General features: G+C 43.6%; 3 protein-coding genes across 6 annotated transcripts; 1 reads left to right on the forward strand and 2 right to left on the reverse strand.

Annotated features, from left to right (window-relative positions):
* Positions 1–1,827: 1,827 nt before the first annotated feature.
* Positions 1,828–16,223, reverse strand: LOC142361390 (uncharacterized). Of its 3 annotated transcripts, none has more exons than XM_075420360.1 (12): positions 16,100–16,223; positions 13,957–14,073; positions 12,542–12,646; positions 11,685–11,804; positions 9,056–9,205; positions 8,090–8,224; positions 7,298–7,414; positions 6,044–6,151; positions 5,521–5,634; positions 5,101–5,214; positions 4,149–4,312; positions 1,828–3,219 (listed from the first exon to the last, which is right to left on the reverse strand). In XM_075420360.1, the coding sequence occupies exons 1-10, from the start codon at positions 16,159–16,161 to the stop codon at positions 5,109–5,111; spliced, it is 1,134 nt and encodes a 377-aa protein (XP_075276475.1). In that variant the 5' UTR covers positions 16,162–16,223; the 3' UTR covers positions 1,828–3,219; positions 4,149–4,312; positions 5,101–5,108. The 3 variants fall into 3 exon arrangements, with proteins under 3 accessions (XP_075276475.1, XP_075276474.1, XP_075276473.1); XM_075420359.1 differs by having other exon boundaries at positions 4,149–4,309; positions 8,090–8,227; positions 16,100–16,222; XM_075420358.1 differs by having other exon boundaries at positions 8,090–8,227; positions 16,100–16,222.
* A 928-nt stretch (positions 16,224–17,151) lies between these two features.
* TMEM129 (transmembrane protein 129, E3 ubiquitin ligase) lies at positions 17,152–29,951 on the reverse strand. The gene is made up of 4 exons (XM_075420362.1): positions 29,699–29,951; positions 28,600–29,074; positions 24,722–24,881; positions 17,152–21,468 (listed from the first exon to the last, which is right to left on the reverse strand). The coding sequence occupies exons 1-4, from the start codon at positions 29,901–29,903 to the stop codon at positions 21,220–21,222; spliced, it is 1,089 nt and encodes a 362-aa protein (XP_075276477.1). The 5' UTR covers positions 29,904–29,951; the 3' UTR covers positions 17,152–21,219.
* Positions 29,952–33,541: 3,590 nt separating this feature from the next.
* Positions 33,542–53,224, forward strand: TACC3 (transforming acidic coiled-coil containing protein 3). Of its 2 annotated transcripts, XM_075420363.1 has the most exons (16): positions 33,542–33,604; positions 37,020–37,200; positions 37,341–37,483; positions 39,906–41,000; positions 42,327–42,426; positions 42,876–43,068; positions 44,113–44,165; positions 45,019–45,152; positions 45,243–45,351; positions 46,071–46,223; positions 48,580–48,656; positions 48,747–48,790; positions 49,810–49,970; positions 51,331–51,437; positions 51,647–51,767; positions 53,050–53,224. In XM_075420363.1, the coding sequence occupies exons 2-16, from the start codon at positions 37,021–37,023 to the stop codon at positions 53,116–53,118; spliced, it is 2,739 nt and encodes a 912-aa protein (XP_075276478.1). In that variant the 5' UTR covers positions 33,542–33,604; position 37,020; the 3' UTR covers positions 53,119–53,224. The 2 variants fall into 2 exon arrangements, with proteins under 2 accessions (XP_075276478.1, XP_075276479.1); XM_075420364.1 differs by lacking the exons at positions 33,542–33,604; positions 37,020–37,200; positions 37,341–37,483 and adding an exon at positions 37,938–38,034.
* Positions 53,225–70,277: the final 17,053 nt, after the last annotated feature.

The following is a 70,277-nucleotide window of genomic DNA, read 5'->3' on the forward strand; positions in this document are numbered from 1 at the left end:
AAAAACTGTGTTCACTTTCCATCAACTCATTGGTTTTTCCTCAAAGGCTGTACACAGGTCCTGTACTTTTCTCCTCAGAGGTCTGTTGCAGGATGTCTCCAAAATGCCTGCCTTCGGGCAGTAACGGTCGGGCTGGCTCTGTGCTCAGTGAAACACAAAGATCTGAAAACAGCACAAGGTAAGGGATTTACCTTGGAAGTCCCCTTCCCTTGTCTTACCGTAATTGTACACTCACGCATCTTGTGTGGCATCTGCATAAACATCCATGTTCCCACAGGGAAGTCTGCTATGCTAGCACCTCTCCTTTCCCACACATTGCTATGGAAAACAGAACTGTGTCCCTGAACCAAGGACACGCTTGAAGTACAGCGTAGGTTCAAAACACGTACAAAAAACTCCACTTCCTCCAGCTTTGCTCTGAGATAAGATGACCTGAGCAGCATGTTTACCTGAATGCATCCAAGCAAGCCAGACAGAGCACCACTCCAGCCTGGAAGCCACGCAGTACTTCTAGCATAACCCTACGTACAAGCTGAATTCAGTTTATCCAGCAGTACTATTTGCTGTAACACGGCTTAGGGATTACAGCTGCCTTGCATCTTTCTGTCCTTGTCAGCGAAGAAAATCCTTCAGAAAAGCACTTTCACACCACAGTGGGAATTTTAAGGGGAGAAGGAGATATCCTCATCACTGTGACCTCAAAGGAGCAGATTTAAAAACAAAACAAAGTACACACAACCAATGGCATTTCAGAACTGCCAGTGAAGGACTGTTTCTACGAGCACAGATAACGTTATCACCTGTAAGGAGATTCTCCCAGTGGAAGCATGCCAACAGAAGATACATGTCGCTTCTTGGAAGAAAGTTAAACCTGACTGGTGAAGTTTAGAGTTTATTTAGGCTTAATTACAAACTGAGCACAGATTTATGCAAAGTGGATTTAATTAAAATAGGTAAAATTAATGGAAGACTATCAAATACAAACTGGGGGTGAAGTGCCAGACTTGAGCTTTGCTCACCTCAGTTGTAAGCTCTTATGTCAAATAGCCTTGGATAAATAAAGGAGTGGACGGACTGCATTCCAGTTATAACCGCTCTGTTTAGACTGACAAGGTTACTGTTACTAATTAGAAGACACTACGATGGTTCTACATCCAGCGACAGCATTGCTTGAAATGACTTTACCAGACCTCAGACCTCATCTGCTCAGTTTCATGCCTTTCCTTGTGCTATCACAGCTTGTCCACACGTACAGAACCTGGATTAGGGAATAAATCCACCCAAAATTTAATTGCCACAGGCAGACTGGTTATTCTATTTCTAGTCTAAGTATCTTCAACTGAAAAATACAAGATCTTTTAAGGACTGATGAATTACAAATCCTATGGATTTGTGTCCATAAATCCACTGCAGGCCCCGTTCATCACAGGCAAAAGCTTAAGGACTCTGAGAGCTGAGCTGAAGTATTTCATGACAGCCTATTACTCTCACCTAACAGCTCCATCCTCTCCAAGAGGACACCTTTCTCATGGCAGAATACATACTGGGGCTTCAGCTGCTCCCTTCCACTAGGCTACAGTGCACTAAATACAAATTCATGACAAGATGTCAAGATATAAACTGATGGGCTGGTCACAACCCAAGCTGGAAACTTGCTTCAAGAGTTTGATTTAATCTCTGAAGAGTCCTCCTTCCCCCTTTTAGCAAGGTCTAAAAAAAGCCCCTCCAAAATAAACAGAACACCCAAAAACAAACAAAAAAAGGACTACTGAACCCACATATTCCTTTTATAATGAAACTCAGACAACATAAAAGCAGACTAACAAGGACTTTTGAAGTTTTTAATGCTTCTGCATAAAGACAAAATGCCAAGTGTGTAACACATTCCCCTATTTACAATCACCATAAATCACATGAAAGCGTGCACACTGGAACAAGGTTCTAAATATTACCTCTTTAGAAAGTGCTGTACAGATGTGTTGCTTGTATACACACACTCTGTGCTCTGCGGTCTGTGAGTGAGCCACCCTTGTGCAGGGACAAAACTGAACCCCACGCCTGAGCATGTCTGGAAATGATGTTTTGGAAGGGGCTGGGAGCAGCTTGTTTCTGTGGAAGCAGCTTACTTCCACCTCAGCAGCACAAGGGCTTTTGGCCCTTGGGTACGCTGCCAGCCCCGCAGCAAGGCTGCTGTGTGCCATCCCTAGCACTGCCATGGTTCTGCAGTGGCCTTGAGAAGAACCAAACCAAGCTCCTGCAAAGAGACAATTCCCAGCTCTAACAGACCTTTGTATCCCAGCACATGCTACATACAATGCCACAAGGGCTATAAAAAATTCTTTTAACTGACATACGAAACTGGTCTAAACTCCACTGTAGCCTCAGCCCTCCCTCTGACCTTTTGAGCACAGTGCTAGAAGAGTAAAACAAAGGAAAGCCTATCTCAACACTGTCACAACCCTTAGCCTGCATACCCTGTGCCCAAGAGCAGCTCTAAACCTGCAAACACTGCTGCTCATCTCCAATTCCCGTAGGAACAGCAGGACTGAATTCATCCTCTTATACTCTTAGCAGTAGACTGGGTCCTCAGGTTGGGCTGCAACACTCATAACAGCAAAATCCAGGTATTTAGGCTGTGTTGCTGTTCAAACAGTCACTCATCCTCTCGAAGAGGGGGATCTGATTTTGATAAACCATCTACCTTTCAGTTCTCTTCTCTTACCAGGCTTCAGCAAAGCTAGCTTAACAGACCTTGTCTCAGAGAACGGTAAATAAGCTAAACGGATGACCACCCAATTCAAAAGCAAAGAACAGTTTGTCTTTAACAACTGGAGAAAGGCTGGAATTATCTACATTCTTTTCAAGCAGTTCTTCAGGTTGGATGTACAGTTCTGGTCCAGCAGAAGAAAAGGGGTTTAACTTCTTGGTTTAAGGGGTGGCATTCTTCAGTTTGACTCGATATTGGACCAATTCACCAGCATAACATTAGTGCATTCTAAGCATAGCACGATCTCCAAATGGCAACAGAATCCATCAGCTGAAGTAGCCTTTACAACACGACGCACATGTCATCTGCCAACGCAGGTAAAGCAGAAGCACTGTCATAAAAGCTTTAAGGAACATCCATCATCATCGTAGCACAGGCTTAATGAAATCTAAAGTTTTACACTTGAGGCAGAGCTTGCAGAAAACAATCTATCCTTGAAGATCTGGAGAAACCTAAACAAAAAGGTAGATAACAGCATTCTATAAATATAATGTATCTAGTCATTAACAGCAAAACATTTACTCTTTTAAGCTGTAGCGTTACAGTAGCAGTAAATGGCACAGAGCACTGCATACCGTGAGCTTAAAGCACAGTATAAAAGACAAAGACATATTGTCCATGCTAAAGAAAGTGTTACAAATAGTATGAACACTTTGAGAACCAAGTTACTGGAACAACAGAGTACTACATACTCTATATTCCTAAAGTATTTGTCAAAAAGAAAATGAAGCAGTTGAGCCTATCTTTCCCAATACCTCACATAATTTTTACCTAAATATGATTATTAATTCATTAAATACATTTTTCCCTCAATTCCAATTAACACATTCCTGCCATGTCTTAAGTGTCCTACTGACTAAGGTTTTTTCCTTTAAAAAGCAACCAGATACATTCAAACTTCTGGACATATAAATGCCGTAAGTTTGCCATGTTCCCAAACAGCCACATTTATTTTTCCTGTTTAAGACAGAAATTTTCTTTTAGCAAAAAGGTGGGTGGCATGGAATTCTATCACGTAACCCACTATCTGGTCTTCCAGCAACATTCACCTTCCACAGACGAAGTTCCTGCCATCTGAGAGTTAGGGTTCACTGCACCTAAAACTCACTGTTAAAGGCAATGTCTCTCTAAATATTGATCTTTGCATCCCCGGAAACCAATGTGTTGCGCCACAGAGCAGCTGTTTAGTTCACTTGCTACATTCTACAAGTCAAAGATATTTCTTCCATTAGAATAAGTGATTATAAACACACTGAATATATGGTCTCCTTAATAGAGCCTTATTTACAGCAAAGACAACTGCAAAGCATCAAAGTATCAACTATCCAGCAGATCAGAGAGGCTCTCTTAACTGTGATGTATACAGGCATGCTTCTTTTACCTGCACATTTCACCTTACGTTGATCGCACATATGCTGACTGTAAATCTCTTCCTCTTTCAATGCAGATTTTATGCGACCGCACCAGTTTTCCAAGACTTGATCTGCTGCTATCAGACTACATCCCTATTCTTCAAAGTGTTTTCCGTCACAGTAGGAAGTCCTGCTATATACAAAGAGAGACTAGATACTTTCAAATATTGAATTAGCACTTTTCTAAAGTGAATCCATATTAAGTCTTACTCATGCTCAAAGAATTTAAATTTAAAAAAAATCAATGAAGTCAAAAGAAAAATGCCATTAGCAAATTTTTTTCAAAAGCTCTACCTGCCTTTTCCTCATATTGCTAGAATTCAAAATCTAAGTAGTGTAAAACGGTGTGCCATATTCTTCATGAGTTTTATTATGCAAAATAATCCAAGATCACTGTTAAAAAGATGTTTATATCCTAGTCCATAATGTTTCAGAGCCTGCATTAAATGAGTATCAAAGACAATCCAACTACACAAATGAGTATCTGCTAATAAAAGCTGTTTGGCTCAAGAGTACTACCCATCCCATTAATGCACCACAGCAATCTACAGTTCAAGAGAAAATTTTCATTGAAATCTACTGCTGCAAATGTGAAGTTATGACTTCATCACAAAAATACTGATGCAGAAACGCTGCTACTGAAATAATTAAAAAACCTGGCACTTCTCATTTGGGTGATAAAACACATTTTTTCTGGCTGAACAGGTAAATATCTCAATTTACTAAGTCTGAAGTATTAGATCTTTTAATTAAGGTGCTGCATTAAATACAATAGGATGAGATGAGATAAAATACTAATATAATAAAGGGATAAAAAGAGAAACTGATCTGCTTGGACTGAACAGCTGGATTCTGTAAAATGATAATGCATATGGGCTACTGAAACAGAAGAGGTAAAATAAGTTGTCAGCATGAACTCACCTTGATATTTAAATTTTTTTCCTCATTATTCTGTCTTCGGCCCTGGCACCTGCCCATCCCCTTTCAGAGTATTCTAACTGATGTCCTTCCAATAAACTGCTACAAAGTTTAAGCCTACAAATAAATTAAAAAAAACCACTAAAGATGAAATGGCTTTATTATGGTAACCTTTTTATACTAAATACAGCTACAACCTGCAATTTAGTCTAATATAGACTACAACATGCTAACATAAGAACAGAATTTTACCACACAACGTAACTACTGGCCAACACATCCCTAAGAAGAATAGTAAAAAAAAAGAATAAAATCTATGTTTATAATAAAAACTTGGATTGAAATGCAGCAATAAAGCAACTATGTTTTTAACTTCATACAAAAAAAAAAAAAAGCCCCTGATTGATGAGCTGCATTTCATACCTCTCCAGCCTGCAGTCTGTATCTCTGTAAGTTTTGCTGTCAGGCAGAAAGAAGTTGGGTTTTTTCTGTTTCTGATCATTCCATCCTGAAGAACAGCTGGCTGGAATCAGGTCACTGCATAAAAACAAATAACTATCATTGTTTTCAGCTACAAAACAACTTCATCTCTCAGGAGACAGAGCAAGCTTTCAGCTCCTAGCCTGAGGCTAGTAACAACCATGGGGCCCAACTCTGTAAAATGCCACTGCTTTCCGTAGGAGACAGAGGGTGAAAGGGGTTCATCATCTTCCAGCATTACTTACTGGCAGAAGCCGCAGAAAGCAACAGGTGGAGAGTCAGACTGGAAAAAGCCAAGTAAACTCACAGAACAAAAATAACAACCAAACATACTGGAGGAAACATTAGGAGAAAAAAAAAATTTAGTATTAAACAGGAAAGGATGATAAAGACTAAAAAAGGCAAAGGATACTTCCACAGCACAAGCAATAAACAGAAAGAACAACAAAATCATTAGGGCATTTACCTTGTTATTTCTATCCCGTGTTGTGCTGTCATTACTTCGTCATTTTCACCAAATGTTTCCCACTCTGAGTACTGTGAAAAAGCCTCCCGATGTCCTGGTTCAGTGAGACTAGAAAGAAAATGAAAAGGTCTCAAACCATGGACCTTTGTAACACAGTTTCTCTTAATTCTTCTGAAGATAAGGGGTTTAAGTATTTTAAACTTAGAAAAGTTTTTAAAAAATTTTGTTTAGAAAAGAAAAAAACCCATCTATACAAACATTATTACTAAGGCTAGCATGAAAAAGTCAATTAAATCCCAAAAAACTTGAATAATTGTTCCCATTTTCTTGTGGTTCTAACAAAACTTTGTATAGAGTCAAACCATGCTCTCCTCTACATAACCTATCCTTTCTCATTTATAGGAAGACTTCTAGGGCAGCAGCTAGGAATGTGGACAAACAGAAACATGATTAAGACCAGTCACTAGAGGAGTGATTTAATTCCTGAACAACTTAGAATAAAGAAGGTTTTAGCCTGAACAACGCTACCCTCCTGTTATCCATTTTTGAACATTAACTTCCCTCTGTCCCAGTCCCAGGCTGGGTGACCAATTCCTTGCTGTTCCAACAAGCATCTTCTTCCACACCATCTTTCACAAGGCAGGGAAAAGTTTAATCAAAATACACAAAGCTTCTTTCCCACCCCTTCACAGATACTTGACAAATATTGTGTAATCATTTACAATATTCTCTCTAATACCCGTAGCAAATATAACATGGTAATAATCAAATCGGCAGCAAGTTCCAGTATTCGCTGACAGGCTTATGAGTGCCCACTGGGCTCCGTTCCTTTACCATAACATTCATCAACTTGTACACACTCTGTACGCCAGGAAGCAGAATGCAGTGCACATAAGAGATGTGACAAATAACCATGGCAGGTGCCTAACCATTTCAGAATCGCAACCTCTGAAGCAGAAACCAGGTTCCATGATAAATCAAGAACACCACATTGGTGCTGCCTAAATCTACACACAAAAAATAACCTATATTGTGTCTTCTGACACTGAAATTTCTTTACCTTTGCAACAGACCACTGTAAATATTTGCTATCACACAACCCAATTATTCTGTCATTCTTTTTGTTCCTCATTAAATTGCATGCACATTTAGACAAAATTAAACCTATTAACAAACGGAGGGATAAATACCAGTCACATTCCAAAAGTCAGTTTATAATATCAATGAATCTCCACATTCAGAATCATTTCATACCTTTCTAGTGTGTGGTACATATGCACATAATGGTTTTTGCTGTTTGAAACCAGAGAGGAGTCAGAATTGTTTCTTCTTCTGCGTTTCCATACTGGAGAAGAATCAGGAGACGAGGAACTACAAAAATAAGACACAGATTTTGTACACAACGTTTTTCATCTGTGTTTAAATGCTTATCAGAGTTCTGCAAAATAATGGCACGTGCCACACAGGAAGACTTTTTTTTTAGGTACGATTCTTCAATCACAACAGAGGAGCACAGAGAAAATGGCTCAAATTTTGGTAATCACTCCATTATATTTTGGGCAGTGAACCCAGTCACAATCACAGAAGAAACCTGGAAGAAGCCTGGAAGTGGAACCATTTTCAGCTCCACACGCATGCACCCAGACCAAGACATCTCAGTAAACAGGGAAGTGCACAAGGTGCTTCACTGTTAGTCTCCCTGCTGTTCTGCAGACAGGCGTAATACTGTTAATTAAGGATGCTCACTCTTGCCTCTGCAAAAGGTATCCTACTTTCAACACTTGCCAACAGTGGTTAAAGAAACCTCAGTACTCCACTGTATGAACAGAGAAGCTGAAAAAACACTGCCTTTTTCTGTAATGCTGGCCGTTTTTCAACACTCAATGCTCTGTACCAGTGACCGATTACATTCAACATCAGAAGTGCCGAACTCCAAAGCCGAGCATTAACTACCCTCCCTCATTAAACATTTCCTACAAAAACCTGACAGCATCAGCATGTATTGAAATATTTCAATTAGTAAATCACAGAAGTTCTATCTCATACCTCTCTGGTGTGTTGTCAGTCTGTCTGCATTCATCTTCACATTCATTTCTCTTCTGCTTTTCATCAAATACAAAGGAGCCAGAAACATCCTGATCTTTGCAGAACCATTCCTGGGAACTGCCTGAGGGTTCTGTACTACTACAAACAGGAGGATAAAAAAAAAAAAAAAAAGATTTAAAATACTACCCATCTGGCTTACCGCTCCAAGCAGAAGACAGTTAAGCTGCAGTAATAATTAACAGTTCATCTCATATGACATCCAAATGGTGAAAACAACTGCAACTTCCACCACAGGTCCATTACAACACAGCTAAAACTATTTACACAATGCAGTTACAGAGCAAATAGAATTTCATTCACTCTTTTCCCCCGAATTTACTAGTCCAAATCTTGTGAAGTATTAGGTGGCATCAATTAGTGGAGCTAGCCTCGTTACAGAAATTCAAAGTTCTGAAAAGATAAAAAAAATTTCCATCCTGAACACAGTTGCCACTCTCCTGCAGACAGCACAGAAATCTCTCTCTAATCTTCTTAAGCTTCTCAAATCCTCTAACATATTTTTACTGCAGGAGAACAGTGGTTCTACTGACACCAGGAAAAGGAAAGATGAAAAGGTTATCGAGGTCAACGAACCATCATCATCAAATTTCTGCTTATGCCTATCCCTTTCTAGCAAAATCATTTTACCTTGTGCTGACCAATGAAACCACACAGGGGAAGGGAGTGTACTACTGTAGACAGACCAAATGCCTTCCTTCCCAAAGTGCCTTACTGGAGATGAACTTAGACTAAATGATGGGAATATCCTGAAGACTAACAGAATTCAAAAGAAAAACAAGGCATTCAAGGAGACTCCCATTTCTGAGCCTGGTCTCCTCTCTTGCTCCCAGTTAGGAATGCTCTGAAGGAAATACAGAGTCCTTCTGTGAAGCAAGAGACGTGCTGACTTAATTCACCCATACACACACTGGCTCCAGGTCCCAGGTTTCTTCAGCAGGAGGATCCCAGGCATGCAGTGCTATCTTCCACAACCTGATCTGCTGGTCCCAGGATCTACGGCTGTACTTCTTAAACTTGTTGGGAGTTCTAGGATGAACTCCTGGTATTCGCTGATTCCTGTAAACACACAGTGACATTTGTATTTCAGGGCATTATTTTCATTCTTCAAAAAAAAAAAAAAAAAAAAAAAATCCTCAGTCCATCAGATCACGCAATCATTGGTACCCTAATAAATAAAATGCTCGTATTTTTAAACACTTCACTGAAATGGGTAGATTCTAAAGCATTGTTAAAAGCAGACCACACAAGCAACAACTAACAATAACATGCTGAATCAGACCAGAGGTTCATTCAGCCCAGCACTCTGACAGCTGCCAAAAGCAGATTCCTACTACCCATCGACAAACATGAAACAGAAGCAGCTAAACTCATACCCCTTCAACAGTACCCTAGCCTCCACCTACTTCTCAGTTATTCCTGAGTCAGATGCAGCTTGTATTTAGCATTGTACTGAGTCCAGCTGGGATGGAGTTAACTTCCTTCATAGCAGGCCCTGTAGTGCTGTGTTTTGGATTCATGGCTAAAACTCTGCTGATAACACACTAATTTTCATCTCTTGCTGCACAGTGCTTGCACAGCTTCAAGGCCTTCTCTTATTCCCACTCTGCCTCACCCCCTGCCACAGCCACTAAGTTGAGGGTGAACAAGAATTTGGGAGGGGAAAGCACCGAGACAGCTGACTCCAATTACCCAAAGAGATATTCCACACCATGTAATGTCACGCTCAGCAATAAACACCGGTGCAGAGAAAGAAGACCAGGTGTCTTCCAAAGCAGTCACTGCTCAGAGACTATCAGGGCACCATCCTGCTTGTGGGAGGTAGCGAGTGATTGCATTTCATCACTTGCTTTCTCCCCCCTTTCTTTCCTTCACCTGTTAAACTGCCCTTACCTCAATCCATCAGTTTTCTGTATTCTGCTGCTCTTATTCTTTCCCCATCCCACTGAGGAGAGGGAGGGAGCAAATAGCTGTGTGGATACTTGGCTGCTGGCAGCGGTCAACCCACAAATACTTCTACTGAACTTTCATTCCACCATTGTCCACGCATTATTACAATGGGGATTACTGTAATTCTAAACAGCATTTGTCTTTTGGGAGTACAGAAGAAGTACCCCCACTCTCTGGGTAAAGTGTAAATGGCACGCCCTTCCACTGAATCTACACCAGGCAGACGCTGTAACAACACTGCCTGGGATCACCCCACGGCTGGAAGTGCTATTTCTCAGGTGGTATCCCAAAACCAGATCCTGCCCACCACAGATTACTGGAGAGCTCACTCAAACTGTACCTTCCATACAAAATAATCCTGTTTCTAGTCCTACCACACTGCAGTCAGCTTTATGCCTGGGGGAAAGCATATCACAATAATGTTTTAAATCATACCAAGTACCTCGGTCTCAAGCGGCTCCCCCTACCAGCTTCACAGATCAATATACTTAGCCATAACATTTTCTGCAGGATAAACAAATTCCTGCTAAGGAACACTATTATAAACTACCCCATTAAATTGCCACCTAGAACTCTTCTTCTTTTAAAATTTATCCCACGTTTTTTTCTGAACGTTCTTCTCACCCTTTCCTATTCTCCACTTACGATTTAACTGACCACAGCACAGCTATGCAAGTGCCAGGCATCACTGTAAAACTGACTGCAGTCCTACCACTGATGACAAAGCAACAAGCAAAACTACAATTCACTAAGCAATACAAGACTCTCTGAAGAAAGAAGTGTTACTGCAGATGTGATCATTTACAACAGGTGTTGTTGATTTTTAGTAATCTAGTCTAATCTTTCAAGTTTTGCTCAACAACAAGCTTGCAGTGCCCACTGCACTTGGCTAGCAATTTTCACAACAGACTCTTACAGGCAGAATCCACAGAAAGCTGGCAACTGGAAGTAGCAAGCTTCATTTAGAAAAACACCTCTAAAAAATAGCCCTCAAAGTAAAAAATCAAGAACACAAATGCACATCCACACAATGGTACAGACTAGCTTCTGAATCTTGACAGCTGTGTAGTAAGCAGAGGTGCCTGGCTACGAAATCTTGACGCAAGTGCCATAATTCACAGACTGAAGCCCCAATGGAATGACAGAGAAAGCAAGAAATCCAGGTTTTGATTTGTTAGTCACTGATGAACCACTGAAGCCTGGTTTCCCTTACCAATACTTCAATGCAAGGCTTTATGCAGTCCTCATTCAAAGCTGTCATTTCCTGGTACGAATTAAGTTCACACTGGCCTAGCAACACAGTCACCAGAAGCATCACAAGGAGATGATTAATACAGAATTTATTTAAAGTATATCTGCTACTAGCAGCATCAACATACAAAGGGAACCTTTAGCTTTAAATTTTCCCTATCTAAATTTGCTTGTATGCGTAAAATATCTGGCTTCTCTTTGATAAAAATAAATTGATTTAAGTTTTCTTCACTTATGTTCACATAATTTGAAGAGAACTAAAGCTGTCTGCTGATTTACACTCACGTCAGGAACAAATAAGAGTTTATAGGGAAGTGTACAACACAGTGTAACTTACTTTGGAACTTCTTTAATGTATCTGTCATATGCAAGGGTATTCTTTCCAAAATTGATTTGTTTTTGTCTTCTCCTCAGAACCACTTCATCTGTTTCCCTTTCAGGTGGATTAGCAGAATCACTTCAAACAGAAATTAAAAAAGTAAAAATTAGAATTAAGTTGAAAAGAACCTTAATAGCTTTACCACAAGTTATATAAACACATACTCTGGAACTGTATGCACTGTTAATCTGATAGACAGTGAGCACAACTCTTACTTCACTAGTTTACACAGGTGGAAGTTGTGCTAACCAAATGAATCACTATAGGAGTAGGTTTTGCAAGAACATACAATTGCTCAGGTTTGTAACAAGTAAACATACACCTGAGGGTACTGGTGCTAGAACTGCCTTACTAGAAGCTTATACCTAGCCCTACAACAAGGAAATCAAATGATACATGATTATTACATAGATGTGTAACAACCTCCTAATATAAATATGAAAAAGTTTAAACTCAAAAAAATGAGGATGGATAATTTAAAGTAGGCTAGCTTGAATGATCTTGTAGCCATTTCTCAACTCAAGCCTCGATGGCTGGTTTTCATTTTTCCTTTCATTATTCCAGTACTTTTTCTTATGTAAAGTTGTAATTAATATGCAATTTAAGCTGAAAAAGAAGAGAATCAGAAATGATCATAGAAGCAGCTTTTGAGATAAGACTTCTCAGTGTTGTTCTCTCAAGGCTTCTTTCAGGCTCATATGAAACAGCCTGACTGCGTTTCACATCTTCACTAATGCACATAAAGTAGTCAGAGATCATTAGATGGCTATTGCTAAAACCAACGCAACAATAGTTAGTAATTGTTAAATACCTACTTTGTCACTTTTTTATTTGATGTCCGCATTGTTTTGCTTTCTTCAATTCTGCCTTCCCAGTCAGGGCAAATAGAAAGAGGCCCAGAATGTTCTGGTGTTGTAGAGCTGGAAAATAATGAGAACTCAGTATCAACATTTGCTGCTTAGAACATATTTAATGAACAGAAACTTCAACAGTGGACAAAAGTAGCTCCACAACTGTAACACCATGGGCACGCCCCTACTCTGTTTCCTCAGGTTCCTCATTAACTTAAAACGTATAATAAATACTGTATAATGCTGTAATATTGTGAAGTGTTGAGAACTTCTCCTTTCAGTCTGTCCACTTCTTTCAAAGTTAATGCCTCAACATTTGACATAAGTAATACAGAAGCAGACATAGCCTGCAGTCTTACTTTGCCTAAACAGTTTCACATCAATAGATGAAATTAGCACCTATGCTACCAATGTCATTTTAACACAACATGAAGGTTCCACACCAAGAAGGAACATATCTACTCAGCAAGAGAAAAACAGAATGCTGCTAGCAAATCCAGTTTGACTCACAATCATAACATACTCTTAGTATTTTTTATGATAGCATCAAAGAAACAGAAAACACTCCCGAACACAAGTGCTTTCATGAGCTCTTCAAAAGGTTAATTTATTAACTGAAGCAATATTAAATATGCCATCAGAAATGACAATTGCCTTTGCATAATGTAACACTCAGAAATGTATAAATTATATAAAAAGTTTTCATGTGCCCTTGGTAAAATATTTCATCTCTTCTAACTTACCTTCTACTCAGTTTTTTGCACACATCCAACCACTCACCACTATTCAGACTTCCTGTCAGACATTAAGATACCAATCTCAACCACTTCCTCCACCTGACGTCTTAGTCTAAAATACGCAAAAGCAAAGCAAGATACTCCTAGAACTACCTACCTATAAAATTCAATCTCATCTCAAATTGTTCTTGGTACTGGACAAAAAAAAATAAAGGATACTTACTAAAAACTGTAGCACAGCTGAATATACCCAGTGCACTGTCAAGTGAAGCGTCAAACATCATCCTTTGCCCACGCTTACACATAGAGATGTGTAAGCAAAGCACAAAAAGTAACAGCATATTGCTTCCATGGGAGTTTTACACTAACACTGAAGATTTCAGTAATAAAGGTCTCAAACTACTGCATCAGTATATGCCATTTCTCTCTTTCATATGGAATACTTGCTAATATTACGGCACATATGGCAATTAGCCAAACCGAATGGTCTACTCTTGCATAATGTAGATATCATTTGCTAACTCTGTGCTACTGTACTATTAGAAAACATTCAATTTAATTACATCCAAGGTTTTGTTGGATTCCTAAAGATGACAATGCAGCAAAGTGAAGATTTAAACAAATGTCGCATTTATTCCTCACCTCTCCAGCCATTGGTCTAAATGTCTACACTGATATTCATCAGTCACCAAAGAATCAGAATCATTCCACCTTCTGCATTCCTGTTCTTGGTGCCAGCAGTGTGGATGTTGCACAGAACTACAAAAACAAGAATTTTCATCAGAAATCAAGTCACTGGCAGTCACTGAACATTGCCTATAAAAAAGAAGTATGAACAATTTGAGTATCATCATTTATAGTTACAAAATACTGATTTGTCATACAGATTTGTGATTTGTTTCAAGTTATTCAGGCAATGCTAACTTAACAAAGGTGTCAGACTGCAACTGCTGAGAAAAGGTCTTTGACTAATGCAATTAAGACATCAGAATTTTAAAAGAAACTGTTAATATTTAGATAACCACAATTATACCCTTTCTCTATTTGAAAACAAAGAGGGAGAAATAAAAACCTGAGGACTGTCATCAGTGTTTATGGAACTGCTGACATGTGCCAACACTCATAGACTGTCTTCTGTCAGCAATGCACTACTTAATATATACATACCATTCTATCCAGTAATTAACTTGTGGCAGAGGGAAATACAGAAAAAATCACTTCAACACAAAAAAACAGCACATCTAAGGAGAAATAGGTCAAACTTTTATGTTGAAACACTTTTACCCAGGGAATTCTATACCAGACACTGCTGCGGAGTCCTCACAAACAAGCACAGGGCAAGGAGCTGGGGGGTGCTTGCAACACGCTGGAAGGACAGCCAGAGACTGCTGAAGGATTCAGAGTTATCTACATTTTCCTCCTCAGTTCTGGCAGCTTTGACGCCTCAAATGACAGGTTACTAAACAAAACACCACCACAGCGTCTGCTAACATCAGACCCAGCTTCTCTGGGCTAAGGACCACAGCTGCAGATCTGCCACCACCTGTCCGAGAGAATGACCCTACCATGCAGTAAACATGCTGCTGCTCTGTACGTGAGTAAACACGCTGTTCTGTACGTGCGAGTAAACAGCAAACACGTTGTTCTGCATGTGCGAGGCCTCTGCGCTTTTCAAGCCAAGGAGTGGGAAGGAAGGCAGGTTTCTGTCATTTCAGTGCTGGCTGAACACCCTGCGCGCTCCCTCCCTTCCTCCTCCACCCTGCCTGGCCTCGGGAGCTTCCTGCTCGCAGCGGGCTCGAAGCCACCCAGACGCAGCACAGCTCCCTCCTGATCACGGACCCAGGCGGCAGGACACCTTCAGCACATTCAGTCTTTGCAAAGGCAGCGAACGGATAAAACCCTTCTCTACCCACTCTCAACAAAGACTTGAAAGAAACAGGGGAGAAAAAAAAAAAAAGCACACCACCTAACATGCTCTAGGTACAGCGCTACTGGAAAATCCAGGGGGAAATGGTAACCGAAAATCAGAGAATCACAGAATGTTCGGGGTTGGAAGGGACCTCTGTGGGTCACCCAGTCCAACCCTCCTGCCAAAGCAGGGTCACCTACAGCAGGCTGCACAGGACCTTGTCCAGGCGGGTCTTGAATATCTCCAGAGAAGGAGACTCCACAACCTCCCTGGGCAGCCTGTTCCAGGGCTCTGTCACCCTCAGAGGGAACAAGTTCTTCCCCATGTTCAGACGGAACTTCCTGTGCTTCAGTTTGTGCCCATTGCCCCTTGTCCTGTCACTGGGCACCACTGAAAAGAGCTTGGCCCCATCCTCCTGACACCCACCCTTCAGATATTTATAAGCATTTAGAAGGTCCCCTCTCAGCCTTCTCTTCTCCAGGCTGAACAAGCCCAGCTCCCTCAGCCTCTCCTCATAGGAGAGATGCTCCAGTCCCCTCACCATCCTCGTAGCCCTCCGCTGGACTCTCTCCAGTATTCCTCCATCCTCCGCGCTCCCGCCCGCCCCCCGCCCCGCTCCCCCGCCGCCGGAGCAGCCCGAAGCAGCCCCAGCACGGCGGCTCCCCCGGCAGGCTGCCGGCCCCAGCCTCTCGCCGGGTCCCGCGGAGGAGGAGGCTGACGGCGCGGGAGGGCCGCCTCAGCCCGCCACAGCCGTCCCGGGACGGGCAGCGCCGCGCCTCCCCCCGCTCGCACACCGAGAGCTCCACAGGCGCCCTGAGGGAGCGACACCCCCCACGCCCCGCCGCAGCCACCCCGGCCCTCCGCGATGGCTCCCACCTGCGCAGCCCGCCCGGCTCCCCGCCGGCGTAGCGCGGCAGACCCCGCTGCCCGCGGAACATGGCTGAGGCAACTCGCTCCGCCGCCGCGGAACATGGCTGCGCCCCAGCGCCAAGCAGCGCGCAGGCGCGGCCCTCCCTCTCCAGAGGAGGCCGAGTGGGGCGGGGGGGGGGGGCTGCGCATGCGCACACGGTGCCGCCATGGGGGGGTCAGCGCGCTGGAGCGGGGGGCGCTGGTGAGGCCGTGGGTGAAAATACGGTGCTCCTGCTAGAAAAGCCCGTCAGGTTTTACAGAGGGAGGGCGGGAGGAAGGCGAAGCGCTCTGCAGCCCACGCCGCTGTGGGGCGCAGATTCCTTCACGCTGAGGGCGCCATTTCCTGCACGGCCTCTCCCAGGCCCCCACCCAGCGCGGGGGGCAGCTGGAGCCCAGGCCCGCTCCGCCCGCTGATCCGGCGAAAACCCGGCCCCGACACCAGAGCGTTACCTCGCTCGTCAGCCAAGGTCAGATGTGGTGAGCTAAATCGTCTCCACAAAGGGGGCTGACAGGCACCGCGACATGCACTCTAGGAAAAATGTGTCCCACATCTCCTATCGTCAATGGAATGGATGTGCTACATTCTTCTAGTGCCTGCACTTGTTAACGTAGCTAAGCAATGCCACAATAAAAAAAATGGTTTATACGGGACACATCATTGCTGCATGCCAGTGCTCCCCCGGAAAGACAAATTAGTTCTAGCCATTGCCCCTGCTCACCTCATGACATCCAGTGTCAGTCCTTCCCTCCCTAGTCATGGAAATTGCGTTGGGTTTTTTTCCTGAGATACATACATAGATCTTACATACCTTCTTCACGCAACCCTCTGCGTTCAGGTTATAGTAGGGAAGTTCATCAAAGAAGGAATTATCAGGTGCACCTCCAGGAGAATTTAAGCCCTCTTCCTATTCATGTGTTCTCAGCTAAAACATTGTATACCGGTAAGTCAGACTGATTTCCACCCATGTAAAGTTTTAACTGGTAAACATAACTTAAAAATGAAAACCAGAAGTCTTACATAAAATCAATTGTATTTTTATTCAGCTCTTCAGAGAGTTTTAAGATTAACTACATCTATTCATTAAGCCCTTACTTAAAGGCTATCCAAATAATACTGTCCTTTTTAAAACAGGTAAGTTATCTAGTAAATAAAAAAATCAACCACAAATAAGAAACCCTGTGGTATATCTTTGGAAGAAAATGTCTTGTAATGCATGTAAGACCTTGAATATTTATATCTCAAATATCTCAAAGTCAACATTTCTTAAGAAATGGCACTCAGAACTTGAGTCAGTTATGACTTACTGAGGTTCAGCCTGACTGGAATGGTCTGCAGCTGCAGTCTACCAAGTTGCAACACAACAAAAATACTCACACTGAAGTGATCACCTAATAACCTGGTATTCTGGTTTGAAGGTATGGCAAGCCTCATGGTAAGCAGCTGTGTTCACATGGATTCAGAATACATCCTGCTTGGAAAAAATGCCTTTTTTGGGTTAGCAAACTATGTTAACCTAAAAAATTGACAGAGAACATATTTTGCCAGTATTTTCTGGAATGCTACAATTACAGAAATAACACAACTGTGGAAATAAATAGCCTCAGCCCATGTTTTCAGAAACACCTGTTCAGCTGCAGCACATAAGAAAATTTGGGCTATACATGCATACACACATATGGGGTATTTATACTGACCCTGTGCACCCACATATAGATTGTCTTACTGTAATGACGTTACATTTATAGAACGTACTTCAGATTACTAACATTGCCTACCCACAGGTCAGTGATGTGGAAAAGCATACACACAGTTGAAAAAGCAACACTAAATCACTAATAATTCAAGAAAAAATTTTAAGTAAATATTTTAGCCCATCACATTACTTGGTTCATTTTTTTCTTAGAAAAGTGCTGTAAAAAGACTGATTCTAAACCCTATCCATATGTTTAAGAAACGTATAAAGATTGGGTGGGAGGCAATGTATTTATTTTTGATGCAGAGAGAGATCTGCTCTAGAAACAGCCATATACATGCATATGGTTCTTCGGACGATGACCTGAAGCTGTCACAAAGACAAATGCCTATTTTTGTACTCTATTAATTTTCATGTTCAGTGATTTATTGAAGACAAATAAGATATCACATGGCTGTGCAGGGAGAAGTCACAGTTTGTTCTTCTACTGTCTCTAAGAATACATCATATGGATTTTTAACAAGTTGATTCTCTAACACAGCCTTTAAGAAGCTTACAAACTTTGGAGGCATGCCAGATTAAGAATTTAAACTTGGGAAAAAATGCTTGTTTTAAGGAATTTAAGCCAGGCACTATTATTAAAAAATAATTTTATTTTGGTAATTATTACTAAGTTTTCTGAGAGGCACTTCTGTGGATAGAGCACTACCATTGAAAGATGCAAAAGTATTATACATTCATGACTGATACTCTGTCGTACTGTTATATTGGCAAAAGAATTAATATGAAGAAAAGCAAAGTTCCACTGAAATGAAAACTTCTAATCAATTCAAAGCAGATTTCTGTAAAGAACTCCACCACTGCACAAGCAATTAGGAGACTAAAGCTCTTACTATTTGAGATACTATTGGCAACTGACCTGCTTTTCTTGTATAAAACCCATCCGCAACTACATGCACCTATTATCTAAGTTTCTCAAGGCCTTCACACATCTTTACAGTAAATATTTTTTCTCCGAACAGGAAAAGAGCTGTAGGAATTGAATGACTGTCAGTGGCAAAACTGCAACTCCAAAATCCTACCCTCTCTTCTGCAAATATTTGAAGGACCACATCCATTGTATCTGTGCCACATTATGTAAACTTTCCAGAACTAAATGGTACAAAATGCTTATTTGTAAAGGCTGCTGTGTAGTGAGGAGGTGCATGTCAGGTGACACCACCCAGCCTTGTAAGAATCTTCCAGCGGTTAAAAAGTGCTGCAGAGATCATTTCAAACTCCCAAATAACTTTCCCACAGAAGTACTGGAAAACATTTTAAATTCAATCACTGATCAGCTCCTTGATTTTTCATTAATTTTCAGACTTGTCAAGAAATCTGTCTGAAACTCAGGAGTTCAATTTAATCCTATTCAGATGAAGACGGACATGCTGCTTAAGATCTCTTTGGGAAAGAGACGAATCCAGCCTCAGTGTCAAATTTTCACTCTACACAATCCAAAATAAAAGACAGTGAAAAAAAGAAAAATCGCCCTTATTAATAGGTAGTACAGCTAATTGCATAGTAAACGTTGTATATGTAACCACTGAGATATGCTCAAGCAATTAGTGTCCTTTGACCCAAACAGTTTGGACTTTCATAAGTGCATGTTATTAAAGAAACCAAAACAAAAAACCCAACACCAACAATGTAACATACATGTTAGCTCTCAAATGATGTTGTCAAGTCTGTTCTCAACTCCTTATCCCTCTCCAAAACCTGGCCTGCAGCCACATTCATAATCATGTCCTGGCTGGCTGGCTCGAAGCACCGTTCGGTGCACTCACCACGCAACCTGTAGCTAGGCTCAGACTCTAATGAAATCTTTCATGGCTGCGCTTCCAGTATCGGTAGCATTTTTAGCATCCTGACACCTATTCTTGCTCAAAGCAGTTGCCTGTCATAGTAATCAGGATGCTTTCATGTAATCACTGGCGTATCATCTATGCTAGTGACTTACTGGTATGATCCTTCTGATTACACAGGTGGCAGGTATTAGGGCTTTTATTCTCCTAGACCAAAGCATTAAAATATTGCTTTCTCTCACTAGGTGACCCACCTGTCTGCCTGAGGTTACTACCCCTCTAAGACGGACAACCCAAGCAAGCAAATACCTGCATCTCAGCCCCTGCAGTGCGCAGGTCAGTGTAAAAACTCACGCATTCTCGAGTAGCTTGAGCCTTTCCACCAAGCAGTATGTCAAATAATTGTTCATTGAAGGGTGCAATGAACAGCTAGAATACTAAGCACTGCATTTAAATCTCTCTTACATGTATAGGAAATACTTTGATTTTAATTTATGAATTATTCAGATGCAGATCAGATCAAGAAGTGTGCATCAGTACCCTATGAATATTAAAACAGCAACTACTGCTTATGATTGATCTTTGAATTGCAAGCCTGAGAAACTTCCGTTAATGATCGCCATTCCCGGGGCATCTAGCACGGCAACTTGTACCCTTGTGATCCTGGCGTCTCAGGGGAAAGGTTAGCCCTCAGAAAAAGCTCACAGGCTTTGAAATAGCTAACCATTCTTTCAGAATATTTAGACAGCTTGAATGTTTGCTGCGCTCCTTTCAAATGTGTTTCAAAAAAAATCCATCAACTAAAGAGCATCGAAACCCTAAGCAATGTAGCTCTTGGAAACAACAGATTTAACAATGCATACCACTAGCAGTTTAGGTAAATGGGGTATGTTTCTGAATCCTTCTGTTGTTTGAAATAAATATATCCATAAAAAAAATAATCTAGAGGCAGATTAATGGAATAAACGGTCCCTGGGGGAGTTGTACATCTTCAGGGATTAAATTCCTTAGCCTACAGAAACCAATCCCCTTTATAAGTGGAGGGACCACGAGAAGGAACGCCACCGGTATATTTGCTTGGTGAACACTTGCAGAGATTAATTAAGAACTTCACAAATGGATTAAAGAAGAACAAAAGTATCAATCAAGTCTAACCAAAGGAATTTTCTGAGTTAGCCCTTTACTAAAGAATCAAAACCCAAACTAAATGTAAAAATTTAAAGAATTTAACCTACTTCAAAACTTGAAAAGAGAATAGTACTGCAAATATAGAGGGATACCCTTATTCCATCCAAGACATAAGAAAGCAAAATAGGTGTTAAAAAAAAATATTCCAGAAACTGACATCTGGTGAATAAAAACCAAAGATACCATTAAAAGTGGAGAGGAACTGAAAAGATTTACATCTGTTTTCAACACTGTAACAGAGAGCTTTGGAGTTTGCACCCCTATAGAATGTGAAGTCTAAAATGAATCAAACGGATCTTTTAACCAAATCCATTCTGAAACACATTGAAATTCAAAAAGTTAAAACATACCCAAGTATTATTCATCGTATTATGCAAACATCTAAAATGCAAAATTTGGCTCGGCAAGTCGGACAAGGCACTTGGCTTGACAGCCAGGTCTCTGGGTGCTGCTGATCCTGTCGGCTGGCAAACCATTTGCCCATGCAGGTGAGGCACCACATGGGACGACAGTAGCATTGCTGGCATTCCCCTTCGTTTGGCTCCTGGCAGTTCTTGATGAGCTTGATATTAGCAATAGTCTGCATACACCCTATGCATGGCTCCAGCTCCTAAAGGAGGAGAAAATCATCAAAATTATGAACTGCACAGAATGGTTTCTGTCATTGCTCCTCAAAGGCTTTTAGAAAATTATCTACGCACAAGCATAGCAGGAACATGAGTTGTTGGGCAAAGCCTCAAGGCCAAACTGCCCCACCAGAAGATACCAAATGCTTTCAATCTCCAGAGCTGTGTTTTATTAGAACACCCTGTAACGAATGAGAACGCAGTATCTCTTCAAACAGAAAACCGAGACTGCTGCATGAGACTGATTAAACAAAAATTACTGAAAATAAATGTTCTTTCTCTCTTTGAAGAGCTCCACCTGTTTCCAGAGCACGCTAAGCAAGCAGCCATCTTCATCGTTCAGACATACTATTTTTCAAAAAACATACCAATATAAAGTAAGGAGAATAAACAAAGCAAACAGTTCTTCCCACTTACTGCAGCAAATGGCAGTTCCTATCTTCCATCTTTGTAAGAGACATAAATCACAGAGGAAATCGGGGCTCTACTGAACTCAGTGGGCGTTCATTTTGAAGGACCAGAAATTTACTTAGTTTTTCTTTGATAATATTGGAATAATTGATACTTCCCCACAGTTAATTATGCCACATGAACTTGCAGTTGCATATAGGGAGATCACCTTGCTATGAAGTGTTTTACAATTCATAATTAGTATTTCCTGTATGTCTTCCAGCCAAAGCTCTCCAAGAACTTGACCAAGTTCAAAAGATAGCACACTGAACAGACACAGGGACCTGAATCCTGTTCATACTGCTATCGATGTAACAAAAAGCAGCTCTACTTTGTGGTCTCCAGTTCCCACCTCCAGTGTCTCTTCCCTTGTCAGCTCAAGTGTCAGTTCTACCACACTGGCAGCTTGACTGTGGAGCCGATCCAGATGAAAACTAGTCATCTTTGCTTCTTTTCACCTCGATCATTTACTCCAACCAGTTTTACCACAGACTAAGTCTTGTGTCAACATGAGGATGAGGAAAGTGCGGGAAGTACAACTGCTGCTTTCAGAAGCTGTATCAGCTTCAACTTGTGAAATTAGGGTTTATCTTAGTTTTTAGGCAGGAAAAACTCTAGCATAGAAAGGTTAATTAACTTTTTCATGGAGCTTCAGAACAGGGAAAAATGCTATGTTGTATTTTCAATGTCCATAATGGCATAATTTCTGATGTTATTTATCACTCAACATCAAACCAAAATTCGGTAGCTCAGCTGACACTTAAATGTGTCACAAATTAAAAGCCCTGCAAGACAGCAACTCTCTCAAACGAATAGTATCTTCTCTTTATTTTGAACATCTTTTTTCCCTCTACACTGGCACTGCAATCAGAACGCACAATCACATTATGTGCAGACATATCTGATCCAGTTTGATTTTAGCGAGTTTGTGTAACCATACAGTGAAGACACCCTATAAGCTGCATGACACTACCAAAGAGATCAAGAATGCACTCCATCAGCTGGAACATCTGACGCAGATTCACTGCAAGGTCACCAGAACTAGTTTAATTAGTTACCTCTGGTACACGGAACAGTGCTCTAGTCACACTTCCGGTTGCTGCAGAAGGATAACAATGACCAGGTCTCCACAAACATTACTGAAGGAAGGACTTCATGATGTTATTTACAATTAAAGCAAGCCTCAATTAAGAATCATGAATTTATTTCAGTGGAAGATCCAGAAAAACCTGGCTGTCTAGAAAAACAATTGTAATGGAGCAAACTGCCTAAAGAACAGTAACAACAGCTGTGATTCTAGCTCCCCATAAACTTTCTGGAAATGAAACCTCATCATTTCCAAATGTTTTCAAGTAACATTTTAATGGAAATTATTATAGGGAACTTTCTTCCACTATGCTATTTCTCATGTCTCAAAAATACAATGTTCACAATACAGTTCATCTCCTCACAGAAGGAAGACACAGACAGAACTACATTTATTACATTACAGCTGCACCCACCCTGACTGCGTGAACAGCACTTTGCTTCAGGCGTCACAGATGAAGAGGCCTGACTGAAGCTGTGCAGACCTTGAGAAACTGTGCTAGGCCACATCTTCTCAGCAATTTAAGGAATTTAGCCTATGTCTTATCAAGAGGTAACAGTACCAGCCTGAGCTGGAACTAGACGAAACTAGAACTGCTACGGCTGCACACCCTCACCGAAGGGTAGTTTGACTACGAGCCAATCACTTTACACTACAAACATGTGCAGCCCCCCCGAGCCCACTGAGCTCTCCTGTACAGCAGTGGGCTGCACGGTGGTGATCTCTCCTTGGGCAGGATGCTGCTCAAGGTCACTTCTCAAGGCTGAGAGATTCCTTATCCAGCATCTGTTATCTACAGCAAGGTGAGCGACATTTTCTATTAGATCTAAAGCATATTGTATACAAGCTAGCTAGCTTAATTATTAGAAGTGCAGTAAGTAGTAGAGTGTTTGACTGCCATCTAATTACCATTTAATTGCTGTTTAATTACCAATTACCGTTTAATAATAATCATTTAATAATTATCATTTAATCATTGTTTAATAAAACCTTTTGGTTAACCCCACAACGATGACTTCTCTTAATAATTCACCTTTGACAGCCCTAATGTCCTGGTTTCGGCTGGGACAGAGTTAATTTTCTTCCTACTAGCTGGTATACTGCTGTGTTTTGGATTTAGTATGAGAACAATGCTGATAACATACTGATGTTTTTAGCTGTTACTAGGCAGTCAAGGACTTTTCAGCTTCTTATGCCAGCCTCAGCTCCCGGGCACACGGGAAGCCAGGAGGGGGCACAGCCGGCACTGCTGACCCCAGCCGCCCAAAGTGATATTCCATACCATATGACATCATGCTCAGTATATAAAGCTGGGGGAAGAAGGAAGTGGGGGACATTCAGAGTAATGGCGTTTGTCTTCCCAAGTAACCGTTACATGTGATGGAGCCCTGCTTTCCTGGAGATAGCTGAACACCTCCTGCCGATGGGAAGCAGTGCATGAATTCCTTGTCTTGCTTTGCTTGTGTGCGCAGCTTTTGCTTTACCCATTAAACTGTCTTTATCTCAGCCCACGAGTTTTCTCACTTTTGCCCTTCCGATTCTCTCCCTCATCCCACTAGGGGGGAATGAGCAAGTGGCTGGCTGGTGCTTAGTTGCCAGCTGGGGTTAAACCATGACAGTTGTAAATTACAGAGTAATCACAGGCCCACCTATATTGAAAAGTATAATTATTACAGTCTCACATGGATAGAAAGTCTCACCTGAGTGCTTGGAACAGAGTATGTCTGGTTAATTTCCACCAGAGATGTAAAGGTTTCTAGAAATAAATCACTAAGGCTTTGATGGATCACAACATTAGCTGCATTGCTGATGGGAGCACGGAGCTTTTCTCGGAGCTCCCCATACTCTGTGGAGTTCAACCTGAAGAAAAAAAGATGGAACAAAAATGTTACCTTGATTATCCATTCAAATACTTTGATGGTACATTGCAGAAGTTAGCATCAGAGAAGGGAATCCACAGAAAAACTACTTAGGTTGGTACATTCTAGTCAGAATAAGTACACAGCATTTTGTTTTCTTTTGCTGTTTAGTTGTTGTTTTTGACACAACTTGGACAACAGAACATGCTGTCCTCCTTCACATCTGTGTCAGATTGCCAACAGGATATGCCAGAGATTAGCTAAAACATCATACAAAAATAAAGGAAGGCTTTTCAAGTAATCAACATGAACAAAAACAATACATTAACTATAACGTACTGCATGCACAATTTCTGTCCACCTTTTTAAGGCCTATTTACTTATACCGTATCTAAATTCTAGTTTATAAACTCCCGAGGACAGAGATCATGTGTCATGTATCACATGGTGATGCAGTACGTGTAAGTATCAGAAAGAATGTCAATCAGTATCTGTGGGAAATCATATAATTTGAGACAGAACAGCACTGTCTCATGACCCTGAAAGATCAGCACGTCCTGCGCCTCCCTTCTCTGTTCTCAGGAGATAAGGTGTTTTCACACACCCAGCTGCAAAAGATCCTGGAAAACAGCAACTGTGAACTGGCATTCACAAAGCCACGAACCCAAAGCTGATTGGCTCTAGTAACTATTGTATTAGTATATAAGTTATTCACTTGAGCAATAAAATGATTCTGATCGAGCACAAGATTGGGGTCCCTGAAGTCATTCACCACAAGTATCAGTTTCTCTGATTTTATGATACAATTTTAGATAAAACCTGAAATTTCCCAAAGATTACAGACAGCTGCTGCATGTGACTTACACCTGGATTTAAGGCTGCAATAGGCTGTGTTTCACATTAGGTTGCTTCTGCCAAAGTGAGGCCCACAGACCTCAAGTAGCACATGAGACCTTGTGCAGATCCCACAGCAACACATCACCGCTGTTACCCCTTTTTAATACAACAGTTCTGAACCGTAGATTCAGAACTCCCAGCTCGATGTTTCCAGTCATTAAACAGTTTTCATGGAGAAGCCCTGGGAACATCGCCCTGAAAGTCCTCATTCTCCCTGCCACTCGCTGAGTTCCCGGAGCCCAGGACAATGAACCGCTCGCTTAGCTTCAGCTCCCGGTGGTCTCCATTGTCTTAAGTTCTATAGGATAATGTTGTTTGTTAATGGATACTGTCTGTGCCAATAACAGAGACCTTTGTATTCGGAGAAAAAATTCACATTGAACACCAGGGAAATGTGGCCTGCCTACACAAAAGCATCCTCCTTCCAGAAACATCCCACTGTATCTAATTCCAATTCTGGATACATACAATGATCCTGCATCCTTAATAGGGGAATTTAGTCCTATACCACTTTTCTTAAAACCTGTATGACTGCATTCTGGCAGAGATTTGCTATTTCTGACACATCTTATTACAAGAACTTTTAGACACTCTTCTCAGAGCTGTTCCGTTTACCCACAAAATACAATTTTGGGGTTCGGATTTTTTTTCCCCTAAAAGTAATTACCAAAGAAGACATGATTTTCTCAGCTGGGGATGTAGTTTTATCACTCTGGCACTGAAGCACTTACAGAAGAAAATCATTAGTTTTTTAATACTTATGTGGTCACTACTCTCACAGGTCTATAAGTCTCCTCTTTTCTTACGATGGTCACGCTTAACTAAGCTCGCTCTCATTCCGAGCTCTGCTCACCTGGATATCTAACACAATCACCTCTGTGCCTTCCTCATGCGTGTCAGGACCCCCCTGCACACCTACAGGTCTGGCGATCTACCTGCTTTTAATTACCTAGGTAATAAATGCTACTGACATACAAATTTACAGCAAACAGACACCCAAATGCCTTTTCATATATAGAGTTTTAGGAGCATTAGCATGGCTTTGTGTACTCCTTTTAATGACACAACGGCAACAAAGACATTAGCACCATTCTAATCAGTGTTACAGGTTTCTGCAGAACTTGTACTTTTGCCTAGCTACATGGAGAGACTGCTGAAAAAAATAGCATGGGCCCTTGGAAAACAAGCCCTAACAGTTCACAGCACGTTTGCTATGATTTACAGAATCACAGAATCACAGAATAGTAGGGGTTGGAAGGGACCTCTGTGGGTCATCTAGTCCAACCCCCCCTGCCGAAGCAGGGTCACCTACAGCAGGCTGCACAGGACCTTGTCCAGGCGGGTCTTGAATATCTCCACAGAAGGAGACTCCACAACCTCCCTGGGCAGCCTGTTCCAGTGCTCTGTCACCCTCAGAGGGAAGAAGTTCTTCCTCATGTTCAGACGGAACTTCCTGTGCTTCAGTTTGTGCCCATTGCCCCTTGTCCTGTCACTGGGCACCACTGAAAAGAGCTTGGCCCCATCCTCCTGACACCCACCCTGCAGATATTTGTAGGCATTTATAAGGTCCCCTCGCAGCCTTCTCTTCTTCAGGCTGAACAAGCCCAGTTCCCTCAACCTCTCCTCGCAGGGGAGATGTTCCAGTCCCCTCACCATCCGTGTAGCCCTCCGCTGGGCTCTCTCCAGTAGCTCATCTTTCTTGAACTGGGGAGCCCAGAACTGGACACAGTACTCCAGATGGGGCCTCACCAGGGCAGTGTAGAGGGGAAGGAGAACCTCCCTCGTCCTGCTGGCCACACTCTTCTTGATGCACCCCAGGATCCCATTGGCTTTCTTGGCAGCCAGGGCACACTGCTGGCTCATGGTTAACCTGTTGTCCACCAGGACACCCAGGTCCCTCTCCGCAGAGCTGCTCTCCAGCAGGTCCACCCCAAGCCTGTACTGGTGCATGAGGTTGTTCCTCCCCAGGTGCAGGACCCTGCATTTGCCTTTGTTGAACCTCATCAGGTTCCTCTCTGCCCAGCTTTCCAGCCTATCCAGGTCACGCTGAATGGCAGCACAGCCTTCTGGTGTATCTACCACACCTCCCAGTTTGGTGTCACCAGCAAACTTGCTGAGGGTACATTCTAACTCTTCATCCAGGTCGTTGATGAAGAAGTTGAACAAGACTGGGCCCAGTACTGACCCCTGGGGGACACCACTTGTCACCAGCCTCCAACTAGACTCAGCGCCTCTGATGACAACCCTCTGAGTTCTGCCATTCAGCCAGCCATTTACTGCTATGAGAACACATAAATCAGAAATGGACCAAAATTACTTCCTTGCTTTAAGGGCAGTTAGCTTGCAGTAGCTCAGCGAGAACTCTTCTGAGTAGCAACAAAATTATGAGCCTTGAGTAGAAGAAAGAAAAAAAAAAACAAACTGTCATGGGTGAACAACAGCCAGTTTTAGACAAATAGCTATTTCTCCTCCCTCAAAATTTGAAGACCAAAGATTCTCCCTTTCATCCCTGATCATCTTTCACCTAAGTTTTTCCAGTTACTTCTCTGTGCATCCAGCACAATCCTCTTCCTAAGAATGGATCAAACAGGGCAGTTCCTCTGCTTCACCGTTGTGCATTCAATACTGTAGGTGTACGAATCTTTCTAAACGACCTTTCTTCACTGCACTGCGTGGCAGAACTGTGCATCCAGCATCTCTGAACACCAAGCAGGGAGCAAAAAGGAAGAAAAGAGACCCAAGGAGTTTTCAGATCTGCCACAAGAGCACTCCATTAGAACCATTAAATAGCATATATATAACTAACAGGGTAGTCGTTTTACCGGATGTCAAATGCCTTCACGTAGGGATTAATACTGGCAACACGGATGGTGAGGAACTGCACGGGCATATTCGAATCCGGGGTGAGTTCATGCTGCCTGGAGTCTGTCACCGTCAAATGAATGTCCTGCTGCTGGGCCACGTGTAAACAGTAAGTGGTCACTTTAATCACCCACGTGTCTGTAACGATCACCCTCGCTCCTGGGGCTCCGGTAGCAAATTTGTCGATCCTCCTAAATTCTGTATTGATGGAAGAAGCTACTGCCCTCCAACCCGACTGTGGGAGGGCATGAACAGCAAGCGTTCGGGCTAACGGATGATTATTCCAACCTTTCCGCGACCAGTAATATGCCAGGGCACTGGTGACTGCTGGAAAGAGAACAGCGAAGAAGAAGAAAGTTTTCCATCCTTTCGATGCCAGGTAGAAAAAACAAAGATGTTTTTCAGGTGCAGCAAAGCACATGCCAAGGTAATAACCTGCAAGGAAAAAGACTTACTGTCAGAAAGCAATTCAGTGCACGCGTAAACACATACCCCGACTCACACGGTTATCTTCGCAGTGAGCACGCCTCCAGGAGGGCTGTGGTACTTCTGGGTGATAACTCGAACTCGAGCCTCTTCACCTAAGCAGTATAAGGTAAATTCTTACCCGTCGCTACTTTTTACCAGAATTACGTAGCTAAATGAAGCCGATTTGAATTTGCAGGTTAAATAAAAATACCTGGAAGATGCCACTTAGTTTGAGCAGAACTCTATGGCTAAAGGAAGCTGCTCTGAATTCGCTGGTTAAATCAAACGCTGTTCCTTTGTAACTGCACGTACTCCGCTGCAGCCCACTACTTGCGAAGCTCAGGGTGTACGCCACAAAGAAGCCTGAGAGACGCTGAAATACTGCATTTCCGAGAAGCGTGGTGTAACCTAACCCACCCCCACTGGCGCGTCCCCGACGGGCGGGCGCTGCGGGGAAGCCCCCTGCCCCGCCCGGGGCGCAGCAGGTCCCCGAGCTCGCCTTCCCCACCGACGAGGCTGAGGGGCTGCCCCCTCCCCGGCCCCCGCCGCGACTGCCCCGGCCCCCCCCCCCGTTCTCCCTCCGGGTCTCACCCAGGGGCAGCAGGGAGTGCGCCAGCAGCGTGCCGGTGCTGCGCCGCAGGTGGTACTGCACGAAGGCCGCGTCCTCGCTGCCCAGCCAGGCGGCCAGCAGGCTCTGCACCGTCAGCCCCGCCGAGCGCACCTCGTCGGGCGGGAACACGAAGCAGACGGCGAACACCACGTAGGCCAGCGTGAAGGTCACCGCCGGGGTCTCCATGCTACCGCCCGCTCCCGGCCGCGGCCCCGGCCCCGCTCCCGGCCCGGCCCCGCGGCTCCCTGGGAGCGGTAGTTCCCGCCGAGCCCCGGATGGGCGGCGCGGCGCGGGGCGGGGCGGCGGCCCCCACTCGGTCGCTGCCCCCCGGGGCTGGGTCCCGCTCCCGGCGGGCACCGAGCGCGGCCTCGTGTCCGCCGGGCTGGCCGGGCCCCTCGCCTCCCGCAGCGGCTCGGCCCTGCGAGCCGCGCTCCGGGCCCGGCTTGGGAGAGCTGTGTCGGGTGCGGGCAGCGGCCTCCCGGGGCTCGCCGGCCGCCTCTTTGACTTCAGGGACTGAAAAAAACTTTGAAAAGTCTGAGAAGAGTCTGAAAAAAATCGTTTTTCCTGCTGTACAGATAGATTTGTAGACCCCCGAATGCAGGAGAGGTCTGGCTGGGATCTCTGGTTACTGCTGAAATACATCATAATGAGAGCCAGAAGAATCACCATATCTCATAGAATGCAACAAAACCCCTGTTTGCACCCTGTGCTAGCCATAAACAGCCATATTTTAGAGAAAGGGGAAATGGCACAACTGGAGAAGCACGGCAGAGTCAGCAGCACGCAGTGTGACGCGCTCCTGCTGACAGGGAACTCGATCAACGGGAAACATCAGCCCTGGAAGGTGAAATCTTGCACTGGCAGATGGCTGGTGTGTTAATGCTGTCGGTGGGGACGGGGAATTCATAGAATCGTAGAATGGTAAGAGTTGGAAGGGACCTTAAAGATCATCTGGTTCCAACCCCCTGCCATGAGCAGGGACATCTTCCACCAGACCAGGCTGCTCAGAGCTCCATCCAACCTGGCCTTGAACACTGCCACGAAGGGGGCAGCCACAGCTTCTCTGGGCAACCTGTGCCAGCGCCTCACAACCCTCATGGTGAAGAATCTCTTGCTAATATCTAATCTAAAACTGCCCTCTTTTAGTTTAAAGCCGTTCCCCCTTGTCCTATCACCACACACCCTTGTGAAAAGTCCCTCTCCATCCTTCCTGTAGTTCATACCTTCCTTCAGGTAGCTGTTCTAAGGTCACCCCAGAGCCTTCTCTTCTCCAGGCTGAACACCACCAACTCCCTCAGCCTGTCCTCGTAGGAGAGGTACTCCAGCCCTCGGATCATCTTCGTGGCCCTCCTCTGGACCCGCTCCAACACATCCATGTCCTTCCTATGTTGGGGGCTCCAGAGCTGGACGCAGTACTCCAGGTGGGGTCTCACGAGAGTGGAGTAAAGGGGCAGAATCACCTCCTGCGACCTGCTGGCCACGCTTCTCTTGATGCAGCCCAGGATACGGTTGGCTTTCTGGGCTGCAAGTGCACATTGCCGGCTCATGTTGAGCTTCTCGTCCACCAGTACCCCCAAGTCCTTCTCCTCAGTGCTGCTCTCGAGCCACTCTCCACCCAGCCTGTTTGAGATTGCCCTGACCCACGTGCAGGACCTTGCACTTGGCCTTGTTGAACTTCATGTGGTTCACGCAGGCCCACCTCTCCAGCCTGTCAAGGTCCCTCTGAACGGCATCCCTTCCCTCCAGCATGTCAACCACACCACACAGCTTGGTGTCGTCAGCAAACTTGCTGAGGGTACACTCAGTCCCACTGTCCATGACCAGAACAAGACAGAGGCATCAGTAAAATTATGCTTGGATTATGGGCATTGTATTGCATTCTAAACGACATCATTGTTGGCTAGTTCATTGTTTTAAAAATAATTTCATTCTTGCTGCCTAATGACTCAACAGTAAGGACTGTTTTAATTTGCGGAATGGACTATGAGCTTCAGTAATAAAAATCAGGTTGTGAAGCAGCAAGTTTTCTTTCTGTGGTTTCATTCACAAGATCATTGAAGCAGAGTAACTGAGGGTTGTGGATGTACTCGGGGCTACAGGGGACTGATGGGTTTTCACTGCGAGCGGGGAAGAGAGCCAGAATGCTCTAATAGCTACACGGGACAGTTGTGCAAAAGTCCTGAAGATTGTGGAAGCTCTCGTGGATTTATTTATCGTTACGGATCTGTGAATGAAGCCAAAATTTAAATCTGGAGCTTGTTCTTCCAAAAGCTTTCCAGCTTCTGAGCTGGCCCTGCATTAACTTCTACATCAGCAAGTTTCATTTCCTTTGAAGACTCCTATCTGGTATCCACAGTATTCCATGAACTCATCACAGGGCTGCGTCTTGGGGGATGCTCCAGGTTTACTGACACCGACCTCTTTTACAAAGCCTGGCCCAGCGTAAGCCTCAGACCCAATTCTTCCACAGCAGGCACCTACAAGAGGAATACTGGAGCCTTCATCTCCAGTTTTGCTTTGCGAGGAAACCAGCGCACGCATGACGTGCGGAAAGCAGACTCTACAATCTGTAAGATTGTAAAGTAGGTATGTTTATTTGGCGCCGGGCAGCACGGGGAGGGTAGTCCCACCAAAGTCGTGCACGCCGAGCAGCAAGTTGTCTCTTCAATTTATACAATCAAATATTACATATACATTAGATTTCCCAATACGCCTATACATATGCATCTATCCCCATTTCATATCAAAATCAGTTCCAAGAAATAAGTTCCATATTATAATTAGTTCTAAGAAGTAATTTCCATAGACTCCTCCCGACTGCACTTGCACAGTGCCTCCTGGTGGTGGTTGTCGGGGGTCCCAAGATGTAGGCCCATCCTCTTCATCACGGTGTTCGCTGATTGACCTTTGTTTCTGCGCAAACTCAGTTCTCTCCTGGCTCCCATCCATACAGCAGGGTTGGTCTTAACCGGTTCTAGGCGACTCCCAGCCCCTATCAGGAACTAACCCCTTTGCATGGAGATGCAAGACTCTCTGCTTCAGTTAATTTAGACAATAGATATGTGCTATCAGTTCTTTCTAAATGCCCCGCAACTACTAGATAATACTACTTCTACTAAAATCCCTTTTAACCCCTTCCTTCAGGTGTAGCACGTGGCAGGGAGAGCGGGCAAGCGCCTGCCTGGCTCTGCCCTGCCCAGGGGGCTGGAGAGGCTGGCGCCCAGGAGGTGTGCTGGCGTCCGTAAAAAATCCATACGGGTCTTCAGTCCCAGCCCTCTTCCTTCGCTCCTTCCACGGCAGAAGGGTTTGGTATCGAGAATTTGCTTTTGTAAAATGTCGTGCCGAAAGGCGTTATTATTCACCTCAGGGTTCGCAGGCACAAGTCTCTGCCCCCAGGGCCAGTTAAGTCCTGTGGGGCCTGACCTTGGCCTAGTCGTAACACCACGGAGATGGCACACGGTCCTTCCCGGAGCACACCAAACACGCAGTTTTAGCCCAAAAGCCAGTCGGCGCTCCCCGGAGCGTGGCTCTGCAGCGGGACCCGGCCACAGGCCGCCCCGGGGCTAAGGTGTTCAACCGTCCTCCGCGTCACCAGGCCGCCATGGCGAACCGCTGCGCACTACATCTCCCAGCATGCCCCGCGCGCGAGAGCGCTCCCGCGGGGCTCACCGGCCAAGGATCGCGGTTGTCCCCGCCCCCCCCGAGGGGCGCTTTTCTGATTGGCGGGCACGTTCCGAATGCCGCTTCCTCATTCGCGGGCCGGGGCTGCTGTTGGCGTTTGAAATCCTGAGGCGGCGGCTGTAACGGTGGCGAGTTTGTGTCTGTCGGGTCTCGAGTATCGCCTCAGCCGAGCTCTTTGCGGGCTTGTACCCGGGCCCCGCCGGCAGGTAGGGGTCCTTCGGGGGGGTCCGGGGACGGGAATTCTCCTGTCCTCTGCGGGCTGCGCCGCTGGGTTTGGGGGTTGGGGGGCTCGGGGCTCGCGTCTGTGAGCCTGGAGGGGCTGAGGGGGGCTCCCGTCGTGGGGTCTGAGGGGCGGTTTTGGGGGCTTGGGGCTGAGAGACCGAGGGGAGCTTGTGTGACTCTGGGAGGGTGGAGGTTAGGGGCTCATCTTTAGAGTATCTGTGTGCTTTGGGGGTGATAGGGGCTGGGGGTCCCCTCTGAGGTGGTGGTGGTGGGGGGATATACGTGGGTACCTCTGAGCCTGTGGGGCCGAGGGGGCCCGGGCAGCCTGGGCGGCCGGGGGTCGTCGAGGGCACCCCGCTGGGCCGTGTGGGTCTCCTGGGGTCTCGGGTCGCTCAGGAGTGTTGGGGGGCCGGGGGGAGGTTGGGGTGGTGGGGTTTTTTGTTTGGGTTTCTGCTTTTTTTACGTAAAGCATGGGCAGGGACGGTGCTTCCCCCGGAGAGCCTGCGAAGCCTTCCCCGGCCTTGCTGCTTCAGCCCTGCCCGGCCCAGAGGAGCCCCACATCGCCGGCTCCCGCCTGGAGGCCAAGGCCATCTTCTGTTCCCCGGCAGCGAGCCGCGGGCCTGCTCCGGGGGTGAAGGAGGCCGGCTGGGCCGGGCCTCCGCACCGGCTGCCTCCCCAGCTTGGCTCTTTGGCTGAAGCTGCTGCGAGCTGCCCTTCCTCGGATGGTCTGTGGAGAGTCGGGCGGCTTCTGTCGTCAGGGGAAGGTCGTGACTACGAAGGAGTTGGTTAACCAGAGGAGTTATTTGTTCTGAACTGAGATGTTGGCCCTAAAAAAAGCCATGTAGCACTCAGCTGTGTGTCTGTTTGTGTGGAAATACAGCACATACAAAATCACTCTGTGAGCAAGCGCTCTGCATCTTAGCTGCTGGAGGAGTTCAGAAGTAGAAAAGTTCCATTTTTGCCCTGCATGTTCAGTGGCTTTTTTAGGTATTTGAGATCATATTGGTGTTTTGAATGTTGTGCCCCTGTGATCATTAAACAACAGGTAGTTGTCGTGAAGCTCTCAGTTTACAAATGATAGGTACCTGAGGTTTAATTATCTGATGCCATTGAATTTGTGTTCACTCATACAGAATGACAGCTTGTGCCTGGGTAAATATTCTTCTAAAACTAGGAGCGGTTTCATTTTTGTGAACTTTGGTTGGCTGTAGTGGGAAAACTTGCTGCCTTTCGCGATACCTGCTGGCATGCATTGGACTCCAACCACTTCAAACGAAAGGACGTCTTTAACAAAGCTTCCTTTCCCCTTTCACCTTATCACAGCTACTAGCTAATGAGCTTGTGAAATAGTCTCTAGATCAAATCTTGGTTGCAAATATTTTAAAAAGCAGTTAATTATTGTAATTGTTGAATCCTAGAAAGGAGTTTGGGTTTTTTACATTTAGTATCTAAAATGCTGGGCAAATGTGGTGCATGCACATGCTGTCCATTTGTTGGGTGTTTTAATGGTCTGAATCTGGTTTAGCAATGGTGCGTAAGCAGCTCAATGACATACCTGAATAAGTCTTCAGGTGAACCTCTTCTGCTTTGTTGGAGAGTTTGTTTTAGAAGGTGTTGCCAACTTTTTAGTGTCTTGGGCTTCATTTCTGAAGTAATTGCACTAAACAATTACAGTCTGTAAAGATGAACTTCATCTGTTGTCTCAATTTTAGTTTGGAATGAAGGAAAGCAGTGAAGTTCAGGTGAAGTTCTTTAAGTTGTTAATGTAAAAAAAACTAGCTGTAAAATACTATGTGCTGAAGTATAAATATAGTGAAGAACAAGGAATGAAAAAATAGCAAATACTGGTGTGCTTTGCTTGCTATTGGTTCTGTAGCTGTTGTTTGCATTCCATTGCTGATTAAATGTGCTGTTGTTAGGCTCGTGGACAAAACAGCTGAGTTCAGTGGAGAGTAGGAAGCAGGTTTTCCCATAAGGATTAATGTAAGATTAGGGAAATGTGTGCAGAGACTTAAATACAGAAATGTGAATACATAAGGCCAATGAGATTGAAAACACAATTTAAAATTTTCTGTGGGAATGTTCTTCTTACTTCGTTAAGACAATGAAGATGATTTGGAATCTTCCTCAGCTGATTTTTCTGGATTTGCCTTGGCTGCATCATGGAGGATTGGAAAAACAAGCTAAGGATTAGCTGTTTGGTCAAATCAAGCATTTGAGGCCATTTGGAATGGGTATCCATTGCAGAAAGCTAATGTCTCCTCCACTTGATGATATTGATTATCTTACATAAGTGATACAAGATAGCAAAGAAAATTGCTTTGTTAGTGGTTTGACAGGTAACTAACTGTGCTTCTCAGGGGTCATCCTTCATCGACAGTGGTTATGCCTTGATCTTGCTTAACATGCCTTCTATGCTCTGGTCGTTTTTTTTAGTTCTTGTCTTTGTTTGAAGGAAACAGCAGTAGCATCACTATTAATGTTAAATCTTTAAGAACAGCAGAGGCTCCAATGGGAATAAGAGGTAGACAGTTCGTGTACCTTTAATATGCTGGTTGCCTGGTGTACTTGAAATGTGTTCTTTCTTTATTTCTAACTTACTTTGATCCTTAATCTTGGATGCAATGCAAGCTTTAGTTTCAAGTTCTTCACGCTTCAAATTCTAGTAAGATTAGATCAGCCTGTATGGTCTACTAAAGCTTGTGCATGTCCAAAGTAAGAACAATATTTAAGAAATACCTTTTTAATTACAAATTTTTTTAGATTTGCATATCAATAATGTCTCTGCTGCAAAGGATTCTTAAGTACTATGTGCCTTACACAAGCAGCACGTCCTCCAACAGTGCAGTAAAAAGCTAAATAATTTCATTCAGGACTCTGATCCTAAACATACCCTATTTAACCGAATTTATTTTTGCTGTTTGCTGATGGACAGTGTTATAATGAGACCATGTGAATAAAATAGAGAAATGGTTGTCATCTGCCCCTTGCAAAAGCTGTAATTTTGCATAGCTAGATGCCCTATATTACAAGAAACGTGACTGTACTGGCTTTAAGGGGTTGGGAATGAGGAGACTTGCAAATGACAGAGCTGCCTTTAAAGGATGGGCAGCTTAATTAGTAAGGTTATAATGTTAACTGTGGAAAGCGTGATGTCAACAACTGGCTTCCTAGACCCCTAACAAAAGCAGAGGGGCTGTGCAGTGCTGCATTTAGATGCTTTGAGTTTTCTGAGATCTAACTTTTCATATGAAGATTTTGAATATTTTTAAAACTTTTGAAGCTGCTAATCTTTGCTAGCCAGTGCCAGGCTTCCAGCTTCTTTGATTATCTGAAAGTGCATCTGGCTGACCACGCCCCCTCATTCATGCTGCGATGTTGTATGTGTTGATGTTCTAGAATGAGTCTGCAGATTTTAAATGCAGAAAATGGAGAAAACAGAGGAAGCATCAATGATGATGTAACAGCGGAAGACTGTGACTTTTTCTTTGCACCACCGGAACCTACAGGAAGACCTTCCATTCTACGCTTGTCCCAGAAAGAGAACTTGCCACCAAAAAGTGTGGCAAAAGCTATGAAGGTAAAATTTTGCTTTTGTATTGATTATATTCTTTAGCCTTCTGTGATCTCCGCTACTGAATGTGTGTGCTATTTGGAGCTAGAAAATATTGTGGTGTTAATGTTCTTCCTTTTTCCTTCCCCTCCACCCCTTTCTTAAAGGTAACCTTTCAGACTCCTCTGAGAGATCCTCAGACTCGAAAAATCTTAAGTCCTACTATGACAGACAAACTTGAGACTACTTTCACACTTGATTTCACTGAAGCCTTGGCAGATGATCTTCTGTCTGCACCTGTCAGTGTTGAGTAAGTAGTGTATTCACCACTAGTAGTGTTAGCAATGTGGGACAGACTTGGGTTAATTTTTCCCTATTACAAACCAGTATAGTTAAAATGTAACTGTGTATTTTATAACAAGTTGTAAACTGCACAAAAGGACCAAAATTAATGCTGACTTCAATGCACAAATTCTTTTTCAAAGATAAAATTTTCTCAAAAGTGCAGTTATCCTGGCTGTAATATTGAATACCAAACTCTTAACTCCTGAGTAACTGATTTCATAGAGATGACTTACGATATGGATCAATAGTTTAAGAGAAGGGACACATTAGGCAGAGAATACAAATCTGTTTGCTACAGTAAGGTTTTCATGTGAGTCTACAACTATTCTGAAGCTAATCGCTAAAGCTAAGCCTTAAAATTTTTTTTTCTTGTATGTTAAATACAGTTTTGTCTCTTTAGATTTTCCCCTTAAGATACATCTTCTGAAGGGTTAGCTTGAATTGACTCCTGGAGTCAAAGAGTATGAAGATTAAAGAAAATCTAGCAACAGAAACTGAATATGACATCGATCCCAAGTACGAACAAGTTCATGTGCCTTTATAGTCTGTAGCAGCCTAGGTCTCAAAGTGGCTCATGGTAGCCGTCTAGGGAAGATCACAAAGTCTGCAGTGTTCCAGTGTGGGGTTTTGCAACTCTCCTTTATTGGAAATATTGTTATAATAATGCAATGTTATGACAATGTTACTTAAGCCTCGATGCATATTTTTATTACTGACTTCTTCAGCTCCTTCTTAAACTTGTATAAATCCAATATCTATAACTCCCAGTGGCAAGAAGTCTCAGATCTTAGCTTTTGTCTTCTGCAATGAAATACATCCTTTTGCTGGTTTTTGATTACCCAGTACTTTCATTTGACCCCATTCATGTTTTTGGGAAGGGGAGAAAGGAGAAGGATGTGAACACTGAAATGTTCTTGAAGTGTATAGATTTGCTTCAGCTGCTAACTTGCATTTATACTCTAGAGAAATACTTCTGAGCTAGCCACAACAATTTTTAAATAACTGTATTTGTGCCCCAAACTCACATGAATAAATGGAGATTTAGTGCATATAAGGTTCAAATGAGTTAAAAGGGCTAGCAGCTAATTTTTTTTAGTTAGGGCATAATTATACATCAAGACACTGCTTTTACTGTGCCTGTCCTTTCTACTGTTAAAATGTAAGGATCCGTTTGTGACAAGTAAGGCTAAAGGACTGAGTGTTGCTAGACGGTGTCATTTTTGACTAGTCTCAAGTAATTCAAGTTTCAAGCAGGTGTCTTGCTCTTGACTGGCACTTATGAGGTTAAACACTGAAGGAGAAAGGGAGGGGCCTGAGTAGTTGAACAAGCCTGGGGCTGAACTATTGCTGGGAAGACGCACTCAGACCGGGTGAGAAGGACTTCCTGAGCTCTGATCTCCCGCCTTCACTTTCGGGTTTCTCAAAGTAGTGTTTTTAGTGAGTGGCTTTTAATCGTGTTCTGGTCTACAGCAGATATGGATGGCACATAGAAATAATAACTTTACGAAGGGAGAAAACAATGGGAGGAAATCCTGTTTCAGGAAGTAATGGCTTAACTCTCTGTAGTCTGAGGCTAAGCCTCAAAAGTTGAGTAGAGTTTGGGGGAATAAAGTGGAGAGCAGTGACTTGCAGAATACCCAGCAGTAGTGAGTACAGGAACTCTTTCTTTAACCTGTTTCTTCTGCAAGAGAATCTTATGTTTCTCTTACTGGAGTAGTATTTTCTTGTATACTGCCTTTGCTCTTCAGATCTGCTGTTGTACAGGGTTTAGAGTGCCTGAAGTTCAGGTTCTGTTTTGGTATGTAGGCTGTCATAAATGGAATGCTGTGCATTCTTTCGGGGAAAAATATCTGCCAGAATGCCCAGACAAAGTAATGACTAGAACGGGAGAACCTGAATGAGGGCTCTGTTCCTAGACTTGTGAGTCTGTCATGACTCATCTGAGTCTACAAGAAGATATGCTCCTAGCTGTGCCTATGTTTGAGCTGCTTACTGTTAATATCTCCTCTTAAGCAATGTATATTTCACTGTCTAGTGACATGGATGTCCATATGGTGTAGTGAGTAGAGCAGTCTCCAGTGATGACTGGCATAAGGTAACGTAGCTCTATAGAACAGATAGCTTAAGAACACTGACTAGATTCAAGGACTGATCTCCCTATAGTGACTTATAGTCCCCATGACTAACTTCTGACTGTTTAAATGACAACTGAATTCTTGCTGTTATGATATTCTTTTAATGTCAGTTGCCTTATGTCAAAAAAAGCAGATTACTCTCAGCATACAAAGTTACATGTGCAAATATCTTTCTAAAGATGATTTCAGATGATGTCTAAATAGCTACATTGTGCGTGATCTGACTCTTTTTTGTTTTGTTTTTAAATGCAGCACATGTCGACAAAAGACTGAAGCTGAAACAAATAATACAGTGACAAATACACAAATGCCAGAGAAGATCAGTGCAGCTCCTTACCCAGATGATGAGATGCCAGTGAAGAGTCGAGGTTCCTACAATCTTGATTTTGACAACTTAAATGACATAAATCCCTTTCAAAGTTCAGTGCAGCTGCAGCATTCTCCTGGAAGTCTGCAAAAATCTGCTGTAAAAGTGTCTAGCAGCCCTGAGAGAACTTCTGAAAAAAGTAATGATTCTCTTCTGCTGGATGATACACCTTCTTTTGCTTCAACCACAGCAAGTACAGAGCACCCCAGTGAAGAGAAGATGACTCTCTTCTCTGGAAAAGAAACTTTATTGAGAGAGCTGGAGTCAAACCAATCCAAACCATCCCCTAAGCAAGCAATTGGTGACTCTGTGCTGGATGTGAAGTCTGCTTCCTCAGATGTAAGCCAAACCGATAATTCAGTGGAATTAGCAGGAGCACCTACATCTTCTGTACAGTTATCTGGCAACTCAGGTCCAAGTAGTGCTGATGTGACTAATTCTTCTAAAACTGGGGAATCTAAGCTTCAGAATATTTCAGTACGTTCTGCCTCCACAGAAGAGTCACAGCCTGCAGAAGGGCTAGCTGTCATCAAAGGGGAACCCGCAGAAAAGCCTGGTGTCACCAAGGCTGGACCAGTAAAACTGGAATTTGACTTTGATAATACCACTGCTAGAAAGCCACCTCCTAAGAAACTAGGTAAAAGATCTGGAATCAAGCCACCTTCCAGAAAAATTCCTATTACCAAAATGAAAACAGAGAATACTGAAGTGCAAAATAAAAGTAATATGGAAGATGAAATCCCTGTTCCCAAAGCATCTTATCAGTTTGACTTGGACAAACTTGATGATCCAAACTTTAATCCTTTCGGAGGAGGCTCTAAAATTTCCAGCTCGCTCAAGTGTTCTAAACCTAGCCCTCAGAAAGTTCACTGGCAAGAGGAGCAGGACATTATGTCATCAAGAAGGGAGCCTCTTCCAGTGGAGCAGGATAACAGACCAAGTACCTGTGAAACTCTTGAGGAAAGAGAACCCAGAAGTCTGTAAGTAAATCTGAAGCTGAAAGTAGAAGCACCTTGAACTCACGTGAGGAAAAAATAGATGGTATCTCTATTTAGTTCCTACCTCATTGACTTCCTCCCTCTGAAATGGTGGTGTTGCATGTTGTAACCTTTAACGCCAATACATTGCAATAGCAAAGATCTCTTTGGGGAAACCATCCAGGTTGTGGATTCTCCTTCTCTGGAGATATTCAAGACCCGCCTGGACAAGGTCCTCTACAGCCTACTGTAGGTGACCCTGCTTCGGCAGGAGGGTTGGACTAGATGACCCACAGAGGTCCTTTCCAACCTCTACCATTCTGTGATTCTGGGATTATGAGATGCTAGTTCTGGGCAGAAGGAGTTCTTAAATCTGCAGGAATGGGAGGGAACAGACTTATTGGAAGAGCATTAGTAGCTTGGTCAAGTGGCTCTTGACTCCTCCAAGATTAGAGTAAAATGTGGTCAATCGGGTGACTGCTGCTGTCTTTCAAAAAAAAAACCAGGTAAGCAGGCAGCAGTGTTGCACATCATGCAGCATGGAAAGGGATTAGCAGTTCTGTTTCTGCTTAGTGTCCTGGCTGAACTCAGGTGCTGTTGCTTCCGTGTGTGTTCCAGGTATCTGAATGCCATCTCCAGTAAAAAGGCCTGTCACTAAAGTGGCATGTTTTGTGGCATCACATCAAGCTTTTTATGGAGTGAGAGATGTTGTGTTGCCTTTCCTAGAAAGTGTAACTATTAAAATGTCAGCCTTACCATAGATAAACAGGTGCTTACCAGAACTAGATTGGCACAAGCTGTTCATTTGGCAGGGATGTTTGCTTGCTTACTCCCTGTTTAACGTGGTCAGCTACTGTTTACCAAGGTGAGAAGTTTAAGTTTGTGCTGTCAGCAGTAACTAAAGTATTGGAGTTCTCCAAGGAAGTTCTGTACTTTACGCCAGTAATCACTGCATTACTTCGGAAAGAGTAGCAGGCTGTTTGTAATTCTGTTCTTAATTAAACAAAAATCCTATATTTAATTAAAAAAGTAAAAGCTTAACAAATGGAAATAAGGGAACAGTGTTAAGTGAATAGGAGTGATACTGCTGTGACTTTCTTCTTCCAAGATAACACTGCTTCTGATGGAGAGAGAGCTTTCTATCATTTTAAGTTGTCACCAGGCAAGACAGAGAATTTACATCCCCGCCCTCCATAAAGCTTCCTGTACTGTGGCAGTAGAAACTCTCGAAGCGGCTTACTTTGTTCAGTGCTTCAGTATATCTGGTAATACAGAATTCAGGACTGTTCATGTGACTTGGATTTAGATTTTTTTTTTTGTCCTCTTTAGGGAAATCAGCAAACAGAGTTTGGTAGAAGACAAGCCAAGAGCTCAAGAAGACAAGCCAGGGGTTCAAGCAGAAGCTGAACTTCCAGGAGAGATAGCTGTGGTAAGGTATAGGGAAGATAGCTGGTGCTTACCAAGTAGTTCCATGAAACAAAGTTCTTAACCTTATCAAACTCATGTTTGATACTTTGTCTAAGAATTAGTGTTTTTATGCATCTTCAGCAGCTCTAGAATGAATATCAACTGTCCAGACTTGTCTTTTGAAGCTCACATCAGAGACAGCCAAATTGGTAGCTTGCTATTTAGTATCTTTTTTGATCAGCAGTCACATATAAGGACAAATATAAGGGTGTGGCCTCTAAAAAAGTGACTCCTGTATAACATGAGCTGTATTCAGTGTTGGTAGTTTAGTTTCTGTGCCTGTGAACTCTTGGTTTATTATGCTGTCTGCCCAGCTAGTTTATGAAAAACCATTTTCATTGTTATTGTGACTTTCATTGCATTTAAATCATTATTTTAACAGTAAAAAGGATTTTTTTTTGTTCTCATTAGGAGAAGCAAATGAGCCCATCTAAAATGCCTCTGGCTAATGTCCCCTCTCAAGATAATTTGGTTTCCGCTGACAGTGAAAAAAACTCAATGTCTGCAGAAGAAATTAAACCTAGTTCCCACAGAACTGAAATAACAGCAGATGAGCAGACAGCTACCACTGAGCCTGAAGAGCTCTTCAGACCGTCTTCCGAAGGTAAGGGCATTTCTTCAGGACAGACTGAAAATATATTGTTATAATAACTTCTGTGTATATGTTCTTCTCTATCGATTTTGGCATTGCTTCTAGTTTTTGTGTCTCAGTTTGCTCCTCTGAAAGTACTGTAAAACCCACAATGACTAGCAGGGGTGGGAAATGTATGTAAGCATACTTCTAACTTTTTCTGGATTAAGCAAAATTCAAAAAGCTGGCTATTAGCATGCAGCTGCCTGGAAGGATGAAATTTAGTCTGGTACAGAAACAATTGTTTTAGAGTTTCAGTGGCCGATTTCTGTACTGAAAAAATGCTCCCCTAAAATCACCTCTGGTATTAGGGACTTTCGAAAATGAAAGCACTAGAGCTATGCAACTGCCTGTATTTGAGTCTTGTAGATTACTGCGGGCCCTAGCACTATCTGAATACTGATTTCATATTGCAATGTGGATGGTCTTTCTGCGCTTGGCTGCCTGTCTTGAAAGCTTACTACATAGCTGTGACTTTACCACCTGGAAGGTGGTTTCTTGTAGGAGCACTGTGTAGAAGGGTGAGCAAATGACTTGACTGCAGTGCAATCTGTCCCTTATGTTAATACTTGAGTGGAATCAGTGTATTGAGAAATGGCTGTAACTTCATTGTTCGAATCGGAGCTGTTGGTGAGATTGCCAGTGTTACTCTTCTATGGGGCACTGTGTAAAAGCAACCACATTCAGATATGCTACTACTTTAACCAGAGAACAACAGAAGTTCTTCAACTGTGTGTTAAAATCTGCATATTCTTACAGGTATTTGGGGACAAATGGATGCTGTAAGTTTTGGTTTTTTTTTTAGCTTAGAACCTTTGCCTGATTTTTTTTTAGTGTTTTTTTTAAGGTCCAGATAGAAATACAGTATTTTTATTAGCAAATGAAAAACTAGGGCTCATGACATGGGAGCAGGGATTTGCTTAATACACTTACCTATTTGTTTCTGTCTGTGGGTGCTTCACTGTAAGACAGTATGACAATATTGCATCTTCACTGCATCGTTTCCTTCTTTCCTAGTTCTAGGAATGGGCACAGAAATAGACTATCTGGAACAGTTTGGGACTTCATCAGTAAGTATAACATTGAAATGTTTTGTTTGCCTCTCTGGCAGAGGGGAGAGGAAAGAAAAATGAAACTGTCAAGCCTTAAATGCTTTTATGAAATAACTTCACTTTTAACTTGCCCACAGAAATACAGGTTCTTTTCTGAAGGAATGTGTCTGTAAGGCTGGACAGGGGGTGGTGGTGGAAGGAAATGTAGTTACAAGCAGTTCTGCTAAGGATCAGAAGTCTTATGTTTTCAGTCTGCAAAGGTGGTATTTTTCTTTAATAGCAGTGAAACTGAGATGGATGACGTTTCACCTCTCTTGCCAAAACTGCAAGAACATAATGCTTTGAAAGTGCAGGATCATTGTTTTTGAAAATATTCTCGAAGCTTCTTTGTTTTATGGGCAGTTTCAGGAAATCTGACTCTAAATTGGGCATGTCATGTTTTAATCAGTTTGGCTTAGTTATTCTTTCTTCTACTTTGGTCCAGAGTAGGAGTGGCTCTGAATATACGGTGAATACACTGAATTTAAATTGTGTTTTTGATTATGCTGTGTTTGTCCTTATTGCTGTGAGCAAAGACAGAGAATGACATAAACCACTCGTTCACCTTACAATGCCGTCTTCTGCTGGTTTTGAATAGTTCATAAAAGTTTGCCCTTTTGGTTCTGTCTGAGCAGATTGAGTTCACCTGATGTTACATAAGGACTTAAGTGTGTGGGCACTGAATTCTCTTACGTAATTTTTCTCCTAAGAACAATGCTCTGGCCACTGAAGAATAGGCTCACCCTCTCTCCAGAGGATTATTTGTGTGTGCGGGATGTGTGTGTTATGCTATGAAGCAGCATATCTGCCAGCTTATGTCTCTTTCCCTCAGTTCAAAGAGTCTGCCTTGAGGAAACAGTCGCTGTATTTGAAGTTTGACCCTCTGCTGAGAGACAGTCCGAGAAAACCAATTTCTGGTATTATTGAAACAAATATGAATATCATGACAGCTCCACTTCAGTGTGGGTAGGTATTGACTTAGTCTAGGCTGTAGTACATAGCTTTATAAATAAAGGCATTGCTTGAATATAATGGTGTATATTTGTTCATTTTTAGTCCTGTTGCTGATTTAAGCAAGTTACTTGAAGCTGAAAAGCCTGCAGTGAGTCTTCAAAATGAAGAAAAACCAAAAGGACTAGATCTTCTGGGAACATTTACAACTTCTGTAAGGGTGTCTGGAATGGTATCAGGTTTCATGTTGGTATTTTGGGAAAGGGATTGGCTAAGTTCTGGACTCAAGACTTACGCAGATATTCTAAGGATTGCAGAATACTTAATGCTTATTTAAACTGTTACCTTACAAACCAGGCTGGATACTTATATCAAACTAGAACTTTCTGGTGGACTTAGTTTTCTTAAGTATTTAAAATATTTTCTGGGGGAAACTGGTGGCATTGCCAATGATCTAAGAGAATTTGACCTGTTTCTAAAAATGCTTTAATCGAGCTATTTTTTCCATGCAGCTGAAGCAACAAAAATAAGACAAGCTTGTATTTTAATAGCATTGCTGGGATGAAAAGCACTTCTTTGAGTAAACTCGATGCTCTACAGTCTAAGGCTTATAGTTTGATCAGCCTTTTATGAACACATCTGCCCACAGCAGTTTGTCCTGAAGTGATGCTTTTTTACTGGTGGGGAACAACATTGTGTCATCTGCTTTGTTTGACAGCTGTAATTGGCAGATAGCAGTTTCTGTTACACCTTAAGGTTAACCACATAGTTCTAAAAGATATCTACAAAGTAAGAAAGTTATGGTAACAAAGTTATGGAGTTATTTTTTGTGTTTTAAGTAAAATATATTGTCTTATCATTGAATGATCTGCATGCAGCTAATCAATGGCATGAAAACAGGAATCTGAAACTCCACTTCTTTTCTTCTCACAGGACATGGATCCCCTAATTCCAGACTCTGTTACTAGTGATGTTCCTTCACTCTCTTTGGCTGCTTCCACAAACGCTGCAGTGGATGCTATCATAGATGTGCTAAAATATAGCCAAAAAGACATGGATGCAGCTGTTGAACTGGTTAAGAGAGAGGTATGGTGACCTTTCCAAAGCAGAGCTTTGCATAGCCTTGAAAGTCCCTTTTGTTTAGATTATCTGGTATAAATCTCTATACTTGGTAATTCTATCACACTTGACATAAGCATCTTATTCTGTAAATCTTGCTGTGCACTTGATAGGAGCAGTGGGTACAGAACTCCTCAGAACTAATATCTAATGAAACATGGGAAACTTCACTATTGGTCAGGTTCTAAGGTAGAACTGGTCAGTGTTAAAAAGCATCCATTATCAGATGGAACGGTTAGGTTTAATGTCAGTGATCTAAATACTCTTCATTTAACTAGGCAGAAAATACCTGTTCTTGTAAACAGGAGGGAGCAACTTCTGGTAGAAGTATTTCCTTAAAGCAAGATAAAAATGTAATGCCATTTTAGTTCAGTGGTCAATATTTTTGTAGGCTGAGGGTATGCTCAGTTAATGAAGTAAGTGAGATCTGGAACTCACTCTGGAGGAAAAAAACATTAGTGGATGAGGGAAGTAGTCAGTGGGATTTCAAGCATATCCTGTAGCTATATCACTACAGAAATGAGAGTTCAAAACTAGTCGTCTTACTGATGTGAGAAGAGTTATGTATCCACTCACTTCAAAAATCTGAGTACTTGATTCGTTATGGCTTCTGGGTTATGTAATCTTACAAATTCAAAACAAAGTAAGAGGAGTACTTAAGCGTAAATGTCCTTAAAGCTAATTATGTCACTTGAAAATTAACTTTGTAAGAAAATTGAGCATTCAAAATTCCTGACTAGCTATACTGCAGGCAGTGACACCAAGGACACCAGACAATGAAGACCTATGATTATCTGCAGCTCAAGTTCTTTCCCTTTAGAGTACAAAGATATTAGCTTTTTCTAGGAGTAACTTCTGCTTTCTGTCATTTAGGAGGACACTCTTACCCAGCATATTGTCTAGTACAGGAAAACAAGTGCAGCTTTGACAAGGGACAACACTTAGTGCATTGATCTGAAATGAAGAATGTGTATAATAGCAGGGGGTAAAGCTTGTAATATCTTAAAATTGGTGCTCTAGTCTCTTGTTTTGAAGAGCTAATTTAGACATGCAAACATAGTTGTAGCAAGACAGGTGTGACTGGATGACTCCAGCTGTGTGTCACTTCAGCAAACAAAAATGCTTGGAATTATATTCACCTGACAAGAAGACAGGCTAAACTTTTAAGACTACATTTTGGTGAACCAACTCAAGAGTGGGTGGAGAGGGGAAAAACACCCGTTTTCCTTCTGGGCAAATACAGCACTTCATGGAAGCATGCTTGTTTTGGGTCTACTGAATCATTTCTGAGTTTGCAAATGAAAGTTTCTAACCAGTTTCAATCTTCACACATTTTTGCTTTTGTAACATTTGTTTCTAACAAAAATGTTATTAATTCTTTCTCTTTATATTTTGGTACATTGTTTTTCACTTGTGCCCCACTCTGTCATCTGAAATATTGCAATACATGAAAATGAACTTACTCTAAATACTGAAAATCAGTGTACTTTAGTATACTGTGCAACTCTGAGGGGAAATCAACAGTAATCGTGTGCTCTCACCTTTTTATTTAATATTCAAGGTGGTTTTATGTATTTTGGGCCTCTGTCCATTGAAGGCTTCCCACACTGCAGTCAACTATCAGTGTTACAGTTCTCAGATAGAAACCCCAGGACAAAATTAAGTTTGTAGAGTTTGCACAAATCATTTAGCAAAGAGTGCTTATACTGCTTGATGCTGTTACTATGAGCTCTGCTTTAATTCAACTGGTGTGAAATGGGTATGGTGATTCTTCAATGAACTGAGGTGTCTTCAAATTTGGGTACGTGGTAGGGGGAGAACTGGGTGTTGAATATAAATTACTCCAAACAGCAATTTGATCTTGACTAGAATAGACTTCTGGTTTTTGCTCTTTACTATGTTAAGATTAGCAGATTTGTGTGGCTTTTTTGTCTACCTTGTAAAGAAAAGAGAAATATATCTGACTTGAGAGAATATTATTACTTCTTGAGAGAACGTAACTGGCTAAGGAGCAATGATCTACATACACAATGAGTAAAAGCAGCCAAGAAGTTGGCTGAGTTGGCTCTGATCTTGCCATTTGAAGAAATACTGGTATAATTTGAGTGGGAATCATGTGTGCAAAATCTATGTATTAATCTACATCTTATTTGACTCAAATTTGTAATGAAACACTTGATTTTTGATTCTGTCAAGCAGTTAGAACTTATTTTTTTCCCTGTCAAGTTTTAAGTATACTTTCGCTGCCCTTCAGACTATTCTGAATATCAAATCTTGTCTCTCTCCCTGTACAAGAAATAAAGGTTTGTTGTTTCCCTCAAAGGTTCAAGAGAAACAGTTGGAGACTCAGGAATGGAAAAAGAAGTATGATAAGCTTCATGTGGAATACAAGGAAATGGGGTATGAATCTGTCCTGATTTTTATATCTACTTATTTACTCCCACTGCTTTTTTCTAATTTATTGTCAACATTTTTTAATGTTTTTTTTAGAAAAATCGTTGCTGAGTTTGAGGGTACAATAACACAAATGATGGGTAAGTTCCCTATTTACACTTTGCATGGCAGGGTGGGGCATGCTTACCTAAGGTTACTAACTGAACTTAGTACTCTTTCACTTCTGATGGCATTAATATTTCAAGCACTTCCAGGGTGCGTGTAAGGCTTCAGACAGGTTAGTTAAAGTAACCCTTCTATGCATATTCATACAGATATGATATCACTTGGTAGGTAATGATGACTTCCTGAATGAGGCGTGAACACATCTAACTTCTCCAGTGGAGTGCAAGCTGTTGGTTTGTTAAAACTGGCATATCCCATTGTCTACACCTTGTGTTTAACTTTATCTGACCTCATTTAAGTGATAAGATGTCAATAGGATGTCTTGCTGGACAGATCTGGCTTTTGCTGCAGCCAAGTTTCTGGCTTTAAAGCTAGGAAGACATTGAATGAAACTCTTGTTGTATAGGTACATTCTTGTACTTCAAAGCTGAACAGTCAAATCCATGCCTTGCTTTAAATTTAGTGCTTTAAAGAGACTGAATATTACGTCAGCTTTTTTGTGCTTCTTGAAGTCTGTGGGAAGCAGCTCAGGTGTGCTAACAACAACTTGTCCTGAAAGAGTTTGCTGTGGTAGTTTGGCTTGTTATCCCAGTCTTCTTCAGATCTTCTAGCTATTTCATATATTTAATGAAAACAAATACTTTTGGATTCCTTGCTCCTATCACAACATTTGAGGCTCCTGTTATGGTAAACTCGGCTGTAGTATTTAGACTACATTGCAGGAGAAACAATGCTTAGGGCAAGTGCCTTATAATTGGCCTTTGATGGCTTTAGGGTTGGTGTGAGGTAGTATGTAGCAAATAAACAGAATATGACTGCTTCCTTAAAACCAAAGATATGGTGTCCTTTTGGAGGAGAGGCTACATTATGAAACCCTTTTTAGCTTAAGAAGAGAATTGAAGGTGTGGGGGTTATCTGTCCATACTATGGAACTAGTTTTATTCTAAAGCAGTAACTATCATGAGTGTAACCCTATTAATTCCACTTTGTTCAGAGGATGCTCAGAAGCAGAAGGAAATTTCGAAGAAAGAAATACAAAGGGTGATGGAAGAGAAGCAACAAGCTACTTCAGATCTGAACTCTATGGAGAAATCTTTCTCTGAACTCTTCAAGCGATTTGAAAAACAGAAGGAAGTGCTAGAGGGTTACCGCAAAGTAAGGTCCTATAATGCAAATAATATCCTTCCAAGATAAATGAGGCTTAGTGGAGAGGAAGTGATGAATTTCTAGAGCAGCTGTTCATTAGCTAGTATGGGCATTACCTGTAAAACCAGGTGCTAAGTTCTTTATTTAACAATTAATAAATTACTGGCTTGTTGTATGTAGTGGCTGACTTAGTGTGAGAATTTCTCTGTTAGAAGCCAAAGTTTCTTCCAACAGAAGAATCTGTTTCTTGCTGCATGCATATAATTTTTCTGTTAATCAGACAGATTTATATAGTGTATGTAGCAACTGCTGCATAAGGGCTGCTGGTTTCCCCTATATCATGTTGAATGGATGCTGAAGAGGATTTGCTATTATAAGTCAAAATGATAAGAGTTTATTGGGTGTTCTTTAGCTTAAAAAATAAAATCCAGCTTGGTAAAGTCAGGCCTTCATTCTGCAGCATCTTCAGAGACTGGAGGAATGAAGCTAATGAGGAGCGTAAGCTATGGTTTCTTATTGCAAGAAATGCATAAAAAATTATTCAGTTGGTGTTTTTTAAATTGTGCCTTCAGAGTTTTTTCCCTCAGTTATCCTTTGATGTCCGCTATTTACTCAACCTTAGAACTAGCCTGCGGAGAGTTTTGTGGTAGCCTAGCTTTGAGAAACAGACATAATGTCTGTGTTACAACTGAAGTTTCCACTCTAGTAACACATCAGGCTTCCTTCATCTTGTGTTCCCTCCATCTCTCCACCCTAAATTCAGAAGCCCTTTCCTTAGCACAGGTTTAGAGTGTCACTTGGAAACAAAGTTGCCAAATTCAAGAGCTGGAGTTAGTCCGGAGTCTTACACTTGTTCCAAACTGTTCCAATTTGCTATAATAGCTAATAAGACAAGGTGTTATGGTGTCTGCACCTACCGAGATAACTTTCTTGCTGTTAATGTTGGGTTCCCTTATGTCATGGTCCAAAGCCTGAATCTTTCCATGGATTCTCTGAAGTAGTTGGAGTTATAGCTATGCTTAAGACAACTGCAAACTAAGACAAAGCTGACTTGTAACACAAACAACAAAACACACTGATTGGTGACCTTAGTTTCAGTGGCCTTTCCCCTTTAGTAAAGTTTGCTACTAAATAAAGAGTATATTGAGAGAGAAATGGGGTGGATAAGTATCAGTTTCCAGAGTGAAGAGTTGAAAGGGGGAGCTTTAGTCCCTGTGGAGTCTGTGGGACTTGGCAGTTGTTCCTGTTATTCTGATAAGCAAATTCTGCCACTTTGGTGTAGTCAAATATCCCATTTGTGAAGTGGAGAGACTCTTCTTCCATCTACTAGCACATAAAAAGCTAACTAAGCTGCTTGTTTTGGGGACAGAATGAAGAAGCTCTGAAAAAATGCGCTGAAGAATACCTGGCTAGAATTAAAAAAGAGGAGCAGAGATATCAGGCTCTAAAGGCACATGCTGAAGAAAAGCTGCGTCAGTAAGTACTATGTCAAGAAGCCAAGTACTGGGACTGAAATACATAGTTTTCACAGTTGCTGCAAAATGTGGTTTATTAATACCAACACTTGACTTAAAACATTTTTAGTGTGGGGATTCATCCAAAGTACAAGCATGTAGTGTGATTCTATGAATAGTTTTGCTGTGCTATCTGAAGGGTATGTAAACAGCATCTTGCTTCCATTTCAGAGCAAATGAGGAAATTGCCCAGGTAAGAAGCAAAGCTAAATCGGAGACTGCAGCACTACAGGCCAGTCTCCGCAAAGAACAAATGAAGATCCAGTCTTTGGAGAAGAACCTGGACCAAAAGGTTAGTAAAAATGCCATGGGTGAGTCACTTTGAACTATTTCCTTAGACTAGGTCGAGAACTACCTTGTGCCAGTGCTAGAAATAGCTATGCGAACTGTGCTGGTTTTGATGGCTGCTGTCTTGGCAGGCTTTGGGAAATAGGCATTGAAATTTAAGGCACAACTCTTATGTCAGGACTCCTCTGTATTTTTAGATTTTTTTTTTTTGGAGCAAAATGTTTGTTCCCGTAGGTGGGTCACAGAAGTGATCGATCCAGGCTACTCTGTCAGGAGGTTAGCTGAACTACTGAAGGTGATCTAAAACATGTCCCAGAGCAGAATCTGGGAGTGAATCTTGAACAACTGTGTGGTTCAGCTTGTTTGTGAACATGTCTTGTAAGCTATTAGCACTAGTACAGGCTCTTTTGTGTTGGCTGAACTCTTTCAATATTGTTCAGGCCATTAATCCTTCTATTTTATATTGTTTCATATTGTGTAGATAAAGTCTTAGACTGTTTTGTAAAAGTGCATCAATGTCCTTTGTTAGAACCCTTCAGAGGAAAAAGCTTTCTGAGGCTTAAAAGTCATAGTGCCGGAAATGCATCCTATTAATTTTACTGCATCATGGTTGTATCTTTGCCAGCATTGAAAACTCAAAAATAGATAATACTGACATATTCCTGTTAGGGAATAGTCTGAATTTGTGTTAGTCTTCAGGCTTATGGCAAAGGTTTGCGTAGCTGAGGAAATGGTAGACCTGCAACCGAAGAGATGAGGCAAGCCATTAAACAGAACTAGTTTTGTTCCTGTTATAAATACAGTAGCATTTTATGTTAGGACCTTTCATTAAAATAGTTTGACTGTGTAAGGAATTACACAAACTGGAAATTATTGCCACATGTCAGTAAAAGTATCAAAGCATCATCCTATAGAGTTGTCTGTTTTGTGAAGATTAAGAACTAAACTATCACTATCTTCAATTTCAGTGTATCTAACAAAAAGACTTTGCATCTGAAAAGTCTTATTTCCTTAGATCAGTTGGTCCCCACATGTTGTGGGAAAGTCAGTAGAGGAATTAGAGACAGTGTAGTGGGTTCTGGCTCATTTCCTGAGGCTCTTAAGGGTGCTGTGTGACCACCTACAAAGTAGACTGTCCCTTAGAGTAAATTTTCACGACTCACCAGCATGTAACTGGACTTTCTATTCCATGTGTTGGCAAACATGACTTGTGACTCAGCTCACTATGTGGATGTAGTATAGCTTGGGCATACCTGAAATTCACTTTTTTCCCCTGTCTTCAACAGACTAAAGAAAATGACGAACTAACAAAAATCTGTGATGACCTGATTTTGAAGATGGAAAAAATTGGATAGCTGAACTATCTTGTAAATATGTCTAGTCTCTCTGACTTCATCTTGTGTGTTCACTCACTTTTTTAACTATATATGTGGGGAAAAAATAAAACTGTTCATTTCTACTTGTCTTGCGTGTTATTGGCTGTATCTTTTGTAGGAAGTGTCAATAAACTGAAGGTCACTTGCCTCTTCCACCAGGTAACGGTGTCTTGCATAAGTTTCACATGTTGCTCGAAGGAAAACCTTTTACTTGTCTTGCCTTCAGTCTCTTCCTGGTGTAGAAGACAAAGGTTCTGTACTCACAACGTGGCTTTGCTGGTGAGGGTCAGCATCGGCCATGTCTCTATTTTGCACTTCTGTTGTCTCACTTAAAACATTCTAAAGTTACAAGATTGTAATAAAACTTGACCTGTCACAAATACTATGAAGTACCTAATGATGTAAAAAAAAAAAAGGTTTGGAACTTCAGGGTGTTTTATTTAAAGAGCAGCTGGAGTGATTCTGCTTAAGCAGACACGCAGAGTACTGAACAGCAGGACAGACTGCTTGCTGTTATTATCTCCATGATTTTTTCATGTCCTTGATCTGTCTGATGCTATTGACTTGTTACCATTTAAACTGGAATAGAAAGCATTGAGAGATGTAGACTGTGGGTCACAGGTTATGATGAAGTCAGCTTTAACTAGGCCAATAGGTAACAGCGGCTTATCTGAGGTGTCTGCTAACAGACAGTAACAGGATTGTCTTGTTGTAAGCTACATCTTTTTTATTTCTAATGTTACTGGGAGGTCGTTCTCTCACTTGCCTGACTAGTACCTGTGTTGTCCTCGGAGAAGGGCTGTTGCTGCTGCGCTGGTGTTTAACTGTACTTGGAGTGGGTGGTCTGCCCCAGCAGGTGGAAAAAAGTTGTTATTAGCAGCTCTTGAATGCCTGGCTCCTGCAGAAGTTATGCTGCTGTTTGTTTTCTTTAATTTATAGCAGTTGGTAGCAGAGGAATAATTAGCCATAGACCAGAGTGTACAAATCCAAAGTTTACCTCCTGCCTCAACTTTGGGTAGCAGGGATTAGTCCAGACAGTGTTGCTTTATGTATAGACTTAACCATACAGATAGGGAATCTTGGACTGGGTCTAATTTGTGAACTGTCTTGCCCATGTGTGTTTAATTATGGAAACTGATTTCTGTTAAGGTCCTCAAGGCGTATTGAGGTTGCAGGCTAATGTTAGCCAACAATTAGAGAAGGTTCAGCTTGCAGCCACAAAGGTTAGACCTGCTCTTTCCTGCCTGGTGTTGGACCATCTCAGTGGTGTATTGAGCCAGACAAATGGGTCTAGGGGCAAGGGTGGTGACTGGACCAAACTGCTGTTCTACAGGCGATGCGTGTGCTGTGCAGGTTCGCTTTGCACACTTTACACAAAAAGAGGGGTAGAAAAGGGTAGAGTATTTCAGCAGAATCGCTGGCTAGTTTAATGCGAAGCTGATCTTGCGTCATTAACTCCCTAAACTGACATCATTAGGGATAAGCCTGCAGTGCTAAATCTTCCCACAAGATGTAGCTGCTGCTCTTTGAAATTTTGGTGGTACTAGACAGGGCTGTGCTTCAGCACATAAAATCATAGGTTGGAAAAGACTTCTAAGATCATCAAGTCCTCCCCTCAACCCAACACTATGTCCTGAAGTGCCATATGTACACATTTTTTGAAGACCTCCAGGGATGGTGACTCCACCACTTTCCTGGGCAGCCTGTTCCAATGTCTGACCACTCTTCCAGCAAAGAAATTTCTCTTAATATACAGTCTGACACAACTTGAGGCCATTGCCTCTTGTCCTATTGCTAGTTACCTGGGAGAAGAGACCAACACATACCTCACTCCACCCTCCTTTCAGGCAGTTATAGAGAGTGATAAGGTCTCCCCTCAGCCTCTTCAGGCTAAACAGCCCCAGCTCCCTCAGCTGTTCCTCATCAGATTTGTTCTCCAGACCCCTTGCCAGTCTTGTTGCCCTTCTCTGGACGCGCTCCAGCACCTCAATGCCCTTCTCATAGTGAGGGGCCCAACACTGAACACAGTACTCAAGGTGTGGCCTCGAGTACTTGAGCACATTGCAACGGTAGAGGTTGTCCCTATCTAGTTGTGCTTAATGCTGAGACAACTGTTTTGACAGATTCCTGTTGGAAAGGGTGAAGAGCTACAAGGTGATGTATGCCAATGGACTGCAAGTAAATAGGGCCAACGCTGCCTGGAGCTTTTGTGCTGCAGGTGCCTAAGTATTATACCACTGTGTGCGCCTTTGGGCAACTGCTGCACGAGGGAGCAGTGGGATCTTCTGTGCCTGCCTTTATCCCTTCAGGGTAAAATGGCTTTTTGCTGTTTATGCAGAATATCTCTGGCCCAGTAGCTTTCTGGATGAAGGGAGGGGGACTTTCAACCTACTTTGTTCTGTTGCTTGAATACAGCAGCCTCACAGACACCACCGTTCCCAGTCTGCTGGTGGAGGTGGATGCAGAAGTCCAGTAGGGACCAGCGTACCAAATACTGTGGTGGTGCCAGACATTTCTCATTGGGTCTGATACCACACGCGTTATCAAGAATTGCACCTCGTGTGGCCAGTTACTGCTTGTTTATGTCAGATAATGGACATTGCCCTTCAGCATAACGTGGAAAGACAGCAGACCACACTCCTGCTGTTATCTGTGACCACCGCCTGTGAAATCTGCCCGGGGCTGTCCCGCTCCCTGACTGTGTCAGTATTTACAAGAAAACTGGCAGCAAGTGAAAACCGGCGCTTGGATGGAGATTGCTGTGAATGCCTGGGTGCTGCAGAGGACGAGCGAGCAGTTTTTGACTGTGCGTCCCAGGGCTTAGCTTCAAGGCATTACCTAGCTTTCAGCCTGGGTAACTGTATTTTGCTTACCAAAGGTCAGGGGGCTGGGGAGGCTCTGTGTGTTCAAATTGCCTGGAGGGGATGGCTTATTTTTCTCTGCAGGTGCAATACATACCTCCAACTTAACAGTCATGCTATCTGTAAGAATTTGGTGTTTTGTAATTCCTAGCTGAAAAGCATTGTTTAAATGTTACCTTCCTTATTTTAAAGAATCGTTCTTTTTGCTGTCCTTCTAATGCTGGACAGTCCCCTTCGGAAGAATTCACCTTTGCAGCTCACAGTATGGGTGGCTGGATGCGTGTTAAGGAACCTGTGTGAGCTGCTGTATGCAAAACGCATGCGTGTTTCAGCGGGGTGACTCCGTGTGCGCTTGCTGAGAGAAGAATCCATAGCTGTGCTCACTGAGCCTCACCTGATGTGAACTGGCCTCTCGGCAAGCAGGTAATAGGTGGGAAAACTGATACCGATGCCTCTGCTTGCTTGTTTTTATTTATTATTTATATGAATAATTGCTAGGTGCTGTACAAACAGAGGGTGACAGTTCTTGTTCCAGGCAGCCTGTGTCTGGTTCATGTATATGGGAGGATGTATTTTATTTCAGAGCTGATTGGGGTGGATCAGAGGTACTGAACCTGCTTGCGTGTTCTAACAGCATTGATGTGTTTATATCAAGAGCTTCCAGAGGTCTGTGCTTTTAACACCTTTTCATGGTATATCTTGAGTTCTCTAGGAAGCCTTGAGGATACGCATCTGCTCTTGGACTCTCCTCGGCAGCACTACCATGCAGGGAATCTGTGCCACATGCCTGCACTGGTGTTGGTCTGTCTCTTCTGTGATGGGGCTTTTTCTTCTCTTAGGCTTTCAAAGCAAACACAACTGTGCAGCATTGCCTGCATGGTCCAAAGTCACCTGCTTGCCAGCCATTTTCACTCCCGTTCTACCAAAACCAATTTTCAGCAGAACGTTTGTCACGGTCCAAGCACAGACCGTACTATCTTGCGCAGTTAAAGACTTTGGTTCAGAAACCCTGCTGGATTCAGGGCAGGTCTCCACACTGCTCCTAGAGTGGGTGGGTTGGATTCTGACCAACTTCCTCATCTTTTTGCGCTGCTCTGACAGCACAGAGTAATTAAAGCAATGCCATCGTTTGACATGAGGGAATTTCAACAGTCACCTTGGTGTGAAACTGCAACCAGGCAAGGGCTGAATCAAACTCTGACTTCAACTGGACGTCTAAACATACAGCTTCACTTTTCACATTGTAATTTATACCTCTGAAGCAGGTATAACTCCTCCAGACTCCCCTCCTTCTTGTAAAATCTTAAATTGCACAGAAGAAAACCAGAGAAATAATGGACCATCTCCTATTTTTCCTCGGTTTTAAGGGTGGATTTATTACCTGAACCAGAAAACAACAGAGCATTTTAAAGCAGAGAAAGGAAATTAATACTATTTTTCTATTAGCAAATAAACTTTTAAAGCATTTAACTTCAGCATGCAGTCTTTGGCTATATGAGGAGCTCTCCGTCTTTTCAGAAGTTCTTAGATCATGACGTGACTAATCTTTTTAGTTTTGAAAGACCTGTGTGGTTTTGACTTTGCCAAATGGATCGGTCACAATGTCTACTTTCTTACAGATTTCTTCTTCTTTCCAGTACACTTAATGCAGACAAACTAAATCCTCCGCAGGAGCAAAGGGGAAGGAAGTTCCTTGCGAGTTTCGTCCTACTTTTGATGATAGTGCCAGTAAAATTAACTGTGGTTTACATCAGATATTTGCTTTTCAGCACTCGCTTCCAGGTTTTTGCCAATGATGTCTTGCTGTTTGGCCTCATCTGGAGTACTGCGTCCAGTTCTGGGCTCCCCAGTTCAAGAAAGATGAAGAGCTACTGGAGAGAGTCCAGCGGAGGGCTACAAGGATGGTGAGGGGACTGGAACATCTCCCCTACGAGGAGAGGCTGAGGGAGCTGGGCTTGTTCAGCCTGGAGAAGAGAAGGCTGAGAGGGGACCTAATATATACTTACAAATATCTGAAGGGTGGGTGTCAGGAGGATGGGGCCAAGCTCTTTTCAGTGGTGCCCAGTGACAGGACAAGGGGCAATGGGCACAAACTGAAGCACAGGAAGTTCCGTCTGAACATGAGGAAGAACTTCTTCCCTCTGAGGGTGACAGAGCCCTGGAACAGGCTGCCCAGGGAGGTTGTGGAGTCTCCTTCTCTGGAGATATTCAAGACCCACCTGGACAAGGTCCTCTACAGCCTACTGTAGGTGACCCTGCTTTGGCAGGAGCGTTGGACTAGATGACCCACAGAGGTCCCTTCCAACCCCTGCCATTCTGTGATTCTGTGATTCTGTGACTCTGCAGACTCAGAACCTGTGCGAGACCCTGATTTTTCTCCCTGTTGGGAGAGAGTTTCCCAGTGGTGAAGTTCTGCTGTCCTGAAGAGGGTTATGGTGTAACTTTATCCATCTCCATGGAGTCTCTCCTGGCTCTTGGTGTGCGAGAGGACGGTCCCTTGGCTGGTGTCACCTATCAGAGCACTGCAGGAGTTGATGGAGATGGGGACCAGCTTGTCTGACGATGTTTGTATGCTAGGTCTCAGTGGCTCAGAAGCAGCTGTAACCATTTAATGGGGCTCACACATATTATGGGTAGCAGCAGAGTGTGCTTGCGTGTCATATGGCTTGTTAGGCTTGAGGAAAGAGCTGCTGGGGACACAAAGGCGGTGAATCTTCCTCCCTGCATCTCTTTACACTTAGACTTGTGGGGGGAAGATCTTCAGACGCTCCAGTACTCACTTCTGTATGGCCTTAGTCCCAAACCTGGTGTCCAGCACTTTTCTATGATGCCAAGGTCGACTTCAGTTTCTTCTGGAGGAAATAGTGCAGGATGGCACGGAGCTATCTAATGAATCATTTAAGCTTTGAATTCTCTTTCTGTTTTCCAAGTTTGCTGAGCTATATTGCATCCCAGAGCCCAGTTAACCACTTTACTTTTTGCTTTTTCATTTCTTTTACTGTCTTAAAAATAACATCGCTTTCTATTGTTTGATTTAACTCCTCAAAGAAATACTTTCCCTGCAGTGCCATGCTGTGGGTTTTTTTTGAATTTTTGTTTTTCCAAATCAAGAGCCTATATTGCTCCCTCTTAACACAAGTAAATGTTGTGCTTCTCATATTCAGTCAACCCAGGGAGTGCGCCAGCCAAAAAGAGAACAAAGCTAACAGAAAGGACTGGCTTTGGGGACGAAGCAGCACACATTAGTCGGTGTCAATGGGCTGTGCGTCTTGGGGCAGGAGGGTGCCAGTCAGGCCCCAGTGGTGAGAGAATATAAATGTTTTACATCAATTTCTTGTCTGGGATTAGTCCCCAGTTTAAGTGACCAGGTACCATTAGGGTAAAAAACCCCACCGTTGGATGGTAGGCCTAGGAACTGACCATTTTTTGGGAAGTTAGTTATGCAGCATTCCATCGTGCGGAAAGTTCCACAGCTTGTCTGTCTTTTGGCATTTAAAACAACTTTCCCTGCCTTTCTCTCCATTAGCAAACCCAACGGGACTGTGTTTGGGAGGCAAGAGACAAGTGTTGCCCTGGCTTGCACGGAGGAGTTGTGCAGGAGCCCGTGCCCAACAGCTGATAATTTTATTTACAAAAGTGGCGCCGTGATTCGCTGTTCTGTTTGAAAGCAGCATTGGTATGACAAGAGAGAACTATGTTTGGGTTGGAAAAGAGGTAAATGCTGGTCTAAAAATAGTTCCTCAGCCTAGCTCCTAAACAGTGCTCAGCAAAGCCAGGGAGACAGAGATGCAACGGCTGCTTTGTTTTCCCAACCACGGTATCATTTTCTTCTGCTGCCCTGATTTTATTGCTGTTATTCACCATGGCCCTCAGAGCCTAGATGCAGAAAGTCATTGGATATAATCCATACTATTAATCAATAATGTTGTTTATTGGATCTTACAGTAAAGATGGGGTTTATTCTGTTGCAGGATATAATGGTCTAGGTGACGGGAGCTGAATTTGAGTGCTGGGACCTGAGTGGTGAGTAGCAGCGTGCTCCTGGAGAAACCGCTTTGGTGGTGGTTCCTCTGTGTCTCTGTTTCCGTGGTGGTGGCTAGTGATTAACAACGTCTGCTGCTTTTATACAACACACTTGGAGATTTTCAATTCCAAAAGCCGAGTGTGTTACTAATATTTTCCATCTGATGGGCAGCCTGGAGCTAGCACTTCAAATTTTAGCTGCCCAGATCTCATGATAGAAAACCCGTTGTTCTGATAAATGAACTAATTAACAATGAAGCATCACATCTGGTCGAAAAAATCTCTGCTGTAGTTTCTATGGAGATTTTGGTAAATAAATAAAATCCTTTCCAAAACAGTGTTTTGATCAGCAGTTGTTTCCAAACAATGGAACTTCTATCTGGGTCCCAAATCTGAAGTCTCCAGATGAGATCTAGTCCCACTGGAATCTGGGATATAGGGGCTGGAGGATTTGCTGGCGACTTAACTCTTTAATGTAGGTGACGCACAAGAAGTCCCCCTACCAAGCAGAAACCTGAGTTGAGCTGGTTTGGCGGTTTTTGCATTACCTGTGACAAGCAGTGTAGGAGCTGTCTCTGTTTGTAGTGCAATGGGACCTCTAAACCAAGAAGCACAGTAAACATCATTGGTTTATAATCAGAAAAACGTGCTACTTCTAAGTGAAAATGGAAACAGCCCCACGTTTTCTGTAAAACGAGGGCTTTTAAGGAGTCTGTGAGTGGTGGCTGGTGTTAGGAACCCGAGCGGTCAGTGCCAGGAGTGAGGCAGAAGCATCTCGCAGTCATCCCTGAGGACCGGCCATCATGGAGCCCGCAGCAGCTGGTGCCTTATCGCACACCATTTATTTAGCTGTCACGGACAAATCCATTGCTCAAACTCGTGACATTTTGGTACTTGGAGTGACTCAACACAAGCACTGAGTGTTATTAACCTCTTTCTGGTGCCCGAGGTCCTTCCAGCGACAATTGTGCAAGGCGGAGCGTGGAGTCAGTTTGTCTGCCAGGGATCTGTAATTCATTCCTCCGAGCGCTGCTCTCGGCTTTTACCATAAATCCCATCTGAGGAGCCCTGGGAAGGTGTTTGTGCCTTTGGCTTAGGTAACAACAGAGTGCAGAGGCCAAAGGAGGATGCTGGTGGTGACACCAGCTGGTAACACCAGACAAGGTGGCTGAGAAATGTGACTCATCAATAGCTGGACCAGGTGTGAATGTACTGTGAAATGTCCTTGGCTGCTTCTGTGGGGACTGAGAATGCTATGTCTCTCCAGACTGCACGTAAAAATGTTAGGAAGTATCTGCATATACTTGAGAGTAAACTTTGGTCGTGTTTGGCTGGCTCCTGCAAGGGAGAGTGTCCCATCTGGAAGGAAATGACCCTCCCATTGCCCTTTGGAGTCAGAGTTACCTACTCTTACTTTCCAGGATTAGGTCTAATCTGAGCATCTGTGCTAATCTGAGCGGCAAAAGAACCGCAAATGGAAATGTTGGCAGCATATTTGTCTTTTTCTGTTTATGTAGTAAACATATGTCTGTATGTATATGTACATCTCTGTAAGTGTCACTCCCAGCTTTCCGATCAAAGCTTCCAAGGACATCAGCAGCAGATGATGTGTGCGTGTGTCTGTAGGGAAGCACAGCTAAGGGCTGTTTTTAACGTCTATCTACTCATTTTAATCCCAGCACTGGCTGGGCAAGCTGCCGCTTGTTGTGGCAAGTGTTCTGCAGATCTGGACCTGGTGGTCCCCGGTATCTTTGCTGGGGGGTCTGTGAGGATGTGGCTGGCTTTGGGGAATGGACTATTCACCATTGCACAAGAAGATGAAGTCGCTGGAAATAAGCATGCAACTTTTATAGCTTTGCAGTTAGAGTCAGCGTCCAACTATCTTCTGACAGTTCTTGACCGGTGGCCAAGCTACCCAGCCCTAGAGGCGATAGCCCAAAATCTTTGTGTGCTGAAAGCCACCATCCTTGAGCCATGTGTCATGGAGAAGAGGAGGATGGTTCACAGGCAGGCGATGGCAAGTTTATCTCAGAGGTCCCACTGCAAATCGAGTGGTCCTCTCACTAAGCCTACCTGGGCTCCCAGTGCCCTGCACCGCTGGGGATGTGGAGTGGCCTTGCAGCCCCCCTGGGTCTTACCAGCTTGGAGAAGTCCTGCCGTAGCTAAATGAGAGTCCCAGTCCACTGACAGGAAAGCACTTTGCGTGGCTGCCAGGTGTTCTTCAGCTGATTTGCTTGGATGGACAGGGAGCAAAGCAGCTTTATTGCTGTAGACAAGGAACTAGGCTACCTGTACTGCCTGTCCAGGTGTGAAACTGCTGTGCACTTAATGACTTACTTTGCTTGCAGTGATATTCGGTTTCTCAGCATTGTAAGCAATATTATTTATGGGAACTTTATCCTCCTGGCAACCAACAAAGTAATTACTGCAGACTGCATCTTTCAGCAGGATTTTGCTGTGATTTGTGGCAGTGAAATCCAGAGGTTGTTAAAGAAATGGATGAAAGGGATTTATATTTACGTTCTTGCAAGTAAAATGAACTTCAGCCTGGGTTTTAGTTTGATTAACAATGAGTAAAGTATAAAGGCAAGGGCTGTAACCCAGAGATTGCAGAAGAAACTAACTGGATGGGCCAATTTGAGTTCCAGGTCTTGTGGTATGGCTCAGGTGGGGTTGTGGGTCCCTGGGCTAGAAGCGAGCCCGTCTCCAGGTCCATACAAGCTTGCCGAAAGGGGCATGAGCCATGAATTCGTGGTAGACAATGGTGATAGACCCCAGCGGTCAGGAAAGGCCATTGGCAGCATGCTATCTGTTGGACACAGGGCAGAATGAGCTGGAATGATTTTCAGCCTGTAGCTTGTGAAAGGTTGGGGCTCCATGAGTGGTAAGTAAAAGATGCAAGCCTGTTTGGATTCTGCATTTACTGGTTCATGCCTGTTTTGGTGTGCTGGTGGAGGTCTGAAAATAAGAAAAGGTGGAACCAAGATTGCTTCTTCCTCCTCCCTTGGAACAATCGAGGCAAGAGAGACCAAACTGCAAGGCAGAGTACCCATACCTTCTGCAGCAAGATGCAGGATGGAGTTAGGTTTTCACCTTGACTGGAAAACTATATGCTCTCAACTTGCTTTATTCCCACTGCGAAACTTATAGGACTGGGTTAGCACCAACAGAAACCAGCATCATCTCAATAATGACAAATAGATCCAAGGCATGTTTCAGCGCTACTTTCATGCACTGGAAGCTAGAAATAATCTGGTACTATAAGGCCAGATCCTCAAAGAGGTTTAGACATGTTATTCTCATGTGTTTTTATGGGAAGAGGCGCCTACTCATGATGAAGACTTGAGCCCTATTCCTCCTCCAGATGCTGTGCTTTGCCTGTGGGGAGGTGGCAGAGCTGAGGTGAACCCCTGACCCTAAGCTGCAGTCTGCTGCAATTTCTGTGTGCTGAAATACATTTTAACATAACTTGTGATTCTAAAGGTATCTTTAAAAATCTATACCTGAAGCAAGCTGGTGTCACTGCAGTGGAATCATCCGTTTCTTCTGGCCGGGAGTTAACCTGCCTCCCAGCCGTCTCCCCCAGCACAAATTGCACTTCTCCAGGGCAGGAGGCTGGTGTCACAGCAAATTGCCTTTCCCTTCCTTTTCATCTCCCTCCTCACAGCTCTGCAGATGGATTAATAGGTGACTTCCAACTCCCAGCTTTCTTTTTAGGCCGGTGGAGAGATGATCTCTCCTTTGCACAGAGAATGAGGGAGGCGGTACAAGAAATCCTGCTGGGTTAGAGCTGCTGATGGGTCACTGCAGGAGCGGAGAATGAATTGCTGGGAGGAATCAGTAGGTTTGAAGGACTGTGACTTTCAGAGACTGGCAGCTTGGGGCGTGTTACAGGTCTGCAGAACACACCCAGGACTTTTGACTCCAAATGGTCTACCTGACTGAAGGTCTGACACGTGAGCCATGAGCTCCATGGGACAAACTCCCAGTTCATTCCCTCCATCTTATTCCAAGCATCCCTGGGCAGAGGCAGTTTCGGGCAGGTGGGTCCCAGCCCGGGCAGGCTGGCTGCGTCTTCTCTCCACAGGCAGCAGCCACAAGACCTGATGCAGCCGGGCTGGCTGAGCCTGGGTGGAGCAAAGGTGGGCAAGGTGGTCTAGCGAGGAAGGCAGAATCCAGGCATTTCCTGAGCCCAAGAAATGCTTGCAAATGACCTGAATTTTAACGAGACTTGGAATTATCAAGCTTCTTAAATGAGTTTTAAGAGGCTCTGTCTGACCAAAACTTTCTGAGTGAGAGAGTGAAGCAAAACTGGGATTTTATTTCCTCCCTAATTTCCTTTTTTCAGCCACTGGTGAGGAAACAAGAAGCTTTTATTTTTAGCCCTTTTTTTGCTGTCAGACTTTTCTGCTGGGAGAGAGGGTGGGTTGTTTTCTTACGCTTATTGTGACTCGGGACTGTGTACACCAGCAAGTGACTGACTCTGCATAATAAATTGGAGGTGACCTGAAAAAAATGGATAAACTGCATTTTCTTGGGAATTCTAAAAACATGTGCTCCAAAACCTGTTTTTCTGTATATTGACTGTTACTTCCAATTGCCAAGGAACTGCGTGTACGCTTCTGCTTTTTCAAAAGTACATTGTGTGTGTTGTTGACAGGAGGCACTTTGGCTCCAAGGCGCTGCCAAATAGCTTTGTCCAGCAAGGAGACATTTCCCTCTCCATTTCACTTCTGCTTCTCTCCCCTCCCTGTGTCCCTCTCCCCCTTTCTCCCTCTCCTTCTCCCTCTCTCCTGTCCTCTCTGCACCTCTCTCCCCCTGATATGGGATATGGGGCGAGAGGCTTCTCTGTGCAAAGAGATGAATTTCAGACTGTGCATTCAGGGATGCGGTTTTATGTTTCTGACTTTTTAACCATTAAGGGCCCCGAGCAATGGCAGTGACTTCAACAAGGTGACAAGGTCCTCAGTGTCACGCGCGAGCAATGCTTGCCTGTGGAATGGTGTGAGAAGGTGGCAGCCCTGATGCAGAAACGCCAAAGGTCAGGAGATCAATGCATGCACCTGAAGGCAGGCATTGTTGATGGCAGCCTTAATCTTCAGTTAATATAAAATCCTTAATTAATATAAAATCCTTAATTAATATAATTGTGCTTAAATAATTTAAATACAATATCGTTTAGAGTCATGGTTAGGAACAGCAAACATTTCTGAGACAGGCAAACATCTAAATTGTTATTTTGGCTCAGGAAGTCTAATATGAAAGTCAAAGGTAGATAGCTTTTTTTCCCTGGATTTTGTGCCTCTGGTTCTAACATTGTGTTTCAGGAATGTCTATTAATATTAAATAATACACTTGGATGACTTTCGTAGGTGGAAACCAGAACAGATTTCAAAGGAGTCCAAAGGAGGTCCTTCATAAAGGAAATAAATCATTACATGTTGGTTTTTATTTTGTTATGTTTTTGCCTTATTTGCATCCAAGAAACTTTAAATAGGCTTTCTTTGTTTGTCCACACTGGAGCAACATAACCAGGGAATTTGGCAGAGTCCCAGATCCTGGCAGCAGCTGCCAATAAAACCTTGTTGAGCAAGTACAGAAAATAAAATCACACAGTATCATTTTTAACTTTGATTAAGTCGTGCTGAATTGCTCCAAGGGAGGTAAGGGCGAGCGCCGAGGGGTTAGGACCAGCACGGGATGTGAAGGATGTTTATCTTGCAAGGGTTTGCTTTGTGCTGTATATGTGGTTCCCACTGCTGGGGAAACACTTTGCCAAAAGCCCACTATTAAAAGAGTTTGGGGAATAAACATTGCAACAAGAGGAACAAATAAAAACCTTTATATCGTAATGTGCATAGCAAGCCACCGTCAAACAACAAAGCTGAATATGCTTTAAAATGCTCCCTGCCATCCAGCGACGGGGCTGCCTTAGATTTGCCAGCAACTGGCTGAGCGGTGCTGGGGACTGTCGCCCTCAGTCTGACGTGCCATGGCTGATGTGCCACGAGGAGCAAGTGGGTGAAGGGCACGGCTACACTTTTGTTTTGTGATGACCACAGTACCGCTACTGCTCCTCTGTGGCGTGATGCTATTTAGCGCGGGATGCTAGGGAAATTGGCACCTGTGTTTAGGCCTCGTGTGCTGTGAAATGTAGGGGTTTGGGAGGAGTCCTGGAGCAGGCAGATCTCAGAAGGGAAGGAGGCAACCAATTGAGTGATGGGAACCACCACCAGCTCCTTAGGTGGTTATCTGTGGGTACCTGAGGAGCAGCACCTGGGACTTTCATGTGTTCGTGTCAGCCAGGCTCATGTCTCATGTCTGGTGTGGTGGAGCGTTAACATGGGTTCACTCTCATGAAACCCATTCATGGGGACATCCCCCATCCTTGCCTGAGGCCCTGGAGGCTGCTGGCTGTGCACTGAGCTGTCCTTATGCCTCTGCCCCACTCTGGTCCTTGGTTGCTCTGCACAGTTGCAGTAGTTTAGGGCTGGTCTCTTGCTTAGGACATCCTTTGCTGGTTCCTAACAGTCTCTGTGACACCTCTTTGGGAGTTATCTCTGAGTGTATGTTTAGAGAGCTGTTGACCTTCAGATGCTTCACATTTACGTTGTCTTTAGGGTACGGGCTCTTCCCTCAGTGCCCAGGATGCCAGGGGACATCAGGTCATCCTGTCCCACTCCATGGGGGAGGCAGCATAGCTTCAGAACCCCAGTTTGGGATTGCCTCTCCCTTGACTCATCCTTGTCCTGGAGTGAAAACGTCTTTATAAGGAGGGGAGAGGCCTGGAGGGGAAAATCCTCTAATCCCACCTAATTCCAGGCAGCCTTGAAACTTACCTGGACAGCTGCCATTACACTGGAGAGCCCCAAATCTTCAGTCACCAAAACCGCTTTTTTTTGTCTGACTTCTGGCAAGGAAGGACTAGCTGGGGACGCAAACTAGGCCTCTTTCCCCCTCCACTGTTGTCCAGAATTTAGGTGCTTTTTTCTTTTCTACATCACTGCACTGCCCTGTTGTAGATGATTTCCCCGTTCATCTCTCCGTCCTGATGCCCAGCCTCCCTTTGCTTGAAGCTGCGTACTTGCTCAGCTTGAGTGCTTACCGATCGCATCCTTTCCCTGGACATTTCTGCTGGCGTTGCTGTGTGGAGGTTTAGCTCTGCTGCCCTCAGTAATCCCTTCTGAAAATCTTGGGTCCTGCGCAGAGCTCTCTCTCAAGCCAGGAAGTGTTTGTGCTTCCCTGTTCATATGCAGATGCCAAAGTTCTCAGCTGTGGAGCAGAAGTCTCTACTCTGTCCTCCATTCCACAGTGTCAAGTGGAAAAAAATTATCCCCAAACAATTGTATTTCTTTTAATTCTTCTAGTTGCTGGAGTCTCAGCATTCATTAAATGACTCCGCAGCCTTTGCATTCCTTTGGACATCATTCTCCAATGCCCCACTCAATTCACATCCTTTTCACCACAGTGAGACAGTAGAATTGGTTGTGTTTTTGTTTCCTTCACTTCATCCTGTCATCAGCCCATTATATACACCATGCTTACTTCCACATTGGTCTGAACATTTTTTTTTTCTCTAGAAATCCATCACTCCCAGGAGTCCTGGCAGTGGTTTACTTCATTTCCACATAGTTTGCCTGCTAATACACTGCTCCAGAGCATCTCTGCCCCGACCTCCGTCGTCACGTCTCACAGACACATAGGCTGATGTAACTTACATGCCTTACAGTGGAGATTTTTCTTTTTAAACTCAAAGAAAGAGAGTAAAAACTGCGGTGAAGATGCAGATTTTAACTGTGGTTATTTTTCACCTTTCTGCGTGTGTCCCAGGCACAGTAGGACCACTCCCTGTGGGGCTGCAGACCAGGCCTTGCACCAGGATCTTCCCTGGTGGTTGTTAACTCCCTGCTGACAGCAAGGGGGTGATCCCATTCCCAAAGGTGGAGATCTTGTGCTGGTGAGACAAACTGGCGTACCAGCCAGGTCCTGAGCAACCTGGTCCGACTGACCTGGCTTGAGCGAGGGATTGGACGAGGAGGTCTCCAGAGGTCCCTTCCCACCACCGCTGCACTGTGACTCTGTGATAAGCAGAGGTTAAGGACTGTCTCACCTGCCAGTGGGTCAGGACTAAGCCTTGCCCAAGCCTCAGAGATCCAGCTGTGAGGAGATGGGGTCCAGCTATGGCATGGAGTCAGAGGGTCAGTGGGAAGGATGCTGGTCAGGGCAGAGCTCACCCACATCAGCTCATCATTCACGTAAACCTGTGTTATTCTAAATAGGGAATGGCTGTACTTAGCCCTCTGTTTCTGGACAGACTCCTCTCTGATTTTACCTTAATTTTGTGTCTTAGGCTACCTGAACTGACCTGACCTTGTTTTGTGGTCTTTTCTAGCTGCGAAGGTGGAAAGCTCATTTCTTTTCCCTCTGCCTGTACCCGTTTCCTTGACACTTCACCCCTTGCCCTCTCCGTTTTCACCTAACTTAAAAAGTAGGTCTATAAAATTTTCTCACCGTTGCTACATCCTTCTACAGCCCCTGCATTCACTTCCTCCTTATTCCCTGTATTAGGCGCAAAAAATTTTACTCTGATGTTGCAGCATTTTGTCTCATCATGTTCAGGACAGAAAAGGAGGGAGCTGTGTGTGGTTGCACCACGTTCCTCAGGTTTGGGGTGGTTTGTCACGCAGAGGAGTCATGGCGCAGAGCCAGATGGCCACCTCCGAGCCGGCCCTGTGGCTGAGTGGGTTGGGCTCCAGGGCTCTGCAGTGATACAGTCAGCCTGTGACTGACTGTAGGCAATACCCTCGAAGGGCTCAGAGCTGTGAAAAACAGTGCCAAATCATTATAAGGGGAATTAATTGTCAAAGTGTGGGTTGTAGCTACAACACAAAGCATGGACACGCTGGATTCCTGCTCCTTTTTCTGAGCTCTTCCCTTGGGAAATCTGAGGTTCTCATGTCATTCCTGGGCAGACAGCTGCTGTTTGCAGGATCTGACCATCCATTCATTACCCAAAGCTGCTGCAGCAGCCATTTGGAGACACCTTTTTACTTTTCCAGTAATGTCCCAGTTCCGTCAGATCATCTTTCCTGGTTATCTCCAAAACCCACCACTTGCAGGGCAGGAAGGAGGCTGTTTTAGGGAAAGATCCCTCCTTACAGACCTGTTGCAGCAGGGTCACTTCTCCATACTTCTCCCCTCACTTATCTATAACAATGTCACGCCAGAGAAGAAGCTGCTGCCACACTGGTGACCTCTGACTGTGGTCTGTCTGCGGTGCAGTGAGGGCACAGCTTTCAAGCCCTTGCATGGTGTGCCACCAGCTGCACCCGGGGTGGTTCTCCCCCGGCTTTCTTCTCCGTCACTCACTGGGTTTTGCTCCCAGACTTTAAATCTCTCATATTGTTGTCTGGATTTGGCCCTCTTCCATACCAGGTCAACAGCAACACATCTAGTCAGGCAGCCCACAGGATCAGACTCTGTCAAGATGCATTTCTGTGTCATTTATGGCATCTACTAGGCCATCAAAAAGCAGAGAGCCAGATCTTCGTGTGTCGTAGCTAACGGGATTCCTCTGGAGATGCAGTGGTGTCTCTGTTGCTGTAAGCCCACGCTGTGAATGCAGCTTGCAGATATGGTCAAGGAGATTCGATCAGTGTCTGGGTGCCCAGAGAATGGACCCAACCAGGGGAAAAGCAGTGAGTACCCAGTGTCCATGCATGTTGAGTGAGAGCCACCAAAGTGATCAGTGGCCGCACGGCTCCAGGATAGCCCTTGAAGCCTCTTGTCCATTGAACCTGGCCAGGAGAACAGAGGAACTGGGGCTAGTAGCTGATGGTTCAGCAGACTCCCATTATTCCTGTGCTTGAGTAGCAGCATCTTTAAACCTTTGATAGAACTTGTTTAGACAAGACGGGGCACGAATGTCTGGACAGTCTGAAGTCTCTGTGGGCAGCCTGGCTGGACATCTGCCAGCCAAAGGGAGAAGGAGGCACCTGAGTGAAAAATTTATCATGAGGCTCCAAATGTGAAATTCTTCTCATGTGAGAGCACCAAGGAGAGGAGAAGTGTTTGCTCTCACTGGTTTTCTTTATGAAAACCCACAGATTTTCTTTGGCTGCTTCTGTAGCACGTTTGAAAACAGAAGAATCCATTTCTTAGGGAGCAGCCAATGTTGGGCAACAAGCCCTTCAACTCCCAACACATTTCCATTGACTTTCACATATTTTTGTCATATTTCTTTTGGCCTATCCT

This window comes from Opisthocomus hoazin, chromosome 5 (assembly GCF_030867145.1).
Source record: "Opisthocomus hoazin isolate bOpiHoa1 chromosome 5, bOpiHoa1.hap1, whole genome shotgun sequence".
In the NCBI taxonomy this organism is placed as follows: Eukaryota; Metazoa; Chordata; class Aves; order Opisthocomiformes; family Opisthocomidae; genus Opisthocomus; species Opisthocomus hoazin.

Excerpts from the sequence above, each read along its gene's own strand:
- LOC142361390 (XM_075420359.1), bottom strand. The coding sequence starts at position 16,161 with ATGTTCCGCGGGCAGCGGGGTCTGCCGCGCTACGCCGGCGGGGAGCCG. Across the intron at positions 14,074-16,099 it reads GAGCCGGGCGGGCTGCGCAG|TTCTGTGCAACATCCACACT; the intron begins GTGGGAGCCATC and ends TTGTTTTTGTAG. Across the intron at positions 7,415-8,089 it reads ACTGACAACACACCAGAGAG|TTCCTCGTCTCCTGATTCTT; the intron begins GTATGAGATAGA and ends TTATTTTTGTAG.
- TMEM129 (XM_075420362.1), bottom strand. The coding sequence starts at position 29,903 with ATGGAGACCCCGGCGGTGACCTTCACGCTGGCCTACGTGGTGTTCGCC. Across the intron at positions 29,075-29,698 it reads GCACTCCCTGCTGCCCCTGG|GTTATTACCTTGGCATGTGC; the intron begins GTGAGACCCGGA and ends TTTTCCTTGCAG. Across the intron at positions 24,882-28,599 it reads GTGAAGGCATTTGACATCCG|GTTGAACTCCACAGAGTATG; the intron begins GTAAAACGACTA and ends TTTTTTCTTCAG.
- TACC3 (XM_075420363.1), top strand. The coding sequence starts at position 37,021 with ATGAGTCTGCAGATTTTAAATGCAGAAAATGGAGAAAACAGAGGAAGC. Across the intron at positions 37,201-37,340 it reads GTGTGGCAAAAGCTATGAAG|GTAACCTTTCAGACTCCTCT; the intron begins GTAAAATTTTGC and ends CCTTTCTTAAAG. Across the intron at positions 51,438-51,646 it reads GCTGAAGAAAAGCTGCGTCA|AGCAAATGAGGAAATTGCCC; the intron begins GTAAGTACTATG and ends CTTCCATTTCAG.